The sequence below is a fragment of the Coregonus lavaretus genome (genome assembly GCF_964263955.1).
Source record: "Coregonus lavaretus genome assembly, contig: HAP1_SCAFFOLD_1253, whole genome shotgun sequence".
NCBI lineage: Eukaryota > Metazoa > Chordata > Actinopteri > Salmoniformes > Salmonidae > Coregonus > Coregonus lavaretus.
Genome location: NW_028163192.1, coordinates 37,788 through 109,876, shown reverse-complemented (window position 1 = coordinate 109,876; position 72,089 = coordinate 37,788). Strand labels below are relative to the sequence as shown.

Below are 72,089 nucleotides of genomic sequence, written 5' to 3'. Positions count from 1 at the left end.
TGGAAATAACTTGGAAATAAATGATGTAGCTATCAATAAATAATTTAAGTAGCTACTGTTATGTGGTTGATTTGAATGTGACATACAGGCCTTTTGTGGATCTGAGGGGTCTGCACTGAAGTAGACTGTCAAGACAATATTCAATTTCAAATGTGGTTAGATAAGGAGGGATATCTGCACTTGCTTTTATTGTGATAACTGCAGTTTGTACATGCAGCATAACTAATGTTTATGTGTTATTGTTTTCAGGTCAGATTTGACTTACAGGCCTTGGACTTCTGCGCTCTTTGCCGGTTGGCCACATCACAGAATCAGGGGTGTTCACCCTCACTGGATTCAACTGTCAACACAACACTCAATTTAAAAGGTGATAACAAAAACAGAAGATTTTTTAAATATATATATATTTGATATTTACCACATAAGGGCGGCGCCTTAAAGCTCTTTTGATTCTCTCATCATTACGATTCATCTTGCTTTCTGCATAAAGGGCATGTCCCAAATGGCACCCCAGTGCCCATATATTGCACTTATTTTGACCTGAGCCCAATGGGCACAGGTCAAAAGTAGTACACTACAGGGTGCCATTTGGGACCAAAGAATGTAAGAGCCTACCAGACGTTCTAAACTCCATGGACGGGTCTATCCAACCGTTTCCAATCGTAGTATTTATTCTCTGCACAGTGTCAGCTAGGGCAGACTATGCACCTGAAACAACCTGACTGAAGAAAGCAATTGTACTGATTATATCAAAGCTGAACACAGTTTATGTAGTGAATTTATGCTTGGTTACGTCACAATAGGTCACATTTTTATGGGCGCGCATAATACGTCACAGGAAAGGCTTGTATGGGACTGGACTGGTGGTATCTCCCCCTGGTCGTAATTTATAACTGTCAAATAAAATCTATCTAGCTATCTAACTGAAATGGCTGTAGAGGACTCTTTGATCATCACATTTGAGGCACATGTCAGCAGGTGGCAGTGTCTTCAAATGCAGCACTTGATGATCTGAGCAACAGTTGAGCAACTTTGTGGTTGTGACGAATCCAAATGCGGAAGTCCAGTACATTTGTTTTTGCTTAGCAAGCTTGCCCGCCTATTTCTACAATTCATCTTCTTAAACTCGGATTTTAAACTTAACCACACTGCTAACCTTATGCCCAACCTTAAATTAAGACCAAAAAGCCTATTTTTGTTTTCATTAATTTTTACGATATAGCCTATTTGTACTTTGTGGCTGTGTTATCTAGTGGGAACCTCTAGCTAGCTAGCTACCTACAATCTGGCTAAAGTGTTGCGCAATATTGGAGGAAAAGTTGATTGATTATTGTGCTTGATTATCCAAGTACTAGTTTGACAAATATGCATTGGTCATCAAAATGATATCCCGAATAATTTTAAAACATATGGTTCAGAGGTTCAAGAGTTTTACTCCTGAGTTCAGGCTCACGAGTGGGATTGTTGCTGTCATTATAGTATCATTTGTTTTGTTTACTGTCACTACATATTTCGGTTTATCAGAGGATGTCTTCAGTCTTGGAATGACAGTTTTTGGCAATGGGCATGGTAAGTTAGCTAGGAGGGTCTGAGTGAATCAACAGTTATATATGCTCAGTAGCTACTTTGTATGAGAGTGTTGTAACGTTAGCTAGCTTGCTAGAATGGTGGTCCTCTGTAGCTCAGCTGGTAGAGCACGGCTCTTGTAACGCCAAGATAGTGGGTTCGATCCCCGGGACCACCCATACACAAAAATGTATGCACGCATGACTGTAAGTCGCTTTCGTCTGCTAAATGGCATATTATTATAATAATAATAATAATAATAATAATATGCCATTTAGCAGACGCTTTTATCCAAAGCGACTTACAGTCATGCGTGCATACATTTTTTTGTGTATGGGTGGTCCCGGGGATCGAACCAACTACCTTGGCGTTTCAAGCGCCGTGCTCTACCAGCTGAGCTACAGAGGACCACATTATTATTATTATTAAAACTTATAGCTAATGTAACAGATGGTGCCAGTAGGCTACAGCAGTAGGCTACAGCACAACACACCAGTGTAGCTTATGTCTGTCAACCCTATCATTTATGTTTTAATCCTTTCCTCTTCCTTTGCAGTGCACAAGCTCATCACATACTCCTTCCACCACAAGACAGTGACCCAGCTACTCCTCAGTATTGGGGTTCTGGTGCCCCTCTGTGGAGGCATTGAGAAGAGTGTGGGCACTGTTCGGTTCCTCCTCATGTTTCTGCTGCTCTCTATCAGCACAGGGGTGTTGTACACCATACTGGGTCTGCTACTGTTTGGTGCATCTGCCCAGAACCAGGTGGAGGGGTTCATTCCAGTGTCCCTCTCCCTTATGGGTATGGCCACAGTGCACTCCCGTATGGTTAAGGGCTTTCTTTTCGGGGTCACTGTACCCATGTTAGCCCTGCCCTGGCTGTTTCTGTTCATCATAACACTTTTGGTCCCACACACTGTCTTCCTTTGCAATGCCATCGCCATCATCGCAGGGGGGATCTGTATCCTTACTCCAACCTCATTGTGGTTCAAAATAACTGATACACTCCTCTGCAGTATGTCACAGCTTTATAAGTGTGCTTAGTAGTGTAGTTAAGTGGTAATAGGTTATAGGTGTTGTATATGAATCCTGCTGCTGAACATTATGGCATGTTTGTTTAGAAAAAATATTGCATCACTGCGTCACACATTCTCCTTAACTTGCACTGGTGAAACAGACGGAAAGGGCTGGCTCTCACTTCTGGACATGTCCGATGCCAGGGCATCAGTGCTGGACAAGAAGATGCCTTTCAGGCTGCTGAGGAACATTGGTGTCCTGTATGTCCCTGCATCAACAGAGGAGAGAAGGAAGACGGTCCACCCACCGTGAGTACTAAGAAAGCACCAGACATATCATTTATCAGACAAGACAAGAGGTCATTAAATAACAATTGCTGTGTGCAAGCCAGAGCACATAATGTACTACAGTATAATGAGGTGCAGTTATAATTGATGATCCTCAGCTGTAATTGAAACTGTACAATAGGCACCTAGTGGTCCCCCATGATTAGATAGAGAATTACTGGTATAGATAGGCTCTCTGAATTCTGTCCACGTTCTCATTGATTGCAGAATCATTCCAACCCCAGGCTCCTACCCAGTCCAAGCCTACGCTCCAGTGTCCTTTACCTCCAACCTACAGGCTACCGAGACCACACCAAAGACATTTGAAGGCTGGGCCCACTCCTACTATACACAGGGGAGCCCTGTTCAGCTCTCAGGTTATTACGGACACAACCATGGATATGGCCTCAAGCATAGCTTTGGGCCAAGTCACGGACATAGTCACGAACATGGACACAGCTGCAGCCACAGCCAAGGTTATGGACATAGTCACGAACACAGCTTCGGCCATGGACTCAGTCATGGGCTTGCATCTGCCTCTCAAACCAGCAGTCACTGGGCTCCAGTGGCTCAACATCCACATTCTCAACATTCCCACCTCAGTCCACTGTCTGTGTCTGTCAGTGCCCCCCAGAGTTTCACAGCAAAGATGCCGGAGTCACTGCCAGAATCTGTGATGGTTCACCCAGGAGCACCTGTGTCTTCACTGACAGATTGATGACTTCAATCCGTAACGGCAAAACTCGCTATAGCTCGATTGAAATGTAAAGGCAATGTTCGCGAAGACCGGAAATTACATTTACATTTCAAGCGTGCTATTTTCAGCAATCACAATCCTTGTAAAAACGTCAACTCTTGGTATAACTAATAACATTTAAAAAATACAAATGTCAGTGTGGTTATAAGCCGCTATAGCTCTGAACTACGGCGATACGGATTTAATCGAGCCCATAGTTGTCATTCAATGTGTTTTCTGTCTCATGTTATACATTGAGATGTAATATGCTTGGACAAGTGTTTTGAGGCAGTACTTGAAGGTCCACTTTTTCTTCACTGATGTTTTTGGTTTTAATATACAAGCAGGCTCTGAATGTTCAAGGTCAAATCAATGCAATAAAGGGTTTGCTTGTCAGTTGATTGTAAGACCACTCCTTTTGGCTTGTGTGTTTTGTACTTTGTGTTTTTTTACACATACGGTAGACAAATCTCTTGGTACTCTTGATTTATACAACCTAGATTAAAACAACGTTTTTCAAAACCCTTAGTAAACCAGAACAGTTTTTAGTTCAAACTAAACATTTTTATCACACTAATGTATTATCAGTTTTTCCCCCTTAACTACACTTAACAAAATATAAATGCAACATGTAAAGTGTTGGTCCCATGTTTCATGAGCTGAAATAAAAGATCCCAGAAATTTTCCAAACGTACAAAAAGCTTCTTTCTCTAATTTTGTATACAAATTTGTTTAAATCTCTGTTAGTGAGCATTTGTCCTTTGCCAAGATAATCCATCCACCTGACAGGTGTAGCATATCAAGAAGCTGATTAAACAGCTTGATCATTACACAGGTGCTTCTTGTGCTGGGGACAATAAAAGAGCCACTCTAAAATGTGCAGTTTTGTCACACAACACAATGCTACATATGTCTCAAGTTTTGAGGAAGCGTGCAATTGGCATGCTGACTGCAGAAATGTCCACCAGAGATGTTGCGAGAGAATTTAAAATTCATTTCTGTACCATAAGCAGACTCCAACGTCGTTTTAGAGAATTTGGCAGTACGTCCAACCGGCCTCACAACCGCAGACCACGTGTAACCACGCCACCCCAGGACCAGCAGAGTGCCCAATGGTGGCGGTGGGGTTATGATATGGGCAAGCAATGAACAGCAACTTCGCACAGCTGTTGAAGAGTGGCACAACATTCCACAGGCCACAATCAACAGCCTGATCAACTCAATGCGAAGGATATGTGTCGTGCTGCTTGAGGGAAATGGTGGTCACACCAGATACTGTTTGGTTTTCTGATCCACGCACCTACCTTTCTTTTAAGGTATCTGTGTTCTTAGAATAAAATACAAAATAGCATCCACTCACCACTAAATTAGATCCATTACATTCAGTTTGTTTTGCAATGCATCGTTCAAAAATTTTGGAAATTCAGAAGCAGGGGACAAGTGGGTGAGGTGATCAAGAGTGTGGGCTACAAGGGCAGATTATGATGTAATCTTTGGAAAATTAACTAGTCGTGCACAGTAAAGAGAAGCCATAAATGACAACCAAGACTAAATAAAGCAAATCAATGATCTCCATTTATTATTTCTTTACAAATGCATGCTTTAAAGTTACTGTTTATATACAAATAGCTATTTTGCATATAAAACTGGATCAAGTGGTAAGAGTCATGTAACACAGGTCAATTTTAAAAAGGCACATTTCTTATTTAAATGACAACATGTACCATACCATATTTGATTCTGTATCACTACAATAGTTGAGGGTTTCTCTATTAAAAGAAACACAAAATGACGTGCTAAAATGATAGACTGCTGAACATCACCCGTATATCATCCACTTGATTCTATTTCATACGGTTACAGAACCTCAGAAAATTGAAGTAAATATTTTGTATTTAGGCTTTCAACCATCAGCATAAGAAAATAAAACTAGATAAAGTTCTTACATATACATATCCCAGAATTAGTGATTATCAGAACACACATAAATGACAGTCAATAAATGACAGTTAATAGATGTATTCATGTTGTACTGCAAGTGCACATACAATACAACACATATTGCATTGCCTAAATGCCGTGGTAGTGTCCAGCTAAACATAACTAGTCGGTACTAAGCCTTACAGTGGGAGAGCATGAGAAAAAAACACCTGGGCATTTTTACAGTAAACCACCATTTAATCTACAACCTTTTCGTTTAATGAACCGATGAAGAACAAGGCTCAATGACTAAACAGTTACTGCAATTTAAATGTAGGAATTGTACAGTACATGGTACAATATGAATGTGCTACTAGTATGCATATTTGACTAATCTTGCACTGCTCTCTGTATTTACACAACCTTCGTGCATCTGAATAGGCAGCCATGTTGAACTTGTAAATACATTTAAAGATGCAAATATAGAATGCTTTCAATGCCGTAGACATTTCAGGAGTTAATTTACAATATATTACTTTTTTTATCGCCTTGTGGGGATCTTCACAGCATGATAAACGTCCAGAGGCAATATTTCATATCATAATCACCTCTGTTTGCGCCTAGTTTCACTTACAAAAACGATGTGTAACATTCAATGTATAATATCTCCAACTTTTCTAATCTGATGGGAAACAATGAAGGTCTGCACTCTATTTTATAAAAAAATCTATTGGTTTATTCCAAAATGTTCCATAACCTTAAAAGGAGCGCGTGGACCAAATCTACACTGAACAAAAATATAAACGCAACATGCAACTATTTCAAAGATTTTACTGAGTTACAGTTCATATAAGGAAATCAGTCAATTGAAATGAATAAATTAGGCCCTAATCTATGGATTTCACATGACTGGGAATTCAGATATGGAACACGCTGTCGTACACGTCAATCCAGAGCATCCCAAACATGCTCAATCAGTGACATGTCTGGTGAGTATGCAGGCCATGGAAGAACTGGGACATTTTCAGCTTCCAGAAATTGTGAACAGATCCTTGTGACATGGGGCCGTGCATTATTGTGCTGAAACGTGAGGTGATGGTGGCGGATGAATGGCACGACAATGGGCCTCAGGATCTCGTCACGGTATCTCTGTGCATTCAAATTGCCATCGATTTAAAATGCAATTGTGTTCATTGTCCGTAGCTTATGCCTGTCCATACCATAACCCCACCACCACGGGGCACTCTGTCCACAATGTTGACATCAGCAAACCGCTCGCCCACATGGCGCCATACACGCTGACTTCTACCTGGTACAGTTGAAACCGGGATTCATCCGTGAAGAGCACACTTCTCCAGCATGCCAGTTGCTATCGAAGGTGAGCATTTGCCCACAGAAGTCAGTTACGACGCCAAACTGCAGTCAGGTCAAGACCCTGGTGAGGACGACGAGCATGCAGATTAGCTTCCCTGAGACGGTTACTGACAGTTTGTGCAGAAATTATTCTGTTGTGCAAACCCACAGATTCATCAGCTGTCCGGGTGGTTGGTCTCAGACGATCCCACAGGTGAAGGAGCCGGATGTGGAGGTCCTGGGCTGGCGTGGTTACACGTGCACAAAATTTGAGAGAAATAAGCTTTTTGTGTGGATGGAAAATGTCTGGGATCTTTTATTTCAGCTCATGAAACATGGGACCAACACTTTACATGTTGCGTTTATATTTTGTTCAGTGTACATGAAAGGCCTGGGGGTTAGGGGTCGATTTGGAGTATGAGCCCATTCCCAACCAATCTTGAATGAATTGCACTACCTCACAGCACGAGTCTCTACAAAATGCTGTCAGTAAGATTACACAACAAGACAATAAGTACAACAAACATTCATTCATACGTCTTTCCATTTAGTGATTATGTGCTGACACGTTACCTCCAAAAACAGTTTAAAACTGTTTTCCGTTACCACTCACCCTCCACCCGAAAGAAATAGGTTAACATATGGGGTTGTGAGGGTGTGCTGTAACGTTAACTTAATCTTCCTTAGCTCCACACGTCCTGAGAGTAGCGGCCCTTGGTCATCAGCTTCTTGATGTAAGCCACAGCCTGTGTGTGTGTGAGACCTCCCACCTCCTCAACGATGTCATAGAAGGAATTCTGCACATCCCGCGCCATGTTCCGAGCATTCCTAGGAAAAGACAAGTGGCAGCCATATTTACAGTAGGCACACAATAATGATGGATTTTCTCTTTCAAAAAACCCTCAAAGCTTGTACATGTACTGTGCCTTCAGGAAATATTCACACCCACATTTTGTTGTGTTACAGCCTGAATTTAAAATGGAATAAATTGAGATTTTCTGTCACTGACCTACACACAACACCCCATAATGTCAAAGTGGAATTATGTTTTTAGAAATGTTTAGAAAGCTATAAAAAATGAAAAGCTGAAATGTCTTGAGTCAATATGTATTCAACCCATTTGTTATGGCAAGCCTAAATAAGTTCAGGAGTAAAAATATGCTTAACAACTCACATAATAAGTTGCAATAATAGTGTTTGACATGATTTTTGAATGAACACGGCCCTCCCCCTTCCTACTGCTCATTCAGTAACAACCTGCCTGCTCACTGCCTGGTAGTCAGCAGCAGGTCACAGTGAAAAATATGTTTTGTTTGAAGAAATGCCATGTTTACCCCCCGCGACATCGTTTTCAAAGTAGCCCAAATGTTAGCAAAACTGCGGACATGGCAACCCTGCACTGAAGCATCTGCTCGTTGCATGGTAACAATAGTCTCTCTGCCTGGTTGGGTTTCTGGTGAGCAAACCAACTATTTTGTGCACTACTGCCACCTACAGTGGGATCCAGTGCAGGACAGCAGAATATAAAACACCCACTGGTACATAACATGTCATGTAATGTCACTACAATAATTGTTCCCTTGCTGTAATTAATGAAGAACAAAAAAACAGTCTGACACAAATAATTGCAATTTCAAAAGCTTTATTGAAAATGCATATTTCAAACATTTTTTGTAGTTTTTTTATTTTAAAGAATAGTGCATGTCTCAAAATATTAGAACGAGACCAATATGTGTATTTTTCTAAACATAGTTCCTGTGTCTGAAATTAAGTTTCTGTGTGTATTGGAGGAGTAAGCAATACTCAAAATATCTGTGTGTGTGTGTGTTGTAGTAGTAGATGGCCATTATTTATTCAAACATCTAAGTTTGGGCAGCAGCCACTGGAGAAACCTGTCAATCAAACAGGACAATAAATAGTAGTTTTCACTTACACATCAGATAGCTGCTCTTTCTCTGCTACCTCATTCTATTTCTATAATTCTCTACCTCATTCTATTTCTATAAATCTCAAAAATGCCCTTGTTATGTTCTACTTCTCCTTCTTCTATTTCCTCACCTCTTCCTCAGACTCTTATTTTCCTCTTTCTTGTCCTCCTTACTTTCTCCAACATTTTCCACCTGCTTCATGTTACTAGCCTGCTCTTGCTTCACTCGCTTTTTTGCCTTGCCCTTTTTCCTTTTGACCTTCCCTTCCTGAATATTTTGGACAAGGAGATAAAGTAATATAAGCTTATGGCTATTTTCTACTCTTGAGCTACGATATCTAGAGTTATGATATACTGTAGGACATATGGCCAATATCCCCTTCCTGTTTCCTCTCACCTGTGGGTACACTCCTGTCATTTTCTGCGCCATTTCCTGGAGCAGCTTCCTGCTGTTCTCACTCAGGTTGGTGATGGGGGCCAGGCGAGGGCTTCCTGTATTGGTGATGGGGGCCAGGCAAGGGCTTTCTGTATTTCCTCTCACCTGTGGGGCCACTCCTGACATTTTCTGGAGCAGCTTCCTACCGTTCTCGCTCAGGTTGGTGATTGGGGCCAGGCGAGGGCTGTGGTGGTATGGTAAGTACTCCACAGCAGGCGGAGCAACAATGACAGGGACAGGGCTGGGAGGAGTCAGAGGCTTTGGGACATCCTCTGGAGAGGGCAGGGCCCGTAGGGCTTCAGCCAGGGTCCAGGGTGCTGAGGTCACAAGAGGAGAAAGGCAAGTCTGGCCAGGCACAGGACCAGAGACTTTCCCTGGGCTCTGTAATACCAGAAACAACAAACAAACTGTCAGGACAGTGCTATGTTATACACAATCTCTAGATATACTGTATAACTAATCTATAAATACATTAGATACATGACTACACTCAATAAGTAAGAGTAACTTACAAAGCGCTGGACTTCATACTTCTTTTTTTCAAGCTTGAGGAGCCTGTTCTTGGCTATGCTGGTCTTCATTTCTGCCATGCTCTCTACCATTTCGGCCATCTCTCCAGTGCATTTCTTGAAAGCCACTTTCAACCTTTCCAAGTCATTCAGCCAACTGTCCAGGTCTACTGCCTCAAGATCTCATTTTGCTGCAGTTTCTCTTCATCACTTGGATCAGTGCCCTCAACTCCTCGCCCCTCCTCCCATTGTCTTCCCTATTCACATCTTCATCCCTCAGTCTTTCATCCTTCCTCCTCCCCATCCACTTCTCAATCCAGGCTCTGAAGCATCCCTCATTCTTCTTCTGCCTCTCTTGGTTGATGTCCAGACCGTCATTGACCGTCTTCAGGCCTTCCTCCAGGTCAAGCTCTATGGAGGCCAGGTTTTCTTTAATTCTCCTCAGGCTCTCCTCATTGGTGTTGGTCCACTGTGTCTTCTTGTCCAGCTGCTGCCTGCAGGGCCGGACAGAAGGGACCACCTCCATCTGGCGTGACACCTTCTTCAGGGCACTCACAGAGGCAGGGAGAGGGATGTTGGGTTTGGCCACAATAATATGTACAGACATCGGGTCAAACAATTGAGATGTGACACACACTAGTGATGCGCGGGTTGACTCATAACCAGAAGTCCTGCGGTTATATCCACAGGGCGGGGGATTTAGGGTCATGAAATATTGTTGAATAAACAGAAAACAATACATTAAAAAATCCATAAATGTATAATTATTGTGCAAGTTATATCTATAGGCTATTTGGCATTAGTGTGTAAGCCTAAACTTTAGGGCATAACTTGACGCGCGCCAGATAGACTACACACCAATCACCAAACGCTTTAATTCAATAAGAGAAAAGCTACGAAATGGAAAGTTGAAAATAAAGAAGGGACGGCCAGAAAAGTAATGTTTGGAAAATATTTGGTGAAGTGTTAAAAGAGGATGATGGCAGTGCCTATGTTATGTTTGATGATTGTGAGGCACTATAGAAATTCGACAGTCACAAGAGGGGGATTCAAATAGGCCTATGGCACGTCAAGGGAACAAACAGCCTACTGTTCAGATGGGTTAGATGGAAACTGAAATCTGGACACTGACTGTAGATCTTTAACCTCTCACAGTCTTAATATTAACTCCTGCAGAATTAAGCATTTCTTGCAGTAAAATGATAGGCTACACCAAATGTAGGCTTTATTTTGACTCGGGAACAGCAGTGGAGAAATATGATTTCTTTCAGCATCTTGAGGGAATGCAAATGCGCAGCTAGGGACTGCTTTATCAGCATCATAAAAGCTGATAATATTTCAACCACATAAAATGTGCATCCAAGCCAAACTGAAATCTTATCAGAAACATGTCTGGTCGTTTTCAACCCGTCAAACTGATGTCATTTGGAAATTTTGCACAGAAAATGTTTCCCTTTTGATCTTAAGTTATTGCATTTTCTTCTTGATCCCTAAAAGTTTTTGGTTTATTTAGTCTTCTATCTAATTATAGACAAGTTGACTAACAAATAGCCTACCAAAATGTTGGAAATTATAAGCAGAAACATATCCAAACTAGGCACAAAAAAATCCTGCACCCCCTGCTAAGAAATCGTTCTGACGGTGTTCTATATTTGCGGGTTAGGGTCAGGTGCGGGCCTCAGATTTTCACTTTATCACATATAGTCGGGCGGTTGCGGATGGGTTATTAGCAATTGCGGGTGGGTTCGGTTGAACAAACAGCTGACCCGCGCACCACTAACACACACACACACACACACACACACACACGTAAGAGCCTACCAGTCGAGGGTCCTTCAGTGAAGCCCCTTTTCTCAGTGGTTCCTTTGAAGGCCCTGGACTGTCCTCAGCAGAGGCATCATTGCCATTATCACACTGTGTGTCAGAGAGCTAGTTGGTCATAGTCCATTCTCCACATTCAGTCAAAGAGTTACTCAAATACATGCTGCAGAACATACCAGAAAGTCTGACTCATCGAAGGAGTGGAGAGAAAGATCGTCGTCCTCTACTATATCCCTCACTTTAAGCCTTGTCACCTTTCCATCCTCCTCATCCTTCACTTTCAGCAGTGGTGTCCTCCTTTCATGATCCTCATCATCAGACTGGGTATCAGAGTCAACTAGTCAGAGACTATTCTCCTTACAGTGATGTCACTCAACAAAGACATGGTGTACAACTGTCTTACCTCAGATTCACAGTCAGTGAAGGAGTAGATAGAGATGTCATCAGAGTTGGAGAATGAGATCACCCCATCATCATTTCTATCCATCAGCCGAGTCACCCTTCCAGACTGAGGAGACAGACAAAGGCATGTACTTAGGGCAGCCATAGAATACACTGGCATTGACTGTCAAGAAAATGTTGAATATTTAGGCAATCCAACATAGTTGTACAAGTAGTGAGTAATTTATGGGTAATTGAAAATGCAAGTGTATTGAAATGCAATAAATGCAACTCCCATAACATTAGGGATGGGGCTAAAGACTTTCCATACTGTAGGATTCTTTAGCATTTCTCTGTTCAAATATTTTTTTATTGAACACACACAAGAATGGTGTATAGGTATGAAAGACATGTGTACAGTTCTTATCTAAACATAAGAGAACAGACATGAACAACAAGACCCAGAGTTCTGGACACAAAACAAATATTACAAAACACGACATACAGAACAGGGACAGGTAGAAAGAAAAAGGGTATATGTAACCCCCCCCCTATTCCACCCTATTCCCCTCCCGACTGCTCGAGTGTCAGGGCCAGCACACGCTGCCCAAAGGTAGATTACAATATGACAATTGAGAGTGCGTTAAAAAGTACAAATTCACAGCACCGACTGGTCCAGGTAAGAGAGGAAAGGCTGCCAGATTTGATCAAATGTTGATAATTTATTGTTCAGAATATATCTAATTCTTTCTAAGTGTACAGTTTTTGCCACTTCGCTGAGCCATAATTTGGTAGAGGGCGCTTCCCTCCTTTTCCAAAACAACAAGATTAATTTTTTTGCCGAAATGAGACTGTAAGAGATGAGTTGTTTTTGGGAGTTGGTTAATCCGTTTAGGGAATCGGACACTCCCAGGATTATCAGAAGCGGGTCTGGGTCTATTGAAGTCTCCAGAACTTCAGAGAGGACCCCAAATATTCCACACCAATAACCATACAGACTAGAGCATAGGGCAAAGCAGTGGAGTAGTGTACCCTGCTCAGCCTGACATTTATCACACATAGGGGATGTATCAGGAAATATCCTATGCAGTTTAGTTTTGGAGTAGTGTAATCTGTGTAATACCTTAAATTGTATGAGACGATGTCTGGAGTTAATGGAGCAGGTGTGGATATACTCCAAGCTATCCTCCCAGTCTGCCACCGAAATATCAGTCCCTAGTTCTTCCTCCCATTTTGCCTTAATGGCATCTGTAGAGGGTGCGCTAACAGATTGAAAAGCGTCATATAGACGAGATATCAGTTTGTCTGAGGTGGGGCATATTTTTATGCATCCGTCAAACATGGAAGGTTTAGCATTCTCAAATGTTGGGAGGTGTTTTCTAACATAGTCTCTAATTTGTAGGTATCTGAAAAAGTTACTTCTGGGAAGGTTATAAGTTTCCCTCAGCGCTTCAAAGGAAGCAAAGGTCCCTCCTATATATAAATCCCCTATGGTACTTATCCCCAACTCTCCCCATCGCTCAAAGGTGTTATCAAGGTTAGAGGGGGCAAAGGAGGGATTCCTGGCAACAGGGAGCATGAATGATATTGGTCTAAGCTCAAAGTGGACTTTAATTTGCTTCCAGATTCGGACTGTGCTATGTATAATAGGATTGTTATGGTAAAGTGACATCTCCAGATTAACAGGTGACAAAATCACGGCACCAATAGAGAAGGGATGACACTCCTCCCGCTCCATGTTAAGCCAGCTGGATGGCGGGGTTGCGTCATCCAGCAAAAACGTAACAGCGCGGAGGTTAGCGGCCCAATAGTAAAATATAAAATTTGGGAGAGACAATCCTCCTTCCATCTTGGATTTACATAGGTGTTTTATACCTATCCTGTGTGTTTTATAATCCCAGATGAAAGGATTGATAATAGAGTCCAGTTGTTTATGAAATGATTTAGGTATGAATACTGGGATGTTCTGGTATAGGTAGAGCAGTTGTGGGAGGAAGACCATTTTAATGGCATTAATTCTACCGAGCAGAGAAATTGGGAGAGTTCTCCAAAACTGTTTGTTTGCCTTGAGATTTTGCATCAGAGAAGGGAAATTCTCTTTAAATAGTAAGGAGTATTGTTTGGTAACTACAATTCCAAGGTAGATACATTTTTCTGAAGATAACTTAACTGGAAGATGTTCTAGCCAGGAGGTGTTTTGCAACCGTATGGGCATTAATTCCCTCTTGTTCCAATTTATTCTATATCCCGAGAAGGTACCAAACAAATTAATCACCTCAAGAATAGCTGGAATACTAGCGTGGGGTTCTGTTACATAGAGGAGAATATCATCTGCGTATAGGGAAATCTTATTTAGAGTATCTTTAGTATTATAGCCGTGTATTGCTGAATGAGATCTGATCGCTTGAGCGAGAGGTTCAATAATTAGGGCGAAGAGCATAGGCGACAGCGCACAACCCTACCTTGTCCCTCTGTGGAGGTTAAATCGGGGCGACATTGATTGGTTAGTGAGTATTCTCGCACAGGGGTTCCTATATAAAAGCTGGATCCAATTTATGAACCCATCTCCAATATTAAATTTCTGTAGGACCTTGAATAGATAGGGCCACTCAACTTGGTCAAAGGCCTTTTCGGCGTCAAGAGATATAACGGCAAGGTCCACGTTAGGTAACCTCTGAGAATACATAATGTGAAGAGGCGCCTGAGATTGAAGAATGAGTTTCTATTAGGGATAAAGCCGGTCTGGTCCGAATGGACCAATTTGCCAATTAAAGTGCTAAGCCTGTTAGCCAGAGTTTTTGCTAAAATCTTTTGGTCTGTATTAAGGAGGGATATTGGTCTGTATGACCCTACCTCTTCCGGATCTTTACCCTTCTTATGTATAACTGTAATAAACGCCTCATCCAAAGTAGATGGGAGAGCTCCATCCTCATTGGCCCGAACCAACATTTTGTGCAGGTAGGGAGATAGCATGTTGCTGAATGTTTTATAGAATTCACCAGGGTATCCATCTGGGCCCGGGGTCTTGCCACTCTTTAGAGATTTAATTGTTTCTCTAATTTCTTCAAGAGATATTTCCTTATTCAGGAAGTTAGAGTCTTCCTGGTTCAGGGCAGGAAGATTACAGTCCTCCAAAAAGTTATGCATAATTAAGGGATTAGGATCCGCTTTAGATGTATATAGAGTCTCATAAAACTGACGGAATCTGTCATTGATGTCTTTGGGGGAGGAGAGTAATTCCCCAGATGCAGATTTAACTTTGTGAATCATTCGGTCACTCACGTTTTTTCGAAGTTGTCTGGCGAGTAATTTGTGTGGTTTGTCACCAAACTCAAAATATTTTTGCTTGGCATAGAGAAAAGATTTAGCAATTTTAGCCGAGAGGATCTGATTGTATTAAAATTTTAAAGACATAATTTGTTTATGTTTCTCCATAGATGGATGTCTAGCATTCTCCCTATCCAGTAAGTGAATTTGTCCCTCCAGTTCTACCAATTTTTTTCTGTTTTGCCTACTGGCAGTCTGAAAGGAGATGATACAGCCTCTCAAATAAGCCTTCAGCGTTTCCCACAATAATGCTGGGGAAGTCTCTGTGTTGTCGTTGGTATCAAAGAAAAATGTAATTTGGTCTTTAAGATGTTCACAGAATGTTGGTTCTGTGAGGAGCTGAGGATTCAACCTCCAGACCCTCTCGTTTGGTACGATGTCACCCAATCTCAGGGAGAAGATGAGTGGACTGTGGTCAGAGATTATAATATCATGATATCTCACATTACAGGTATAGGGGAGTAGTTTAGCATCAACCAAAAAGTAGTCAATTCGAGTATATACATTGTGAACATGAGAGTAAAAGGAGTATTCCCTACCCGTAGGATTAGAGATCCTCCATATATCAAATAAGTTAGAATTTTTTATGTAGGTATTCAAGAATTCGCTTGAATAGGAGGTAGGGGTTCGCCGGGTAGAGGATCTATCCAAATATTGGTCTAGTACACAGTTAAGGTCCCCTCCAATGACCAGATTAGTATGGGAGATATCTGGAATCAGGGCAAGGACTCTTTTGAAAAAAGAGGGGTTATCAATGTTTGGCCCATAGATATTTAGTAGAGTTACAGAAGTAGAATGGATCTCTCCTATTACGATCACATAACGACCCTCTTTATCCACAATAGTGGTTTTATGTAGAAAGGGAATTCCTTTCCGTACCAGAATCGCTGTGCCTCTCGTTTTGGCAGAGAAGTTAGAGTGATACACTTGTCCCACCCACTTACATTTAAGTCTGTTATGAGATTTGTTTTTCAGATGGGTTTCTTGCAAAAATATAATATCAGACGAAAGTGCTTTCAAGTGGGCTAGGACCCTGCCTCTCTTAATTGGTTCGTTTAAACCCTTGACATTCCAGGAAGTGAATGTAAGTCCCGCCCTCCTCTCATTTGTAGTTCCTATGGTGGCCTGCATAACATGTAACTCACTAAAAAGGTAAGAAAGCGCACCAAACCATCACGATCAGCATATGTAGCACCTACACCCGAGCAGTATCCAACCCACCCCTCCCCCCCCGCAAGCACCTTTACTCTCCACCCTGTTCCCCTACTTTCCCCAACCTTTACCCCCCCCCCCATCAACCCACATTTAACAGGCATACACACATAGGACAGAAATAAATATGAAAATAAAAATAACAAACACATTGTCTGGCCGATGCCAAAAAAGCACGGCGCGCCCTCGAACAAGAGGTAAAACACAAATAAAATCCCAACTATGCGCTCACCTCTCGCTATCCTAGAACTTCTACTAACATATGAACTGAGGAGGCTCCCGCACTTAAAGTGTTCAATTAGCATCTAATAAACCTAAACAGAATAAGTTGCAACTTAAACATATTGCGCACTTAAGGTTAATCTTGGGTCAATCCCTGAGATAAGCAAGATGTATCATCACAAGATTCTATTGCTAAGCAATACCGGTCTAAACATAAACCATCAGTAACCGACATAGACAGCAGGACAGTTACATATTGTGGGTTAGGAGAAGGGAACAAGGATTTTGATAAATTGAACGTACCCCCCAATCAAAAAAATAACAAAGTAAATAAAAATGTAAAAAAATTAAAAAATGTAAAAATAATAATAATAATAATAATACATTATTTTCAAATAATTTAAAAAAATAGTGATTTATATATACATATGTGCACACATACACATCCACACACACACATACATACATGTGCATACCTACATACATACACACACACACATACGTATATATATATATATACGCACACACACACACATATACACACGTATACACGCACACATACATACACACACCCCAAAAAATATATACATATAAAATAAATATTCTTAAATATATACAGATACATACACACGCATACACACATACATCCATACACACACATCTACATACACAAACATGCATACCCCAGAATAATAATCTATACAAATTTAAAATATACACATACATAATACTAAAATGCTAAGAGAAAATAATAATAAAGTACAAATAATTATTATTATATGTACGCACAGGAATAATGTAAGAATTGAAAAATAAATAACGAAACAAAACAAAAATGGGGGAATATAAGTATATCCATCCGAAAGTGTCAATGATCCGACCTGGAAGGCCTCCCAAACAGGCATCGCTCTAAACCCAGTCGGAATGAAAGTGAAATTAACGTTAAGTGAGAGCTCTGACCGCCCTCCATTGGTCAGCTCATCGTATTACATGTTCGGTAGCCCTTGCTGAGACCGTTTAATACGGTTTCACCCGTTATGGTATGGTATGGTATGGATTCGAGTCCGTGAGCAGACCTTAACACACAATGACAAGGCACTCTAACCTGTACGGGGGATTGGTGTATATTCCCGGACAAACTTCTCTGCGTCCAGAACCGAGGCGAGCCAGATCTTCTCCCCGGAAGGCGGGGTAATTCTTAGTCTTGCAGGGAAGAGCAAGGCTGGGTGAAGATGGAGTTTGTAGAGTTTGGTCATGACATCTCTGTAGCCAGCGCGGTGCTTTGCCACATCGGGCGCATAGTCCTCATAGACACGAAAGGGGTGCCCTTTATGTAACAGGTTACCCCTCATTCGAGCCTCGCGCAGGATAAGATCCTTGGTCTTGAAACTGTGACAACAGATGATTACTGGGCGAGGACGCTGGCCCGGTCCAGGCACTGGGACAAGGGCGCGATGTGCACGGTCCACTAGGGGATCCGACGCCAAAACATCCGGTCCCATTGCATCCTTCAGTAGCTTGGCGAAGAAGTCGGTGGGGCGAGAGCCCGCCTCCACCCCTTCTGCCAGACCCACAACGCAAAGGTTATGCCGCCTGGATCTGCCCTCCAGGTCGACCACTTTCACAGAAAGCCTCTGCACATTATCCTGCAATGACGTGCATAGCATCTCTAACTCGTCGATCCTACCAGCGTTGAATTCAGAAGCTTTCTCAAGGTCCACAATACTCTGGCCCTGCGAAGCGACCGTTCGAATGGTGCTCTCGATTTTAGTGTCCAGTTCAGCAATAGTAGCCTTAAGATCCTCCGCTATAGCAACACGTAGTTCTCCCAAAGCCCGGGTAAGTTCTGTAAGTGTCACGTTGTTACCTGTGCCTTCCGCCATGTTTGTCTCGTTGTTTGGTGGGGTGTAGACCTCTGATGTGGATTTATTGTCCTTTGGTCGCTTATTACTAGGCATTTTCACATAGAAAGTTACAATATTGTATTAGTAAGAAAAGTTTGTTGTAACAAGTGCAATAAAGTAAGTTAGGTTAGATTATTTCGCAAAAAAGTTGCGGGAGCCTCTCACACACAGCCGTTCACTCCAACATGCTAGCTCCGCCCCATTCTTTAGCATTTCTAATGAATGATTGTCAATTCAACCAAGCCAACCAAAATGGCCATATGAATCAACAGATTGATCTATCTGTTCTGTCTCTATGGGAACAGCAGAGATGTCTGACCTGGCTAAGAGGCTCTGGATTGATGTCCCATCCATCCCCAGATGTCTGTTCCTGCCCACAGCTCACAATGATTGGCTGTGAACAGTAAAGAAAAAATGTAACACTCTTTTGCTCATTTTGGCCTTGGAAATAACTTGGAAATAAATGATGTAGCTATCAATAAATAATTTAAGTAGCTACTGTTATGTGGTTGATTTGAATGTGACATACAGGCCTTTTGTGGATCTGAGGGGTCTGCACTGAAGTAGACTGTCAAGACAATATTCCATTTCAAATGTGGTTAGATAAGGAGGGATATCTGCACTTGCTTTTATTGTGATAACTGCAGTTTGTACATGCAGCATAACTAATGTTTATGTGTTATTGTTTTCAGGTCAGATTTGACTTACAGGCCTTGGCCTTCTGCGCACTTTGCCGGTTGGCCACATCACAGAATCAGGGGTGTTCACCCTCACTGGATTCAACTGTCAACACAACACTCCATTTAAAAGGTGATAACAAAAACAGAAGATTTTTAAAATATATATATATATATTTGATATTTAACACATAAGGGCGGCGCCTTAAAGCTCTTTTGATTCACTCATCATTACGATTCATCTTGCTTTCTGAGGGATACATTTCCATCAATTGATTGGCACAAAACATATCCTGGCACACACACGCATAAAGGGCATGTCCCAAATGGCACCCCAGTGCCCATATATTGCACTTATTTTGACCTGAGTCCAATGGGCACAGGTCAAAAGTAGTACACTACAGGGTGCCATTTGGGACCAAAGAATGTAAGAGCCTACCAGACGTTCTAAACTCCAAATCACCTTGTGCAGTGCGCACGGGTCGATCCAACCGTTTCCAATCGTAGTATTTATTCTCTGCACAGTGTCAGCTAGGGCAGACTATGCACCTGAAACAACCTGACTGAAGAAAGCGATTGTACTGATTGTATCAAAGCTGAACACAGTTTATGTAGTGAATTTATGCTTGGTTACGTCACAATAGGTCACAGTTTTATGGCCGCGCATAATACGTCACAGGAAAGGCTTGTATGGGACTGGACTGGTGGTATCTCCCCCTGGTCGTAATTCATAACTGTCAAATAAAATCTATCTAGCTATCTAACTCAAATGGCTGTTGAGGACTCTTTGATCATCACATTTGAGGCACATGTCAGCAGGTGGCAGTGTCTTCAAATGCAGCACTTGATGATCTGAGCAACAGTTGAGCAACTTTGTGGTTGTGACAAATCCAAATGCGGAAGTCCAGTACATTTGTTTTTGCTTAGCAAGCTTGCCCGCCTATTTCTACAATTCATCTTCTTAAACTCGGATTTTAAACTTAACCACACTGCTAACCTTATGCCCAACCTTAAATTAAGACCAAAAAGCCTATTTTTGTTTTCATAAATTTTTAAGATATAGCCTATTTGTAATTTGTGGCTTTGTTATCTAGTGGGAACCTCTAGCTAGCTAGCTAGCTACCTATAATCTGGCTAAAGTTTTACGCAATATTGGAGGAAAAGATTGATTATTGTACTTGATTATCCAAGTTTGACAAATATGCATTGGGCATCAAAATGATATCCGAATAGTTTTAAAACATATGGTTCAGAGGTTCAAGAGTTTTACTCCTGAGTTCAGGCTCACGAGTGGGATTGTTGCTGTCATTAGAGTATCATTTGTTTTGTTTACTGTCACTACATATTTCGGTTTATCAGAGGATGTCTTCAGTCTTGGAACGACAGTTTTTGGCAATGGGCATGGTAAGTTAGCTAGGAGGGTCTGAGTGAATCAACAGTCATATATGCTCAGTAGCTACTTTGAATGAGAGTGTTGTAACGTTAGCTAGCTTGCTAAAACGTATAGCTAATGTAACAGATGGTGCCAGTAGGCTACAGCAGCAGGCTACAGCACAACACACCAGTGCAGCTTATGTCTGTCAACCCTATCATTTATGTTTTAATCCTTTCCTCTTCCTTTGCAGTGCACAAGCTCATCACATACTCCTTCCACCACAAGACAGTGACCCAGCTACTCCTCAGTATTGGGGTTCTGGTGCCCCTCTGTGGAGGCATTGAGAAGAGTGTGGGGACTGTTCGGTTCCTCCTCATGTTTCTGCTGCTCTCTATCAGCACAGGGGTGTTGTACACCATACTGGGTCTGCTACTGTTTGGTGCATCTGCCCAGAACCAGGTGGAGGGGTTCATTCCAGTGTCCCTCTCCCTTATGGGTATGGCCACAGTGCACTCCCGTATGGTTAAGGGCTTTCTTTTCGGGGTCACTGTACCCATGTTAGCCCTGCCCTGGCTGTTTCTGTTCATCATAACACTTTTGGTCCCACACACTGTCTTCCTTTGCAATGCCATCGCCATCATCGCAGGGGGGATCTGTATCCTTACTCATTTACATTTACATTTTAGTCATTTAGCAGACGCTCTTATCCAGAGCGACTTACAGTTAGTGAGTTATTTTTTAATTTTTCATACTGGCCCCCCGTGGGAATCGAACCCACAACCCTGGCGTTGCAAACGCCATGCTCTACCAACTGAGCTACATCCCTGCCGGCCATTCCCTCCCCTACCCTGGACGACGCTGGGCCAATTGTGCGCCGCCCCATGGGTCTCCCGGTCGCGGCCGGCTATAACCTCATTGTGGTTCAAAATAACTGATACACTCCTCTGCAGTATGTCACAGCTTTATAAGTGTGCTTAGTAGTGTAGTTAAGTGGTAATAGGTTATAGGTGTTGTATATGAATCCTGCTGCTGAACATTATGGCATGTTTGTTTAGAAAAAATCTTGCATCACTGCGTCACACATTCTCCTTAACTTGCACTGGTGAAACAGACGGTAAGGGCTGGCTCTCACTTCTGGACATGTCCGATGCCAGGGCATCAGTGCTGGACAAGAAGATGCCTTTCAGGCTGCTGAGGAACATTGGTGTCCTGTATGTCCCTGCATCAACAGAGGAGAGAAGGAAGACGGTCCACCCACCGTAAGTACTGAGAAAGCACCAGACATATCATTTATCAGACAAGACAAGAGGTCATTAAATAACAATTGCTGTGTGCAAGCCAGAGCACATAATGTACTACAGTATAATGAGGTGCAGTTATAATTGATGATCCGCAGCTGTAATTGAATACTGTACAATAGGCACCTAGTGGTCCCCCATGATTAGATAGAGAATTACTGGTATAGATAGGCTCTCTGAAATCTGTCCACGTTCTCATTGATTGCAGAATCATTCCAACCCCAGGCTCCTACCCAGTCCAAGCCTACGCTCCAGTGTCCTTTACCTCCAACCTACAGGCTACCGAGACCACACCAAAGACATTTGAAGGCTGGGCCAACTCCTACTATACACAGGGGAGCCCTGTTCAGCTCTCAGGTTATAATGGACACAACCATGGATATGGCCTCAAGCATAGCTTTGGGCCAAGTCACGGACATAGTCACGAACATGGACACAGCTGCAGCCACAGCCAAGGTCATGGACATAGTCACGAACACAGCTTCGGCCATGGACTCAGTCATGGGCATGCATCTGCCTCTCAAACCAGCAGTCACTGGGCTCCAGTGGCTCAACATCCACATTCTCAACATTCCCACCTCAGTCCACTGTCTGTGTCTGTCAGTGCCCCCCAGAGTTTCACAGCAAAAATGCTGGAGTCACTGCCAGAATCTGTGATGGTTCACCCAGGAGCACCTGTGTCTTCACTGACAGATTGATGACTTCAATCCGTAACGGCAAAACTCGCTATAGCTCGATTGAAATTTAAAGGCAATGTTCGCGAAGACCGGAAATTACATTTACATTTCAAGCGTGCTATTTTCAGCAATCACAATCCTTGTAAAAACGTCAAATCTTGGTATAACTAATAACATAAAAAAAATAAAAAATGTCAGTGTGGTTATAAGCCGCTATAGCTCTGAACTACGGCAATACGGATTTAATCGAGCCCATAGTTGTCATTCAATGTGTTTTCTGTCTCATGTTATACATTGAGATGTAATATGCTTGGACAAGTGGTTTGAGGCAGTACTTGAAGGTCCACTTTTTCTTCACTGATGTTTTTGGTTTGAATATACAAGCAGGCTCTGAATGTTCAAGGTCAAATCAATGCAAGAAGGGTTTGATTGTCAGTTGATTGTAAGACCACTCCTTTTGACTTGTGTGTTTTGTACTTTGTGTTTTTTTACACAGACGGTAGACAAATCTCTTGGTACTCTTGATTTATATAACCTAGATTAAAACAACGTTTTTCAAAACCCTTAGTAAACCAGAACAGTTTTTAGTTCAAACTAAACATTTTTATCACACTAATGTATTATCAGTTTTTCCCCCTTAACTACACTTAACAAAAATATAAATGCAACATGTAAAGTGTTGGTCCCATCACAATATATTTTACATTAGTTATCTTGTTGTTTTTAATCCCACCCTTCAGCTCCACTCAACCCCTCCCATCTATCTCTTAACACCATCCATTTTTTATTTACATTTGCCATATATTTTTCAACTGTGCTGTGATGTTTCACAAAAGTTCTGAACCTTTCTATTCTCATAGTTTCTACAGATTGTAAATTAAAGATAAACATTTTTGTTAAAAGTATTATTATATTATTGATCGATTGACTATGACTTTTCAAATCACCCAGTAGTGCTATCTGCAGAGTTAGCTCCAGGTAAATGTTGCACTTCTTCTTCCTGGACCTTTGACCAAAAACAAGCTACACATGGACAGTACCAAAACAAATGATCTAATGAATCGGTCTCTTCGCAGAAAAATCTGCAGAGCTGGGATGGTTGTATCCCCCATATATATAACATTCTATTGGTTGCAAGAATTTTGTATAATAATTTTAATTGAAAAATTTTAGGTTTTGAATCCGGCGTTGTTTTGCGTATCAGTTCATAAACCATGTGCCATGGTATCGGTACATCGAAAATCTCTTTCCAACTATTTTGCAATCTATATGGCACAGCTGTCAAATTTTTTGTCCTTAAATAAAACTGATATACTTTTTTATTTATCACAATTTTCATTAACCAATTTTGGTCTTTAATGAAGACAAGTTCCTTATTTTTTCCCCCTTCCACTTGCCTCTTCCATTTTTGCGTTAATGCTGCAATTAGTTGGTTGTAATTTTGGGTAGAGCAGACATTTCCATATATTTTTGTTAGCTGCATGTGTGACATAACTCCACTATTCCTATTTATGATATCATTTACAAAGATTATACCTTTTTTAAACATTTTTTTGAAAAAATAATAATATAAAAATTATATTTGAGTTTAACCACATTATTTGTTGTATTATTTGTTCTGTCTTTTCTGGTGGATTAAACTGAAATCGCAACCAACTTTCTATGGCTTATTTTTAAAATAGTGATATTTTGGAGATGATTTCATTTTCAGTGAGAGGTTGTAATCTGAATAAAGGGGAAAAGGCCATTCTTGAACATGGGGTGAGATATTCTTATTAATCTGCTAGAAAACCAGTTTGGATTTAAGTATAACTTTTGCATGACTGAAGCCTTTAGTGAGAGGTCTAATGCTTTAATATTTAATAATTTCTGCCCTCTGAATTCATGTTCATTATATAAATAGGCCCGTTTAATTTTGTCTGGCTTGCCGTTCCAAATAAAATTGAATCTTTTTTTTGCTCATTTAATTTTTAAATTTTAAGGGGCCTCCAATTTAAGGGGCCTCCAATTTTTTTAATGGACCGGATCTTTATATTTACCACTTGGATGCTGTTTCAGTAATAATGAAATCAGACCTTCTTGTTGAGTATCTGATAATCTACCATTTTTGTAGGTGTGGTTAAAACATGCTAATAAGGGTCCTCTGAGTATATCAAATGAAGTTTGGTATACCTCGACTGGTATGCCATCCAACCCTGGAGTTTTCCCAGACTTAAAGGCTTTAATTGCATCAAGAAGTTCCTCCTCTGTAATTTGGCCTTCAGAAGAGTCTTTCTGTACAACTGTTTATTTTACATCATTAATAGAAAAAAATATATACAATTATCTTCGGTTAGTGGAGATGGAGGAGACTGAAACGAAAACATATGCTTAAAGTTATAGGCTATTTATTAAATCCGTTTGCCAGCTCCAGGTAGGCTACACAAGTGGCACAAATTGACTTGCAATGACTCCAGTGATATCTTAATTTCAACATATTTATTGTATCAAATGGTAGGCTACAGTATCCTACAATGGCATACAAATTAATAGCATACTTGATGGCCGGTGACTCAGCTGCCTGCTGTGGCTCTAAAACACACACACAAAAACACGGCCCTCCCCCTTCCTACTGCTCATTCAGTAACAACCTGCCTGCTCACTGCCTGGTAGTCAGCAGCAGGTCACAGTGAAAAATATGTTTTGTTTGAAGAAATGCCATGTTTACCCCCCGCGACATCGTTTTCAAAGTAGCCCAAATGTTAGCAAAACTGCGGACATGGCAACCCTGCACTGAAGCATCTGCTCGTTGCATGGTAACAATAGTCTCTCTGCCTGGTTGGGTTTCTGGTGAGCAAACCAACTATTTTGTGCACTACTGCCACCTACAGTGGGATCCAGTGCAGGACAGCAGAATATAAAACACCCACTGGTACATAACATGTCATGTAATGTCACTACAATAATTGTTCCCTTGCTGTAATTAATGAAGAACAAAAAAACAGTCTGACACAAATAATTGCAATTTCAAAAGCTTTATTGAAAATGCATATTTCAAACATTTTTTGTAGTTTTTTTATTTTAAAGAATAGTGCATGTCTCAAAATATTAGAACGAGACCAATATGTGTATTTTTCTAAACATAGTTCCTGTGTCTGAAATTAAGTTTCTGTGTGTATTGGAGGAGTAAGCAATACTCAAAATATCTGTGTGTGTGTGTGTTGTAGTAGTAGATGGACATTATTTATTCAAACATCTAAGTTTGGGCAGCAGCCACTGGAGAAACCTGTCAATCAAACAGGAGAATAAATAGTAGTTTTCACTTACACATCAGATAGCTGCTCTTTCTCTGCTACCTCATTCTATTTCTATAATTCTCTACCTAATTCTATTTCTATAAATCTCAAAAATGCCCTTGTTATGTTCTACTTCTCCTTCTTCTATTTCCTCACCTCTTCCTCAGACTCTTCTTTTCCTCTTTCTTGTCCTCCTTACTTTCTCCAACATTTTCCACCTGCTTCATGTTACTAGCCTGCTCTTGCTTCACTCTCTTTTTTGCCTTGCCCTTTTTCCTTTTGACCTTCCCTTCCTGAATAATGTGGACAAGGAGATAAAGTAATATAAGCTTATGGCTATTTTCTACTCTTGAGCTACAATATCTAGAGTTATGATATACTGTAGGACATATGGCCAATATCCCCTTCCTGTTTCCTCTCACCTGTGGGTACACTCCTGCCATTTTCTGCGCCGTTTCCTGGAGCAGCTTCCTGCTGTTCTCACTCAGGTTGGTGATGGGGGCCAGGCGAGGGCTTCCTTTATTGGTGATGGGGGCCAGGCAAGGGCTTTCTGTATTTCCTCTCACCTGTGGGTACACTCCTGCCATTTTCTGCGCCGTTTCCTGGAGCAGCTTCCTGCTGTTCTCACTCAGGTTGGTGATGGGGGCCAGGCGAGGGCTTCCTGTATTGGTGATGGGGGCCAGGCAAGGGCTTTCTGTATTTCCTCTCACCTGTGGGGCCACTCCTGACATTTTCTGGAGCAGCTTCCTACCGTTCTCGCTCAGGTTGGTGATTGGGGCCAGGCGAGGGCTGTGGTGGTATGGTAAGTACTCCACAGCATGCGGAGCAACAATGACAGGGATGTTGGGTTTGGCCACAATAATCTGTACAGACATAGGGTCAAACAATTGAGATGTGACACACACTAGTGATGCGCGGGTTGACTCATAACCAGAAGTCCCGCGGTTATATCCACAGGGCGGCGGATTTAGGGTCATGAAATATTGTTGAATAAACAGAAAACAATACATTAAAAAATCCATAAATGTATAATTATTGTGCAAGTTATATCTATAGGCTATTTGGCATTAGTGCGTAAGCCTAAACTTTAGGGCATAACTTGACGCGCGCCAGATAGACTACACACCAATCACCAAACGCTTTAATTCAATAAGAGAAAAGCTACGAAATGGAAAGTTGAAAATAAAGAAGGGACGGCCAGAAAAGTAATGTTTGGAAAATATTTGGTGAAGTGTTAAAAGAGGATGATGGCAGTGCCTATGTTATGTGTGATGATTGTGAGGCACTATAGAAATTCGACAGTCACAAGAGGGGGATTCAAATAGGCCTATGGCACGTCAAGGGAACAAACAGCCTACTGTTCAGATGGATTAAATGGAAACTGAAATCTGGACACTGACTGTAGATCTTTAACCTCTCACAGTCTTAATATTAACTCCTGCAGAATTAAGCATTTCTTGCAGTAAAATGATAGGCTACACCAAATGTAGGCTTTATTTTGACTCGGGAACAGCAGTGGAGAAATATGATTTCTTTCAGCATCTTGAGGGAATGCGAATGCGCAGCTAGGGACTGCTTTATCAGCATCATAAAAGCTGATAATATTTCAACCACATAAAATGTGCATCCAAGCCAAACTGAAATCTTATCAGAAACATGTCTGGTCGTTTTCAACCCGTCAAACTGATGTCATTTGGAAATTTTGCACAGAAAATGTTTCCCTTTTTTTCTTGAGTTATTGCATTTTCTTCTTGATCCCTAAACGTTTTTGGTTTATTTAGTCTTCTCTCTAATTATAGACAAGTTGACTAACAAATAGCCTACCAAAATGTTGGAAATTATAAGCAGAAACATATCCAAATTAGGCACAAAAAAATCCTGCACCCCCTGCTAAGAAATCGTTCTGACGGTGTTCTATATTTGCGGGTTAGGGTCAGGTGCGGGCCTCAGATTTTCACTTTATCACATATAGTCGGGCGGTTGCGGCTGGGTTATTAGCAATTGCGGGTGGGTTCGGTTGAACAAACAGCTGCCCGCGCACCACTAACACACACACACACACACACGTAAGAGCCTACCAGTCGAGGGTCCTTCAGTGAAGCCCCTTTTCTCAGTGGTTCCTTTGAAGGCCCTGGACTGTCCTCAGCAGAGGCATCATTGCCATTATCACGCTGTGTGTCATAGAGCTAGTTGGTCATAGTCCATTCTTCACATTCAGTCAAAGAGTTACTCAAATACATGCTGCAGAACATACCAGAAAGTCTGACTCATCGAAGGATTGGAGAGAAAGATCGTCGTCCTCTACCATATCCCTCACTTTAAGCCTTGTCAGCTTTCCATCCTCCTCATCCTTCACTTTCAGCGGTGGTGTCCTCCTTTCATGATCCTCATCATCAGACTGTGTATCAGAGTAAACTAGTCAGAGACTAATCTCTTTACAGTGATGTCACTCAACAAAGACATGGTGTACAACTGTCTTACCTCAGATTCACAGTCAGTGAAGGAGTAGATAGAGATGTCAGAGTTGGAGGATGAGATCACCCCATCATAATTTCTATCCATCAGCCGAGTCACCCTTCCAGACTGAGGAGACAGACAAAGGCATGTACTTAGGGCAGCCATAGAATACACTGGCATTGACTGTCAAGAAAATGTTGAATATTTAGGCAATCCAACATAGTTGTACAAGTAGTGAGTAATTTATGGGTAATTGAAAATGCAAGTGTATTGAAATGCAATAAATGCAACTCCCATAACATTAGGGATAGGGCTAAAGACTTTCCATACTGTAGGATTCTTTAGCATTTCTAATGAATGATTGTCAATTCAACCAAGCCAACCAAAATGGCCATATGAATCAACAGATTGATCTATCTGTTCTGTCTCTATGGGAACAGCAGAGATGTCTGACCTGGCTAAGAGGCTCTGGATTGATGTCCCATCCATCCCCAGATGTCTGTTCCTGCCCACAGCTCACAATGATTGGCTGTGAACAGTAAAGAAAAAATGTAACACTCTTTTGCTCATTTTGGCCTTGGAAATAACTTGGAAATAAATGATGTAGCTATCAATAAATAATTTAAGTAGCTACTGTTATGTGGTTGATTTGAATGTGACATACAGGCCTTTTGTGGATCTGAGGGGTCTGCACTGATGTAGACTGTCAAGACAATATTCCATTTCAAATGTGGTTAGATAAGGAGGGATATCTGCACTTGCTTTTACTGTGATAACTGCAGTTTGTACATGCAGCATAACTAATGTTTATGTGTTATTGTTTTCAGGTCAGATTTGACTTACAGGCCTTGGCCTTCTGCGCACTTTGCCGGTTGGCCACATCACAGAATCAGGGGTGTTCACCCTCACTGGATTCAACTGTCAACACAACACTCCATTTAAAAGGTGATAACAAAAACAGAAGATTTTTTAAATATATATATATATTTGATATTTACCACATAAGGGCGGCGCCTTAAAGCTCTTTTGATTCTCTCATCATTATGATTCATCTTGCTTTCTGAGGGATACATTTCCATCAATTGATTGGCACAAAACATATCCTGGCACATACACGCATAAAGGGCATGTCCCAAATGGCACCCCAGTGCCCATATATTGCACTTATTTTGACCTGAGCCCAATGGGCACAGGTCAAAAGTAGTACACTACAGGGTGCCATTTGGGACCAAAGAATGTAAGAGCCTACCAGACGTTCTAAACTCCAAGGACGGGTCTATCCAACCGTTTCCAATCGTAGTATTTATTCTCTGCACAGTGTCAGCTAGGGCAGACTATGCACCTGAAACAACCTTACTGAAGAAAGCGATTGTACTGATGATATCAAAGCTGAACACAGTTTATGTAGTGAATTTATGCTTGGTTACGTCACAATAGGTCACAGTTTTATGGGCGCGCATAATACGTCACAGGAAAGGCTTGTATGGGACTGGACTGGTGGTATCTCCCCCTGGTCGTAATTTATAACTGTCAAATAAAATCTATCTAGCTATCTAACTGAAATGGCTGTAGAGGACTCTTTGATCATCACATTTGAGGCACATGTCAGCAGGTGGCAGTGTCTTCAAATGCAGCACTTGATGATCTGAGCAACAGTTGAGCAACTTTGTGGTTGTGACGAATCCAAATGCGGAAGTCCAGTACATTTGTTTTTGCTTAGCAAGCTTGCCCGCCTATTTCTACAATTCATCTTCTTAAACTCTGATTTTAAACTTAACCACACTGCTAACCTTATGCCCAACCTTAAATTAAGACCAAAAAGCCTATTTTTGTTTTCATTAATTTTTACGATATAGCCTATTTGTACTTTGTGGCTGTGTTATCTAGTGGGAACCTCTAGCTAGCTAGCTACCTACAATCTGGCTAAAGTGTTGCGCAATATTGGAGGAAAAGTTGATTGATTATTGTGCTTGATTATCCAAGTACTAGTTTGACAAATATGCATTGGTCATCAAAATGATATCCCGAATAATTTTAAAACATATGGTTCAGAGGTTCAAGAGTTTTACTCCTGAGTTCAGGCTCACGAGTGGGATTGTTGCTGTCATTATAGTATCATTTGTTTTGTTTACTGTCACTACATATTTCGGTTTATCAGAGGATGTCTTCAGTCTTGGAACGACAGTTTTTGGCAATGGGCATGGTAAGTTAGCTAGGAGGGTCTGAGTGAATCAACAGTTATATATGCTCAGTAGCTACTTTGTATGAGAGTGTTGTAACGTTAGCTAGCTTGCTAGAATGGTGGTCCTCTGTAGCTCAGCTGGTAGAGCACGGCTCTTGTAACGCCAAGATAGTGGGTTCGATCCCCGGGACCACCCATACACAAAAATGTATGCACGCATGACTGTAAGTCGCTTTGGATAAAAGCGTCTGCTAAATGGCATATTATTATAATAATAATAATAATAATAATAATAATAATATGCCATTTAGCAGACGCTTTTATCCAAAGCGACTTACAGTCATGCGTGCATACATTTTTTTGTGTATGGGTGGTCCCGGGGATCGAACCAACTACCTTGGCGTTTCAAGCGCCGTGCTCTACCAGCTGAGCTACAGAGGACCACATTATTATTATTATTAAAACTTATAGCTAATGTAACAGATGGTGCCAGTAGGCTACAGCAGTAGGCTACAGCACAACACACCAGTGTAGCTTATGTCTGTCAACCCTATCATTTATGTTTTAATCCTTTCCTCTTCCTTTGCAGTGCACAAGCTCATCACATACTCCTTCCACCACAAGACAGTGACCCAGCTACTCCTCAGTATTGGGGTTCTGGTGCCCCTCTGTGGAGGCATTGAGAAGAGTGTGGGCACTGTTCGGTTCCTCCTCATGTTTCTGCTGCTCTCTATCAGCACAGGGGTGTTGTACACCATACTGGGTCTGCTACTGTTTGGTGCATCTGCCCAGAACCAGGTGGAGGGGTTCATTCCAGTGTCCCTCTCCCTTATGGGTATGGCCACAGTGCACTCCCGTATGGTTAAGGGCTTTCTTTTCGGGGTCACTGTACCCATGTTAGCCCTGCCCTGGCTGTTTCTGTTCATCATAACACTTTTGGTCCCACACACTGTCTTCCTTTGCAATGCCATCGCCATCATCGCAGGGGGGATCTGTATCCTTACTCCAACCTCATTGTGGTTCAAAATAACTGATACACTCCTCTGCAGTATGTCACAGCTTTATAAGTGTGCTTAGTAGTGTAGTTAAGTGGTAATAGGTTATAGGTGTTGTATATGAATCCTGCTGCTGAACATTATGGCATGTTTGTTTAGAAAAAATATTGCATCACTGCGTCACACATTCTCCTTAACTTGCACTGGTGAAACAGACGGAAAGGGCTGGCTCTCACTTCTGGACATGTCCGATGCCAGGGCATCAGTGCTGGACAAGAAGATGCCTTTCAGGCTGCTGAGGAACATTGGTGTCCTGTATGTCCCTGCATCAACAGAGGAGAGAAGGAAGACGGTCCACCCACCGTGAGTACTAAGAAAGCACCAGACATATCATTTATCAGACAAGACAAGAGGTCATTAAATAACAATTGCTGTGTGCAAGCCAGAGCACATAATGTACTACAGTATAATGAGGTGCAGTTATAATTGATGATCCTCAGCTGTAATTGAATACTGTACAATAGGCACCTAGTGGTCCCCCATGATTAGATAGAGAATTACTGGTATAGATAGGCTCTCTGAATTCTGTCCACGTTCTCATTGATTGCAGAATGATTCCAACCCCAGGCTCCTACCCAGTCCAAGCCTACGCTCCAGTGTCCTTTACCTCCAACCTACAGGCTACCGAGACCACACCAAAGACATTTGAAGGCTGGGCCCACTCCTACTATACACAGGGGAGCCCTGTTCAGCTCTCAGGTTATTACGGACACAACCATGGATATGGCCTCAAGCATAGCTTTGGGCCAAGTCACGGACATAGTCACGAACATGGACACAGCTGCAGCCACAGCCAAGGTTATGGACATAGTCACGAACACAGCTTCGGCCATGGACTCAGTCATGGGCTTGCATCTGCCTCTCAAACCAGCAGTCACTGGGCTCCAGTGGCTCAACATCCACATTCTCAACATTCCCACCTCAGTCCACTGTCTGTGTCTGTCAGTGCCCCCCAGAGTTTCACAGCAAAGATGCCGGAGTCACTGCCAGAATCTGTGATGGTTCACCCAGGAGCACCTGTGTCTTCACTGACAGATTGATGACTTCAATCCGTAACGGCAAAACTCGCTATAGCTCGATTGAAATGTAAAGGCAATGTTCGCGAAGACCGGAAATTACATTTACATTTCAAGCGTGCTATTTTCAGCAATCACAATCCTTGTAAAAACGTCAACTCTTGGTATAACTAATAACATTTAAAAAATACAAATGTCAGTGTGGTTATAAGCCGCTATAGCTCTGAACTACGGCGATACGGATTTAATCGAGCCCATAGTTGTCATTCAATGTGTTTTCTGTCTCATGTTATACATTGAGATGTAATATGCTTGGACAAGTGTTTTGAGGCAGTACTTGAAGGTCCACTTTTTCTTCACTGATGTTTTTGGTTTTAATATACAAGCAGGCTCTGAATGTTCAAGGTCAAATCAATGCAATAAAGGGTTTGCTTGTCAGTTGATTGTAAGACCACTCCTTTTGGCTTGTGTGTTTTGTACTTTGTGTTTTTTTACACATACGGTAGACAAATCTCTTGGTACTCTTGATTTATACAACCTAGATTAAAACAACGTTTTTCAAAACCCTTAGTAAACCAGAACAGTTTTTAGTTCAAACTAAACATTTTTATCACACTAATGTATTATCAGTTTTTCCCCCTTAACTACACTTAACAAAATATAAATGCAACATGTAAAGTGTTGGTCCCATGTTTCATGAGCTGAAATAAAAGATCCCAGAAATTTTCCAAACGTACAAAAAGCTTCTTTCTCTAATTTTGTATACACATTTGTTTAAATCTCTGTTAGTGAGCATTTGTCCTTTGCCAAGATAATCCATCCACCTGACAGGTGTAGCATATCAAGAAGCTGATTAAACAGCTTGATCATTACACAGGTGCTTCTTGTGCTGGGGACAATAAAAGAGCCACTCTAAAATGTGCAGTTTTGTCACACAACACAATGCTACATATGTCTCAAGTTTTGAGGAAGCGTGCAATTGGCATGCTGACTGCAGAAATGTCCACCAGAGATGTTGCGAGAGAATTTAAAATTCATTTCTGTACCATAAGCAGACTCCAACGTCGTTTTAGAGAATTTGGCAGTACGTCCAACCGGCCTCACAACCGCAGACCACGTGTAACCACGCCACCCCAGGACCAGCAGAGTGCCCAATGGTGGCGGTGGGGTTATGATATGGGCAAGCAATGAACAGCAACTTCGCACAGCTGTTGAAGAGTGGCACAACATTCCACAGGCCACAATCAACAGCCTGATCAACTCAATGCGAAGGATATGTGTCGTGCTGCTTGAGGGAAATGGTGGTCACACCAGATACTGTTTGGTTTTCTGATCCACGCACCTACCTTTCTTTTAAGGTATCTGTGTTCTTAGAATAAAATACAAAATAGCATCCACTCACCACTAAATTAGATCCATTACATTCAGTTTGTTTTGCAATGCATCGTTCAAAAATTTTGGAAATTCAGAAGCAGGGGACAAGTGGGTGAGGTGATCAAGAGTGTGGGCTACAAGGGCAGATTATGATGTAATCTTTGGAAAATTAACTAGTCGTGCACAGTAAAGAGAAGCCATAAATGACAACCAAGACTAAATAAAGCAAATCAATGATCTCCATTTATTATTTCTTTACAAATGCATGCTTTAAAGTTACTGTTTATATACAAATAGCTATTTTGCATATAAAACTGGATCAAGTGGTAAGAGTCATGTAACACAGGTCAATTTTAAAAAGGCACATTTCTTATTTAAATGACAACATGTACCATACCATATTTGATTCTGTATCACTACAATAGTTGAGGGTTTCTCTATTAAAAGAAACACAAAATGACGTGCTAAAATGATAGACTGCTGAACATCACCCGTATATCATCCACTTGATTCTATTTCATACGGTTACAGAACCTCAGAAAATTGAAGTAAATATTTTGTATTTAGGCTTTCAACCATCAGCATAAGAAAATAAAACTAGATAAAGTTCTTACATATACATATCCCAGAATTAGTGATTATCAGAACACACATAAATGACAGTCAATAAATGACAGTTAATAGATGTATTCATGTTGTACTGCAAGTGCACATACAATACAACACATATTGCATTGCCTAAATGCCGTGGTAGTGTCCAGCTAAACATAACTAGTCGGTACTAAGCCTTACAGTGGGAAAGCATGAGAAAAAAACACCTGGGCATTTTTACAGTAAACCACCATTTAATCTACAACCTTTTCGTTTAATGAACCGATGAAGAACAAGGCTCAATGACTAAACAGTTACTGCAATTTAAATGTAGGAATTGTACAGTACATGGTACAATATGAATGTGCTACTAGTATGCATATTTGACTAATCTTGCACTGCTCTCTGTATTTACACAACCTTCGTGCATCTGAATAGGCAGCCATGTTGAACTTGTAAATACATTTAAAGATGCAAATATAGAATGCTTTCAATGCCGTAGACATTTCAGGAGTTAATTTACAATATATTACTTTTTTTATCGCCTTGTGGGGATCTTCACAGCATGATAAACGTCCAGAGGCAATATTTCATATCATAATCACCTCTGTTTGCGCCTAGTTTCACTTACAAAAACGATGTGTAACATTCAATGTATAATATCTCCAACTTTTCTAATCTGATGGGAAACAATGAAGGTCTGCACTCTATTTTATAAAAAAATCTATTGGTTTATTCCAAAATGTTCCATAACCTTAAAAGGAGCGCGTGGACCAAATCTACACTGAACAAAAATATAAACGCAACATGCAACTATTTCAAAGATTTTACTGAGTTACAGTTCATATAAGGAAATCAGTCAATTGAAATGAATAAATTAGGCCCTAATCTATGGATTTCACATGACTGGGAATTCAGATATGGAACACGCTGTCGTACACGTCAATCCAGAGCATCCCAAACATGCTCAATCAGTGACATGTCTGGTGAGTATGCAGGCCATGGAAGAACTGGGACATTTTCAGCTTCCAGAAATTGTGAACAGATCCTTGTGACATGGGGCCGTGCATTATTGTGCTGAAACGTGAGGTGATGGTGGCGGATGAATGGCACGACAATGGGCCTCAGGATCTCGTCACGGTATCTCTGTGCATTCAAATTGCCATCGATTTAAAATGCAATTGTGTTCATTGTCCGTAGCTTATGCCTGTCCATACCATAACCCCACCACCACGGGGCACTCTGTCCACAATGTTGACATCAGCAAACCGCTCGCCCACATGGCGCCATACACGCTGACTTCTACCTGGTACAGTTGAAACCGGGATTCATCCGTGAAGAGCACACTTCTCCAGCATGCCAGTTGCTATCGAAGGTGAGCATTTGCCCACAGAAGTCAGTTACGACGCCAAACTGCAGTCAGGTCAAGACCCTGGTGAGGACGACGAGCATGCAGATTAGCTTCCCTGAGACGGTTACTGACAGTTTGTGCAGAAATTATTCTGTTGTGCAAACCCACAGATTCATCAGCTGTCCGGGTGGTTGGTCTCAGACGATCCCACAGGTGAAGGAGCCGGATGTGGAGGTCCTGGGCTGGCGTGGTTACACGTGCACAAAATTTGAGAGAAATAAGCTTTTTGTGTGGATGGAAAATGTCTGGGATCTTTTATTTCAGCTCATGAAACATGGGACCAACACTTTACATGTTGCGTTTATATTTTGTTCAGTGTACATGAAAGGCCTGGGGGTTAGGGGTCGATTTGGAGTATGAGCCCATTCCCAACCAATCTTGAATGAATTGCACTACCTCACAGCACGAGTCTCTACAAAATGCTGTCAGTAAGATTACACAACAAGACAATAAGTACAACAAACATTCATTCATACGTCTTTCCATTTAGTGATTATGTGCTGACACGTTACCTCCAAAAACAGTTTAAAACTGTTTTCCGTTACCACTCACCCTCCACCCGAAAGAAATAGGTTAACATATGGGGTTGTGAGGGTGTGCTGTAACGTTAACTTAATCTTCCTTAGCTCCACACGTCCTGAGAGTAGCGGCCCTTGGTCATCAGCTTCTTGATGTAAGCCACAGCCTGTGTGTGTGTGAGACCTCCCACCTCCTCAACGATGTCATAGAAGGAATTCTGCACATCCCGCGCCATGTTCCGAGCATTCCTAGGAAAAGACAAGTGGCAGCCATATTTACAGTAGGCACACAATAATGATGGATTTTCTCTTTCAAAAAACCCTCAAAGCTTGTACATGTACTGTGCCTTCAGGAAGTATTCACACCCACATTTTGTTGTGTTACAGCCTGAATTTAAAATGGAATAAATTGAGATTTTCTGTCACTGACCTACACACAACACCCCATAATGTCAAAGTGGAATTATGTTTTTAGAAATGTTTAGAAAGCTATAAAAAATGAAAAGCTGAAATGTCTTGAGTCAATATGTATTCAACCCATTTGTTATGGCAAGCCTAAATAAGTTCAGGAGTAAAAATATGCTTAACAACTCACATAATAAGTTGCAATAATAGTGTTTGACATGATTTTTGAATGAACACGGCCCTCCCCCTTCCTACTGCTCATTCAGTAACAACCTGCCTGCTCACTGCCTGGTAGTCAGCAGCAGGTCACAGTGAAAAATATGTTTTGTTTGAAGAAATGCCATGTTTACCCCCCGCGACATCGTTTTCAAAGTAGCCCAAATGTTAGCAAAACTGCGGACATGGCAACCCTGCACTGAAGCATCTGCTCGTTGCATGGTAACAATAGTCTCTCTGCCTGGTTGGGTTTCTGGTGAGCAAACCAACTATTTTGTGCACTACTGCCACCTACAGTGGGATCCAGTGCAGGACAGCAGAATATAAAACACCCACTGGTACATAACATGTCATGTAATGTCACTACAATAATTGTTCCCTTGCTGTAATTAATGAAGAACAAAAAAACAGTCTGACACAAATAATTGCAATTTCAAAAGCTTTATTGAAAATGCATATTTCAAACATTTTTTGTAGTTTTTTTATTTTAAAGAATAGTGCATGTCTCAAAATATTAGAACGAGACCAATATGTGTATTTTTCTAAACATAGTTCCTGTGTCTGAAATTAAGTTTCTGTGTGTATTGGAGGAGTAAGCAATACTCAAAATATCTGTGTGTGTGTGTGTTGTAGTAGTAGATGGCCATTATTTATTCAAACATCTAAGTTTGGGCAGCAGCCACTGGAGAAACCTGTCAATCAAACAGGACAATAAATAGTAGTTTTCACTTACACATCAGATAGCTGCTCTTTCTCTGCTACCTCATTCTATTTCTATAATTCTCTACCTCATTCTATTTCTATAAATCTCAAAAATGCCCTTGTTATGTTCTACTTCTCCTTCTTCTATTTCCTCACCTCTTCCTCAGACTCTTATTTTCCTCTTTCTTGTCCTCCTTACTTTCTCCAACATTTTCCACCTGCTTCATGTTACTAGCCTGCTCTTGCTTCACTCGCTTTTTTGCCTTGCCCTTTTTCCTTTTGACCTTCCCTTCCTGAATATTTTGGACAAGGAGATAAAGTAATATAAGCTTATGGCTATTTTCTACTCTTGAGCTACGATATCTAGAGTTATGATATACTGTAGGACATATGGCCAATATCCCCTTCCTGTTTCCTCTCACCTGTGGGTACACTCCTGTCATTTTCTGCGCCATTTCCTGGAGCAGCTTCCTGCTGTTCTCACTCAGGTTGGTGATGGGGGCCAGGCGAGGGCTTCCTGTATTGGTGATGGGGGCCAGGCAAGGGCTTTCTGTATTTCCTCTCACCTGTGGGGCCACTCCTGACATTTTCTGGAGCAGCTTCCTACCGTTCTCGCTCAGGTTGGTGATTGGGGCCAGGCGAGGGCTGTGGTGGTATGGTAAGTACTCCACAGCAGGCGGAGCAACAATGACAGGGACAGGGCTGGGAGGAGTCAGAGGCTTTGGGACATCCTCTGGAGAGGGCAGGGCCCGTAGGGCTTCAGCCAGGGTCCAGGGTGCTGAGGTCACAAGAGGAGAAAGGCAAGTCTGGCCAGGCACAGGACCAGAGACTTTCCCTGGGCTCTGTAATACCAGAAACAACAAACAAACTGTCAGGACAGTGCTATGTTATACACAATCTCTAGATATACTGTATAACTAATCTATAAATACATTAGATACATGACTACACTCAATAAGTAAGAGTAACTTACAAAGCGCTGGACTTCATACTTCTTTTTTTCAAGCTTGAGGAGCCTGTTCTTGGCTATGCTGGTCTTCATTTCTGCCATGCTCTCTACCATTTCGGCCATCTCTCCAGTGCATTTCTTGAAAGCCACTTTCAACCTTTCCAAGTCATTCAGCCAACTGTCCAGGTCTACTGCCTCAAGATCTCATTTTGCTGCAGTTTCTCTTCATCACTTGGATCAGTGCCCTCAACTCCTCGCCCCTCCTCCCATTGTCTTCCCTATTCACATCTTCATCCCTCAGTCTTTCATCCTTCCTCCTCCCCATCCACTTCTCAATCCAGGCTCTGAAGCATCCCTCATTCTTCTTCTGCCTCTCTTGGTTGATGTCCAGACCGTCATTGACCGTCTTCAGGCCTTCCTCCAGGTCAAGCTCTATGGAGGCCAGGTTTTCTTTAATTCTCCTCAGGCTCTCCTCATTGGTGTTGGTCCACTGTGTCTTCTTGTCCAGCTGCTGCCTGCAGGGCCGGACAGAAGGGACCACCTCCATCTGGCGTGACACCTTCTTCAGGGCACTCACAGAGGCAGGGAGAGGGATGTTGGGTTTGGCCACAATAATATGTACAGACATCGGGTCAAACAATTGAGATGTGACACACACTAGTGATGCGCGGGTTGACTCATAACCAGAAGTCCTGCGGTTATATCCACAGGGCGGGGGATTTAGGGTCATGAAATATTGTTGAATAAACAGAAAACAATACATTAAAAAATCCATAAATGTATAATTATTGTGCAAGTTATATCTATAGGCTATTTGGCATTAGTGTGTAAGCCTAAACTTTAGGGCATAACTTGACGCGCGCCAGATAGACTACACACCAATCACCAAACGCTTTAATTCAATAAGAGAAAAGCTACGAAATGGAAAGTTGAAAATAAAGAAGGGACGGCCAGAAAAGTAATGTTTGGAAAATATTTGGTGAAGTGTTAAAAGAGGATGATGGCAGTGCCTATGTTATGTTTGATGATTGTGAGGCACTATAGAAATTCGACAGTCACAAGAGGGGGATTCAAATAGGCCTATGGCACGTCAAGGGAACAAACAGCCTACTGTTCAGATGGGTTAGATGGAAACTGAAATCTGGACACTGACTGTAGATCTTTAACCTCTCACAGTCTTAATATTAACTCCTGCAGAATTAAGCATTTCTTGCAGTAAAATGATAGGCTACACCAAATGTAGGCTTTATTTTGACTCGGGAACAGCAGTGGAGAAATATGATTTCTTTCAGCATCTTGAGGGAATGCAAATGCGCAGCTAGGGACTGCTTTATCAGCATCATAAAAGCTGATAATATTTCAACCACATAAAATGTGCATCCAAGCCAAACTGAAATCTTATCAGAAACATGTCTGGTCGTTTTCAACCCGTCAAACTGATGTCATTTGGAAATTTTGCACAGAAAATGTTTCCCTTTTGATCTTAAGTTATTGCATTTTCTTCTTGATCCCTAAAAGTTTTTGGTTTATTTAGTCTTCTATCTAATTATAGACAAGTTGACTAACAAATAGCCTACCAAAATGTTGGAAATTATAAGCAGAAACATATCCAAACTAGGCACAAAAAAATCCTGCACCCCCTGCTAAGAAATCGTTCTGACGGTGTTCTATATTTGCGGGTTAGGGTCAGGTGCGGGCCTCAGATTTTCACTTTATCACATATAGTCGGGCGGTTGCGGATGGGTTATTAGCAATTGCGGGTGGGTTCGGTTGAACAAACAGCTGACCCGCGCACCACTAACACACACACACACACACACACACACACACACACGTAAGAGCCTACCAGTCGAGGGTCCTTCAGTGAAGCCCCTTTTCTCAGTGGTTCCTTTGAAGGCCCTGGACTGTCCTCAGCAGAGGCATCATTGCCATTATCACACTGTGTGTCAGAGAGCTAGTTGGTCATAGTCCATTCTCCACATTCAGTCAAAGAGTTACTCAAATACATGCTGCAGAACATACCAGAAAGTCTGACTCATCGAAGGAGTGGAGAGAAAGATCGTCGTCCTCTACTATATCCCTCACTTTAAGCCTTGTCACCTTTCCATCCTCCTCATCCTTCACTTTCAGCAGTGGTGTCCTCCTTTCATGATCCTCATCATCAGACTGGGTATCAGAGTCAACTAGTCAGAGACTATTCTCCTTACAGTGATGTCACTCAACAAAGACATGGTGTACAACTGTCTTACCTCAGATTCACAGTCAGTGAAGGAGTAGATAGAGATGTCATCAGAGTTGGAGAATGAGATCACCCCATCATCATTTCTATCCATCAGCCGAGTCACCCTTCCAGACTGAGGAGACAGACAAAGGCATGTACTTAGGGCAGCCATAGAATACACTGGCATTGACTGTCAAGAAAATGTTGAATATTTAGGCAATCCAACATAGTTGTACAAGTAGTGAGTAATTTATGGGTAATTGAAAATGCAAGTGTATTGAAATGCAATAAATGCAACTCCCATAACATTAGGGATGGGGCTAAAGACTTTCCATACTGTAGGATTCTTTAGCATTTCTCTGTTCAAATATTTTTTTATTGAACACACACAAGAATGGTGTATAGGTATGAAAGACATGTGTACAGTTCTTATCTAAACATAAGAGAACAGACATGAACAACAAGACCCAGAGTTCTGGACACAAAACAAATATTACAAAACACGACATACAGAACAGGGACAGGTAGAAAGAAAAAGGGTATATGTAACCCCCCCCCTATTCCACCCTATTCCCCTCCCGACTGCTCGAGTGTCAGGGCCAGCACACGCTGCCCAAAGGTAGATTACAATATGACAATTGAGAGTGCGTTAAAAAGTACAAATTCACAGCACCGACTGGTCCAGGTAAGAGAGGAAAGGCTGCCAGATTTGATCAAATGTTGATAATTTATTGTTCAGAATATATCTAATTCTTTCTAAGTGTACAGTTTTTGCCACTTCGCTGAGCCATAATTTGGTAGAGGGCGCTTCCCTCCTTTTCCAAAACAACAAGATTAATTTTTTTGCCGAAATGAGACTGTAAGAGATGAGTTGTTTTTGGGAGTTGGTTAATCCGTTTAGGGAATCGGACACTCCCAGGATTATCAGAAGCGGGTCTGGGTCTATTGAAGTCTCCAGAACTTCAGAGAGGACCCCAAATATTCCACACCAATAACCATACAGACTAGAGCATAGGGCAAAGCAGTGGAGTAGTGTACCCTGCTCAGCCTGACATTTATCACACATAGGGGATGTATCAGGAAATATCCTATGCAGTTTAGTTTTGGAGTAGTGTAATCTGTGTAATACCTTAAATTGTATGAGACGATGTCTGGAGTTAATGGAGCAGGTGTGGATATACTCCAAGCTATCCTCCCAGTCTGCCACCGAAATATCAGTCCCTAGTTCTTCCTCCCATTTTGCCTTAATGGCATCTGTAGAGGGTGCGCTAACAGATTGAAAAGCGTCATATAGACGAGATATCAGTTTGTCTGAGGTGGGGCATATTTTTATGCATCCGTCAAACATGGAAGGTTTAGCATTCTCAAATGTTGGGAGGTGTTTTCTAACATAGTCTCTAATTTGTAGGTATCTGAAAAAGTTACTTCTGGGAAGGTTATAAGTTTCCCTCAGCGCTTCAAAGGAAGCAAAGGTCCCTCCTATATATAAATCCCCTATGGTACTTATCCCCAACTCTCCCCATCGCTCAAAGGTGTTATCAAGGTTAGAGGGGGCAAAGGAGGGATTCCTGGCAACAGGGAGCATGAATGATATTGGTCTAAGCTCAAAGTGGACTTTAATTTGCTTCCAGATTCGGACTGTGCTATGTATAATAGGATTGTTATGGTAAAGTGACATCTCCAGATTAACAGGTGACAAAATCACGGCACCAATAGAGAAGGGATGACACTCCTCCCGCTCCATGTTAAGCCAGCTGGATGGCGGGGTTGCGTCATCCAGCAAAAACGTAACAGCGCGGAGGTTAGCGGCCCAATAGTAAAATATAAAATTTGGGAGAGACAATCCTCCTTCCATCTTGGATTTACATAGGTGTTTTATACCTATCCTGTGTGTTTTATAATCCCAGATGAAAGGATTGATAATAGAGTCCAGTTGTTTATGAAATGATTTAGGTATGAATACTGGGATGTTCTGGTATAGGTAGAGCAGTTGTGGGAGGAAGACCATTTTAATGGCATTAATTCTACCGAGCAGAGAAATTGGGAGAGTTCTCCAAAACTGTTTGTTTGCCTTGAGATTTTGCATCAGAGAAGGGAAATTCTCTTTAAATAGTAAGGAGTATTGTTTGGTAACTACAATTCCAAGGTAGATACATTTTTCTGAAGATAACTTAACTGGAAGATGTTCTAGCCAGGAGGTGTTTTGCAACCGTATGGGCATTAATTCCCTCTTGTTCCAATTTATTCTATATCCCGAGAAGGTACCAAACAAATTAATCACCTCAAGAATAGCTGGAATACTAGCGTGGGGTTCTGTTACATAGAGGAGAATATCATCTGCGTATAGGGAAATCTTATTTAGAGTATCTTTAGTATTATAGCCGTGTATTGCTGAATGAGATCTGATCGCTTGAGCGAGAGGTTCAATAATTAGGGCGAAGAGCATAGGCGACAGCGCACAACCCTACCTTGTCCCTCTGTGGAGGTTAAATCGGGGCGACATTGATTGGTTAGTGAGTATTCTCGCACAGGAGTTCCTATATAAAAGCTGGATCCAATTTATGAACCCATCTCCAATATTAAATTTCTGTAGGACCTTGAATAGATAGGGCCACTCAACTTGGTCAAAGGCCTTTTCGGCGTCAAGAGATATAACGGCAAGGTCCACGTTAGGTAACCTCTGAGAATACATAATGTGAAGAGGCGCCTGAGATTGAAGAATGAGTTTCTATTAGGGATAAAGCCGGTCTGGTCCGAATGGACCAATTTGCCAATTAAAGTGCTAAGCCTGTTAGCCAGAGTTTTTGCTAAAATCTTTTGGTCTGTATTAAGGAGGGATATTGGTCTGTATGACCCTACCTCTTCCGGATCTTTACCCTTCTTATGTATAACTGTAATAAACGCCTCATCCAAAGTAGATGGGAGAGCTCCATCCTCATTGGCCCGAACCAACATTTTGTGCAGGTAGGGAGATAGCATGTTGCTGAATGTTTTATAGAATTCACCAGGGTATCCATCTGGGCCCGGGGTCTTGCCACTCTTTAGAGATTTAATTGTTTCTCTAATTTCTTCAAGAGATATTTCCTTATTCAGGAAGTTAGAGTCTTCCTGGTTCAGGGCAGGAAGATTACAGTCCTCCAAAAAGTTATGCATAATTAAGGGATTAGGATCCGCTTTAGATGTATATAGAGTCTCATAAAACTGACGGAATCTGTCATTGATGTCTTTGGGGGAGGAGAGTAATTCCCCAGATGCAGATTTAACTTTGTGAATCATTCGGTCACTCACGTTTTTTCGAAGTTGTCTGGCGAGTAATTTGTGTGGTTTGTCACCAAACTCAAAATATTTTTGCTTGGCATAGAGAAAAGATTTAGCAATTTTAGCCGAGAGGATCTGATTGTATTAAAATTTTAAAGACATAATTTGTTTATGTTTCTCCATAGATGGATGTCTAGCATTCTCCCTATCCAGTAAGTGAATTTGTCCCTCCAGTTCTACCAATTTTTTTCTGTTTTGCCTACTGGCAGTCTGAAAGGAGATGATACAGCCTCTCAAATAAGCCTTCAGCGTTTCCCACAATAATGCTGGGGAAGTCTCTGTGTTGTCGTTGGTATCAAAGAAAAATGTAATTTGGTCTTTAAGATGTTCACAGAATGTTGGTTCTGTGAGGAGCTGAGGATTCAACCTCCAGACCCTCTCGTTTGGTACGATGTCACCCAATCTCAGGGAGAAGATGAGTGGACTGTGGTCAGAGATTATAATATCATGATATCTCACATTACAGGTATAGGGGAGTAGTTTAGCATCAACCAAAAAGTAGTCAATTCGAGTATATACATTGTGAACATGAGAGTAAAAGGAGTATTCCCTACCCGTAGGATTAGAGATCCTCCATATATCAAATAAGTTAGAATTTTTTATGTAGGTATTCAAGAATTCGCTTGAATAGGAGGTAGGGGTTCGCCGGGTAGAGGATCTATCCAAATATTGGTCTAGTACACAGTTAAGGTCCCCTCCAATGACCAGATTAGTATGGGAGATATCTGGAATCAGGGCAAGGACTCTTTTGAAAAAAGAGGGGTTATCAATGTTTGGCCCATAGATATTTAGTAGAGTTACAGAAGTAGAATGGATCTCTCCTATTACGATCACATAACGACCCTCTTTATCCACAATAGTGGTTTTATGTAGAAAGGGAATTCCTTTCCGTACCAGAATCGCTGTGCCTCTCGTTTTGGCAGAGAAGTTAGAGTGATACACTTGTCCCACCCACTTACATTTAAGTCTGTTATGAGATTTGTTTTTCAGATGGGTTTCTTGCAAAAATATAATATCAGACGAAAGTGCTTTCAAGTGGGCTAGGACCCTGCCTCTCTTAATTGGTTCGTTTAAACCCTTGACATTCCAGGAAGTGAATGTAAGTCCCGCCCTCCTCTCATTTGTAGTTCCTATGGTGGCCTGCATAACATGTAACTCACTAAAAAGGTAAGAAAGCGCACCAAACCATCACGATCAGCATATGTAGCACCTACACCCGAGCAGTATCCAACCCACCCCTCCCCCCCCGCAAGCACCTTTACTCTCCACCCTGTTCCCCTACTTTCCCCAACCTTTACCCCCCCCCCCATCAACCCACATTTAACAGGCATACACACATAGGACAGAAATAAATATGAAAATAAAAATAACAAACACATTGTCTGGCCGATGCCAAAAAAGCACGGCGCGCCCTCGAACAAGAGGTAAAACACAAATAAAATCCCAACTATGCGCTCACCTCTCGCTATCCTAGAACTTCTACTAACATATGAACTGAGGAGGCTCCCGCACTTAAAGTGTTCAATTAGCATCTAATAAACCTAAACAGAATAAGTTGCAACTTAAACATATTGCGCACTTAAGGTTAATCTTGGGTCAATCCCTGAGATAAGCAAGATGTATCATCACAAGATTCTATTGCTAAGCAATACCGGTCTAAACATAAACCATCAGTAACCGACATAGACAGCAGGACAGTTACATATTGTGGGTTAGGAGAAGGGAACAAGGATTTTGATAAATTGAACGTACCCCCCAATCAAAAAAATAACAAAGTAAATAAAAATGTAAAAAAATTAAAAAATGTAAAAATAATAATAATAATACATTATTTTCAAATAATTTTAAAAAATAGTGATTTATATATACATATGTGCACACATACACATCCACACACACACACACACACACATACATACATGTGCATACCTACATACATACACACACACACATACGTGTATATATATATATATATATATATATATATATATATATATATATATATATATATACGCACACACATATACACACGTATACACGCACACATACATACACACACCCCAAAAAATATATACATATAAAATAAATATTCTTAAATATATACAGATACATACACACGCATACACATATACATCCATACACACACATCTACATACACAAACATGCATACCCCAGAATAATAATCTATACAAATTTAAAATATACACATACATAATACTAAAATGCTAAGAGAAAATAATAATAAAGTACAAATAATTATTATTATATGTACGCACAGGAATAATGTAAGAATTGAAAAATAAATAACGAAACAAAACAAAAATGGGGGAATATAAGTATATCCATCCGAAAGTGTCAATGATCCGACCTGGAAGGCCTCCCAAACAGGCATCGCTCTAAACCCAGTCGGAATGAAAGTGAAATTAACGTTAAGTGAGAGCTCTGACCGCCCTCCATTGGTCAGCTCATCGTATTACATGTTCGGTAGCCCTTGCTGAGACCGTTTAATACGGTTTCACCCGTTATGGTATGGTATGGTATGGATTCGAGTCCGTGAGCAGACCTTAACACACAATGACAAGGCACTCTAACCTGTACGGGGGATTGGTGTATATTCCCGGACAAACTTCTCTGCGTCCAGAACCGAGGAGAGCCAGATCTTCTCCCCGGAAGGCGGGGTAATTCTTAGTCTTGCAGGGAAGAGCAAGGCTGGGTGAAGATGGAGTTTGTAGAGTTTGGTCATGACATCTCTGTAGCCAGCGCGGTGCTTTGCCACATCGGGCGCATAGTCCTCATAGACACGAAAGGGGTGCCCTTTATGTAACAGGTTACCCCTCATTCGAGCCTCGCGCAGGATAAGATCCTTGGTCTTGAAACTGTGACAACAGATGATTACTGGGCGAGGACGCTGGCCCGGTCCAGGCACTGGGACAAGGGCGCGATGTGCACGGTCCACTAGGGGATCCGACGCCAAAACATCCGGTCCCATTGCATCCTTCAGTAGCTTGGCGAAGAAGTCGGTGGGGCGAGAGCCCGCCTCCACCCCTTCTGCCAGACCCACAACGCAAAGGTTATGCCGCCTGGATCTGCCCTCCAGGTCGACCACTTTCACAGAAAGCCTCTGCACATTATCCTGCAATGACGTGCATAGCATCTCTAACTCGTCGATCCTACCAGCGTTGAATTCAGAAGCTTTCTCAAGGTCCACAATACTCTGGCCCTGCGAAGCGACCGTTCGAATGGTGCTCTCGATTTTAGTGTCCAGTTCAGCAATAGTAGCCTTAAGATCCTCCGCTATAGCAACACGTAGTTCTCCCAAAGCCCGGGTAAGTTCTGTAAGTGTCACGTTGTTACCTGTGCCTTCCGCCATGTTTGTCTCGTTGTTTGGTGGGGTGTAGACCTCTGATGTGGATTTATTGTCCTTTGGTCGCTTATTACTAGGCATTTTCACATAGAAAGTTACAATATTGTATTAGTAAGAAAAGTTTGTTGTAACAAGTGCAATAAAGTAAGTTAGGTTAGATTATTTCGCAAAAAAGTTGCGGGAGCCTCTCACACACAGCCGTTCACTCCAACATGCTAGCTCCGCCCCATTCTTTAGCATTTCTAATGAATGATTGTCAATTCAACCAAGCCAACCAAAATGGCCATATGAATCAACAGATTGATCTATCTGTTCTGTCTCTATGGGAACAGCAGAGATGTCTGACCTGGCTAAGAGGCTCTGGATTGATGTCCCATCCATCCCCAGATGTCTGTTCCTGCCCACAGCTCACAATGATTGGCTGTGAACAGTAAAGAAAAAATGTAACACTCTTTTGCTCATTTTGGCCTTGGAAATAACTTGGAAATAAATGATGTAGCTATCAATAAATAATTTAAGTAGCTACTGTTATGTGGTTGATTTGAATGTGACATACAGGCCTTTTGTGGATCTGAGGGGTCTGCACTGAAGTAGACTGTCAAGACAATATTCCATTTCAAATGTGGTTAGATAAGGAGGGATATCTGCACTTGCTTTTATTGTGATAACTGCAGTTTGTACATGCAGCATAACTAATGTTTATGTGTTATTGTTTTCAGGTCAGATTTGACTTACAGGCCTTGGCCTTCTGCGCACTTTGCCGGTTGGCCACATCACAGAATCAGGGGTGTTCACCCTCACTGGATTCAACTGTCAACACAACACTCCATTTAAAAGGTGATAACAAAAACAGAAGATTTTTTAAATATATATATATATATTTGATATTTAACACATAAGGGCGGCGCCTTAAAGCTCTTTTGATTCACTCATCATTACGATTCATCTTGCTTTCTGAGGGATACATTTCCATCAATTGATTGGCACAAAACATATCCTGGCACACACACGCATAAAGGGCATGTCCCAAATGGCACCCCAGTGCCCATATATTGCACTTATTTTGACCTGAGTCCAATGGGCACAGGTCAAAAGTAGTACACTACAGGGTGCCATTTGGGACCAAAGAATGTAAGAGCCTACCAGACGTTCTAAACTCCAAATCACCTTGTGCAGTGCGCACGGGTCTATCCAACCGTTTCCAATCGTAGTATTTATTCTCTGCACAGTGTCAGCTAGGGCAGACTATGCACCTGAAACAACCTGACTGAAGAAAGCGATTGTACTGATTGTATCAAAGCTGAACACAGTTTATGTAGTGAATTTATGCTTGGTTACGTCACAATAGGTCACAGTTTTATGGCCGCGCATAATACGTCACAGGAAAGGCTTGTATGGGACTGGACTGGTGGTATCTACCCCTGGTCGTAATTCATAACTGTCAAATAAAATCTATCTAGCTATCTAACTCAAATGGCTGTTGAGGACTCTTTGATCATCACATTTGAGGCACATGTCAGCAGGTGGCAGTGTCTTCAAATGCAGCACTTGATGATCTGAGCAACAGTTGAGCAACTTTGTGGTTGTGACAAATCCAAATGCGGAAGTCCAGTACATTTGTTTTTGCTTAGCAAGCTTGCCCGCCTATTTCTACAATTCATCTTCTTAAACTCGGATTTTAAACTTAACCACACTGCTAACCTTATGCCCAACCTTAAATTAAGACCAAAAAGCCTATTTTTGTTTTCATTAATTTTTAAGATATAGCCTATTTGTAATTTGTGGCTTTGTTATCTAGTGGGAACCTCTAGCTAGCTAGCTAGCTACCTATAATCTGGCTAAAGTTTTACGCAATATTGGAGGAAAATATTGATTATTGTACTTGATTATCCAAGTTTGACAAATATGCATTGGGCATCAAAATGATATCCGAATAGTTTTAAAACATATGGTTCAGAGGTTCAAGAGTTTTACTCCTGAGTTCAGGCTCACGAGTGGGATTGTTGCTGTCATTAGAGTATCATTTGTTTTGTTTACTGTCACTACATATTTCGGTTTATCAGAGGATGTCTTCAGTCTTGGAACGACAGTTTTTGGCAATGGGCATGGTAAGTTAGCTAGGAGGGTCTGAGTGAATCAACAGTCATATATGCTCAGTAGCTACTTTGAATGAGAGTGTTGTAACGTTAGCTAGCTTGCTAAAACGTATAGCTAATGTAACAGATGGTGCCAGTAGGCTACAGCAGCAGGCTACAGCACAACACACCAGTGCAGCTTATGTCTGTCAACCCTATCATTTATGTTTTAATCCTTTCCTCTTCCTTTGCAGTGCACAAGCTCATCACATACTCCTTCCACCACAAGACAGTGACCCAGCTACTCCTCAGTATTGGGGTTCTGGTGCCCCTCTGTGGAGGCATTGAGAAGAGTGTGGGGACTGTTCGGTTCCTCCTCATGTTTCTGCTGCTCTCTATCAGCACAGGGGTGTTGTACACCATACTGGGTCTGCTACTGTTTGGTGCATCTGCCCAGAAACAGGTGGAGGGGTTCATTCCAGTGTCCCTCTCCCTTATGGGTATGGCCACAGTGCACTCCCGTAAGGTTAAGGGCTTTCTTTTCGGGGTCACTGTACCCATGTTAGCCCTGCCCTGGCTGTTTCTGTTCATCATAACACTTTTGGTCCCACACACTGTCTTCCTTTGCAATGCCATCGCCATCATCGCAGGGGGGATCTGTATCCTTACTCATTTACATTTACATTTTAGTCATTTAGCAGACGCTCTTATCCAGAGCGACTTACAGTTAGTGAGTTATTTTTTAATTTTTCATACTGCCCCCCCGTGGGAATCGAACCCACAACCCTGGCGTTGCAAACGCCATGCTCTACCAACTGAGCTACATCCCTGCCGGCCATTCCCTCCCCTACCCTGGACAACGCTGGGCCAATTGTGCGCCGCCCCATGGGTCTCCCGGTCGCGGCCGGCTATAACCTCATTGTGGTTCAAAATAACTGATACACTCCTCTGCAGTATGTCACAGCTTTATAAGTGTGCTTAGTAGTGTAGTTAAGTGGTAATAGGTTATAGGTGTTGTATATGAATCCTGCTGCTGAACATTATGGCATGTTTGTTTAGAAAAAATCTTGCATCACTGCGTCACACATTCTCCTTAACTTGCACTGGTGAAACAGACGGTAAGGGCTGGCTCTCACTTCTGGACATGTCCGATGCCAGGGCATCAGTGCTGGACAAGAAGATGCCTTTCAGGCTGCTGAGGAACATTGGTGTCCTGTATGTCCCTGCATCAACAGAGGAGAGAAGGAAGACGGTCCACCCACCGTAAGTACTGAGAAAGCACCAGACATATCATTTATCAGACAAGACAAGAGGTCATTAAATAACAATTGCTGTGTGCAAGCCAGAGCACATAATGTACTACAGTATAATGAGGTGCAGTTATAATTGATGATCCGCAGCTGTAATTGAATACTGTACAATAGGCACCTAGTGGTCCCCCATGATTAGATAGAGAATTACTGGTATAGATAGGCTCTCTGAAATCTGTCCACGTTCTCATTGATTGCAGAATCATTCCAACCCCAGGCTCCTACCCAGTCCAAGCCTACGCTCCAGTGTCCTTTACCTCCAACCTACAGGCTACCGAGACCACACCAAAGACATTTGAAGGCTGGGCCAACTCCTACTATACACAGGGGAGCCCTGTTCAGCTCTCAGGTTATAATGGACACAACCATGGATATGGCCTCAAGCATAGCTTTGGGCCAAGTCACGGACATAGTCACGAACATGGACACAGCTGCAGCCACAGCCAAGGTCATGGACATAGTCACGAACACAGCTTCGGCCATGGACTCAGTCATGGGCATGCATCTGCCTCTCAAACCAGCAGTCACTGGGCTCCAGTGGCTCAACATCCACATTCTCAACATTCCCACCTCAGTCCACTGTCTGTGTCTGTCAGTGCCCCCCAGAGTTTCACAGCAAAAATGCCGGAGTCACTGCCAGAATCTGTGATGGTTCACCCAGGAGCACCTGTGTCTTCACTGACAGATTGATGACTTCAATCCGTAACGGCAAAACTCGCTATAGCTCGATTGAAATTTAAAGGCAATGTTCGCGAAGACCGGAAATTACATTTACATTTCAAGCGTGCTATTTTCAGCAATCACAATCCTTGTAAAAACGTCAACTCTTGGTATAACTAATAACATAAAAAAAAAAAAAAATGTCAGTGTGGTTATAAGCCGCTATAGCTCTGAACTACGGCAATACGGATTTAATCGAGCCCATAGTTGTCATTCAATGTGTTTTCTGTCTCATGTTATACATTGAGATGTAATATGCTTGGACATGTGGTTTGAGGCAGTACTTGAAGGTCCACTTTTTCTTCACTGATGTTTTTGGTTTGAATATACAAGCAGGCTCTGAATGTTCAAGGTCAAATCAATGCAAGAAGGGTTTGATTGTCAGTTGATTGTAAGACCACTCCTTTTGGCTTGTGTGTTTTGTACTTTGTGTTTTTTTACACAGACGGTAGACAAATCTCTTGGTACTCTTGATTTATATAACCTAGATTAAAACAACGTTTTTCAAAACACTTAGTAAACCAGAACAGTTTTTAGTTCAAACTAAACATTTTTATCACACTAATGTATTATCAGTTTTTCCCCCTTAACTACACTTAACAAAAATATAAATGCAACATGTAAAGTGTTGGTCCCATCACAATATATTTTACATTAGTTATCTTGTTGTTTTTAATCCCACCCTTCAGCTCCACTCAACCCCTCCCATCTATCTCTTAACACCATCCATTTTTTATTTACATTTGCCATATATTTTTCAACTGTGCTGTGATGTTTCACAAAAGTTCTGAACCTTTCTATTCTCATAGTTTCTACAGATTGTAAATTAAAGATAAACATTTTTGTTAAAAGTATTATTATATTATTGATCGATTGACTATGACTTTTCAAATCACCCAGTAGTGCTATCTGCAGAGTTAGCTCCAGGTAAATGTTGCACTTCTTCTTCCTGGACCTTTGACCAAAAACAAGCTACACATGGACAGTACCAAAACAAATGATCTAATGAATCGGTCTCTTCGCAGAAAAATCTGCAGAGCTGGGATGGTTGTATCCCCCATATATATAACATTCTATTGGTTGCAAGAATTTTGTATAATAATTTTAATTGAAAAATTTTAGGTTTTGAATCCGGCGTTGTTTTGCGTATCAGTTCATAAACCATGTGCCATGGTATCGGTACATCGAAAATCTCTTTCCAACTATTTTGCAATCTATATGGCACAGCTGTCAAATTTTTTGTCCTTAAATAAAACTGATATACTTTTTTATTTATCACAATTTTCATTAACCAATTTTGGTCTTTAATGAAGACAAGTTCCTTATTTTTTCCCCCTTCCACTTGCCTCTTCCATTTTTGCGTTAATGCTGCAATTAGTTGGTTGTAATTTTGGGTAGAGCAGACATTTCCATATATTTTTGTTAGCTGCATGTGTGGCATAACTCCACTAGTCCTATTTATGATATCATTTACAAAGATTATACCTTTTTTAAACATTTTTTTGAAAAAATAATAATATAAAAATTATATTTGAGTTTAACCACATTATTTGTTGTATTATTTGTTCTGTCTTTTCTGGTGGATTAAACTGAAATCGCAACCAACTTTCTATGGCTTATTTTTAAAATAGTGATATTTTGGAGATGATTTCATTTTCAGTGAGAGGTTGTAATCTGAATAAAGGGGAAAAGGCCATTCTTGAACATGGGGTGAGATATTCTTATTAATCTGCTAGAAAACCAGTTTGGATTTAAGTATAACTTTTGCATGACTGAAGCCTTTAGTGAGGGGTCTAATGCTTTAATATTTAATAATTTCTGCCCTCCGAATTCATGTTCATTATATAAATAGGCCCGTTTAATTTTGTCTGGCTTGCCGTTCCAAATAAAATTGAATCTTTTTTGCTCATATAGTTTTTAAAAACAGGTCCCTAGATGTAGGCTAGACCATAAGCAAATAGGTAAACTGGGATATGACTAAAGAGTTAATCAGGGTGATTTTACCACAAATAGACAGGTATTTTCCTTTCCATGGTAGAACATTTTTATATATTTTTGCTAACTTTCTATTAAAATGTATTGTAGTGAGATAATTTCTTTATTTCGGGATATGTATACCGAGTATGTCCACATCACCGTCAGACCATTTTATTGGTAAACTACACGGTAATGTAAAAGGTTAGAAAAAGTACCTAGATCCTCTATGAGGCTGTGGAGGGATCCAAATTGTGGATTTAAAAGAAAGCATGAATCATCAGCGTACAATGACATCTTTGTTTTTAAGCCCTTGATTTCTAACCCCTTGATATTATTGTTGGATCTGATTTTAATAGCTAACATTTCGATGGCCATAATAAATAGATATGCAGATAGTGGACAACCTTGTTTTACTCCTCTTGACAGCTTAATACTTTCTGAGAAGTAGTTATTATTTACTATTTTACACCTAGGGTTACTCTACATACTGTAACTTTAACCCATTTTATAAGAGATTCTCCAAAATTGAAATTTAATCCAGGCATTTATATATAAATTCCAGTCGTACTTTATCAAAAGCCTTTTCAAAGTCAGCTATGAATACCAGGCCTGGTTTCCCAGATTTTTCATAGTGTTCTATTGTTTCCAGTACTTGTCTTATATTATCTCCAATGTATCATCCATGTAAACAACCTGTCTGATTAGGATGAATAATATCCGACAATACCTTTTTAATTCTATACGCTATATATTTTGCTAGAATTTTTGCATCACAACACTGAAGTGTAAGGGGCCACCAATTTTTTTAATGGACCGGATCTTTATATTTACCACTTGGATGCTGTTTCAGTAATAATGAAATCAGACCTTGTTGAGTATCTGATAATCTACCATTTTTGTAGGTGTGGTTAAAACATGCTAATAAGGGTCCTCTGAGTATATCAAATAAGGTTTGGTATACCTCGACTGGTATGCCATCCAACCCTGGAGTTTTCCCAGACTTAAAGGCTTTAATTGCATCAAGAAGTTCCTCCTCTGTAATTTGGCCTTCACAAGAGTCTTTCTGTACAGCTGTTTATTTTACATCATTAATAGAAAAATATATATACAATGATCTTCGGTTAGTGGAGATGGAGGAGACTGAAACGAAAACATATGCTTAAAGTTATAGGCTATTTATTACATCTGTTTGCCAGCTCCAGGTAAGCTACACAAGTGGCACAAATTGACTTGCAATGACTCCAGTGATATCTTAATTTCAACATATTTATTGTATCAAATGGTAGGCTACAGTATCCTACAATGGCATACAAATTAATAGCATACTTGATGGCCGGTGACTCAGCTGCCTGCTGTGGCTCTAAAACACACACACAAAAACACGGCCCTCCCCCTTCCTACTGCTCATTCAGTAACAACCTGCCTGCTCACTGCCTGGTAGTCAGCAGCAGGTCACAGTGAAAAATATGTTTTGTTTGAAGAAATGCCATGTTTACCCCCGCGACATCGTTTTCAAAGTAGCCCAAATGTTAGCAAAACTGCGGACATGGCAACCCTGCACTGAAGCATCTGCTCGTTGCATGGTAACAATAGTCTCTCTGCCTGGTTGGGTTTCTGGTGAGCAAACCAATTATTTTGTGCACTACTGCCACCTACAGTGGGATCCAGTGCAGGACAGCAGAATATAAAACACCCACTGGTACATAACATGTCATGTAATGTCACTACAATAATTGTTCCCTTGTTGTAATTAATGAAGAAGAAAAAAACAGTCTGACACAAATAATTGCAATTTAAAAAGCTTTATTGGAATTTTTTTGTAGTTTTTTTATTTTAAAGAATAGTGCATGTCTCAAAATATTAGAACGAGACCAATATGTGTATTTTTCTAAACATTGTTCCTGTGTCTGAAATTAAGTTTCTGTGTGTATTGGAGGAGTAAGCAATACTCAAAATGTGTGTGTGTGTGTGTGTGTGTGTTGTAGTAGTAGATGGCCATTATTTATTCAAACATCTCAGTTTGGGCAGAGCCACTGGAGAAACCTGTCAATCAAACAGGAGAATAAATAGTAGTTTTCACTTACACATCAGATAGCTGCTCTTTCTCTGCTATCTCATTCTATTTCTATAATTCTCTACCTCATTCTATTTCTATAAATCTCAAAAATGCCCTTGTTATGTTCTACTTCTCCTTCTTCTATTTCCTCACCTTTCCTCAGACTCTTCTTTTCCTCTTTCTTGTCCTCCTTACTTTCTCCAACATTTTCCACCTGCTTCATGTTACTGGCCTGCTCTTGCTTCACTTGCTTTTTTGCCTTGCCCTTTTTCCTTTTGACCTTCCCTTCCTGAATAATTTGGACAAGGAGATAAAGTAATATAAGCTTATGGCTATTTTCTACTCTTGAGCTACGATATCTAGAGTTATGATATACTGTAGGACATATGGCCAATATCCCCTTCCTGTTTCCTCTCACCTGTGGGTACACTCCTGCCATTTTCTGCGCCATTTCCTGGAGCAGCTTCCTGCTGTTCTCACTCAGGTTGGTGATGGGGGCCAGGCGAGGGCTTCCTGTATTGGTGATGGGGGCCAGGCATGGGCTTTCTGTATTTCCTCTCACCTGTGGGTACACTCCTGCCATTTTCTGCGCCATTTCCTGGAGCAGCTTCCTGCTGTTCTCACTCAGGTTGGTGATGGGGGCCAGGCGAGGGCTTCCTTTATTGGTGATGGGGGCCAGGCAAGGGCTTTCTGTATTTCCTCTCACCTGTGGGGCCACTCCTGCCATTTTCTGGAGCAGCTTCCTACCGTTCTCGCTCAGGTTGGTGATTGGGGGCAGGCGAGGGCTGTGGTGGTATGGTAAGTACTCCACAGCAGGCGGAGCAACAATGACAGGGATGTTGGGTTTGGCCACAATAATCTGTACAGACATAGGGTCAAACAATTGAGATGTGACACACACTAGTGATGCGCGGGTTGACTCATAACCAGAAGTCCCGCGGTTATATCCACAGGGCGGCGGATTTAGGGTCATGAAATATTGTTGAATAAACAGAAAACAATACATTAAAAAATCCATAAATGTATAATTATTGTGCAAGTTATATCTATAGGCTATTTGGCATTAGTGCGTAAGCCTAAACTTTAGGGCATAACTTGACGCGCGCCAGATAGACTACACACCAATCACCAAACGCTTTAATTCAATAAGAGAAAAGCTACGAAATGGAAAGTTGAAAATAAAGAAGGGACGGCCAGAAAAGTAATGTTTGGAAAATATTTGGTGAAGTGTTAAAAGAGGATGATGGCAGTGCCTATGTTATGTTTGATGATTGTGAGGCACTATAGAAATTCGACAGTCACAAGAGGGGGATTCAAATAGGCCTATGGCACGTCAAGGGAACAAACAGCCTACTGTTCAGATGGGTTAAATGGAAACTGAAATCTGGACACTGACTGTAGATCTTTAACCTCTCACAGTCTTAATATTAACTCCTGCAGAATTAAGCATTTCTTGCAGTAAAATGATAGGCTACACCAAATGTAGGCTATATTTTGACTCGGGAACAGCAGTGGAGAAATATGATTTATTTCAGCATCTTGAGGGAATGTGAATGCGCAGCTAGGGACTGCTTTATCAGCATCATAAAAGCTGATAATATTTCAACCACATAAAATGTGCATCCAAGCCAAACTGAAATCTTATCAGAAACATGTCTGGTCGTTTTCAACCCGTCAAACTGATGTCATTTGGAAATTTTGCACAGAAAATGTTTCCCTTTCTTTCTTGAGTTATTGCATTTTCTTCTTGATCCCTAAACGTTTTTGGTTTATTTAGTCTTCTATCTAATTATAGACAAGTTGACTAAAAAATAGCCTACCAAAATGTTGGAAATTATAAGCAGAAACATATCCAAATTAGGCACAAAAAAATCCTGCACCCCCTGCTAAGAAATCGTTCTGACGGTGTTCTATATATATATATTTGCGGGTTAGGGTCAGGTGCGGGCCTCAGATTTTCCCTTTATCACATATAGTCGGGCGGTTGCGGATGGGTTATTAGCAATTGCGGGTGGGTTCGGTTGAACAAACAGCTGACCCGCGCACCACTAACACACACACACACACACACACACACACATGTAAGAGCCTATCAGTCGAGGGTCCTTCAGTGAAGCCCCTTTTCTCAGTGGTTCCTTTGAAGGCCCTGGACTGTCCTCAGCAGAGGCATCATTGCCATTATCACGCTGTGTGTCAGAGAGCTAGTTGGTCATAGTCCATTCTCCACATTCAGTCAAAGAGTTACTCAAATACATGCTGCAGAACATATCAGAAAGTCTGACTCATCGAAGGAGTGGAGAGAAAGATCGTAGTCCTCTACTATATCCCTCACTTTAAGCCTTGTCACCTTTCCATCCTCCTCATCCTTCACTTTCAGCGGTGGTGTCCTCCTTTCATGATCCTTTTCATCAGACTGTGTATCAGAGTCAACTAGTCAGAGACTATTCTCCTTACAGTGATGTCACTCAACAAAGACATGGTGTACAACTGTCTTACCTCAGATTCACAGTCAGTGAAGGAGTAGATAGAGATGTCAGAGTTGGAGGATGAGATCACCCCATCATCATTTCTATCCATCAGCCGAGTCACCCTTCCAGACTGAGGAGACAGACAAAGGCATGTACTTAGGGCAGCCATAGAATACACTGGCATTGACTGTCAAGAAAATGTTGAATATTTAGGCAATCCAACATAGTTGTACAAGTAGTGAGTAATTTATGGGTAATTGAAAATGCAAGTGTATTGAAATGCAATAAATGCAACTCCCATAACATTAGGGATGGGGCTAAAGACTTTCCATACTGTAGGATTCTTTAGCATTTCTAATGAATGATTGTCAATTCAACCAAGCCAACCAAAATGGCCATATGAATCAACAGATTGATCTATCTGTTCTGTCTCTATGGGAACAGCAGAGATGTCTGACCTGGCTAAGAGTCTCTGGATTGATGTCCCATCCATCCCCAGATGTCTGTTCCTGCCCACAGCTCACAATGATTGGCTGTGAACAGTAAAGAAAAAATGTAACACTCTTTTGCTCATTTTGGCCTTGGAAATAACTTGGAAATAAATGATGTAGCTATCAATAAATAATTTAAGTAGCTACTGTTATGTGGTTGATTTGAATGTGACATACAGGCCTTTTGTGGATCTGAGGGGTCTGCACTGAAGTAGACTGTCAAGACAATATTCAATTTCAAATGTGGTTAGATAAGGAGGGATATCTGCACTTGCTTTTATTGTGATAACTGCAGTTTGTACATGCAGCATAACTAATGTTTATGTGTTATTGTTTTCAGGTCAGATTTGACTTACAGGCCTTGGACTTCTGCGCTCTTTGCCGGTTGGCCACATCACAGAATCAGGGGTGTTCACCCTCACTGGATTCAACTGTCAACACAACACTCAATTTAAAAGGTGATAACAAAAACAGAAGATTTTTTAAATATATATATATTTGATATTTACCACATAAGGGCGGCGCCTTAAAGCTCTTTTGATTCTCTCATCATTACGATTCATCTTGCTTTCTGCATAAAGGGCATGTCCCAAATGGCACCCCAGTGCCCATATATTGCACTTATTTTGACCTGAGCCCAATGGGCACAGGTCAAAAGTAGTACACTACAGGGTGCCATTTGGGACCAAAGAATGTAAGAGCCTACCAGACGTTCTAAACTCCATGGACGGGTCTATCCAACCGTTTCCAATCGTAGTATTTATTCTCTGCACAGTGTCAGCTAGGGCAGACTATGCACCTGAAACAACCTGACTGAAGAAAGCAATTGTACTGATTATATCAAAGCTGAACACAGTTTATGTAGTGAATTTATGCTTGGTTACGTCACAATAGGTCACATTTTTATGGGCGCGCATAATACGTCACAGGAAAGGCTTGTATGGGACTGGACTGGTGGTATCTCCCCCTGGTCGTAATTTATAACTGTCAAATAAAATCTATCTAGCTATCTAACTGAAATGGCTGTAGAGGACTCTTTGATCATCACATTTGAGGCACATGTCAGCAGGTGGCAGTGTCTTCAAATGCAGCACTTGATGATCTGAGCAACAGTTGAGCAACTTTGTGGTTGTGACGAATCCAAATGCGGAAGTCCAGTACATTTGTTTTTGCTTAGCAAGCTTGCCCGCCTATTTCTACAATTCATCTTCTTAAACTCGGATTTTAAACTTAACCACACTGCTAACCTTATGCCCAACCTTAAATTAAGACCAAAAAGCCTATTTTTGTTTTCATTAATTTTTACGATATAGCCTATTTGTACTTTGTGGCTGTGTTATCTAGTGGGAACCTCTAGCTAGCTAGCTACCTACAATCTGGCTAAAGTGTTGCGCAATATTGGAGGAAAAGTTGATTGATTATTGTGCTTGATTATCCAAGTACTAGTTTGACAAATATGCATTGGTCATCAAAATGATATCCCGAATAATTTTAAAACATATGGTTCAGAGGTTCAAGAGTTTTACTCCTGAGTTCAGGCTCACGAGTGGGATTGTTGCTGTCATTATAGTATCATTTGTTTTGTTTACTGTCACTACATATTTCGGTTTATCAGAGGATGTCTTCAGTCTTGGAATGACAGTTTTTGGCAATGGGCATGGTAAGTTAGCTAGGAGGGTCTGAGTGAATCAACAGTTATATATGCTCAGTAGCTACTTTGTATGAGAGTGTTGTAACGTTAGCTAGCTTGCTAGAATGGTGGTCCTCTGTAGCTCAGCTGGTAGAGCACGGCTCTTGTAACGCCAAGATAGTGGGTTCGATCCCCGGGACCACCCATACACAAAAATGTATGCACGCATGACTGTAAGTCGCTTTCGTCTGCTAAATGGCATATTATTATAATAATAATAATAATAATAATAATATGCCATTTAGCAGACGCTTTTATCCAAAGCGACTTACAGTCATGCGTGCATACATTTTTTTGTGTATGGGTGGTCCCGGGGATCGAACCAACTACCTTGGCGTTTCAAGCGCCGTGCTCTACCAGCTGAGCTACAGAGGACCACATTATTATTATTATTAAAACTTATAGCTAATGTAACAGATGGTGCCAGTAGGCTACAGCAGTAGGCTACAGCACAACACACCAGTGTAGCTTATGTCTGTCAACCCTATCATTTATGTTTTAATCCTTTCCTCTTCCTTTGCAGTGCACAAGCTCATCACATACTCCTTCCACCACAAGACAGTGACCCAGCTACTCCTCAGTATTGGGGTTCTGGTGCCCCTCTGTGGAGGCATTGAGAAGAGTGTGGGCACTGTTCGGTTCCTCCTCATGTTTCTGCTGCTCTCTATCAGCACAGGGGTGTTGTACACCATACTGGGTCTGCTACTGTTTGGTGCATCTGCCCAGAACCAGGTGGAGGGGTTCATTCCAGTGTCCCTCTCCCTTATGGGTATGGCCACAGTGCACTCCCGTATGGTTAAGGGCTTTCTTTTCGGGGTCACTGTACCCATGTTAGCCCTGCCCTGGCTGTTTCTGTTCATCATAACACTTTTGGTCCCACACACTGTCTTCCTTTGCAATGCCATCGCCATCATCGCAGGGGGGATCTGTATCCTTACTCCAACCTCATTGTGGTTCAAAATAACTGATACACTCCTCTGCAGTATGTCACAGCTTTATAAGTGTGCTTAGTAGTGTAGTTAAGTGGTAATAGGTTATAGGTGTTGTATATGAATCCTGCTGCTGAACATTATGGCATGTTTGTTTAGAAAAAATATTGCATCACTGCGTCACACATTCTCCTTAACTTGCACTGGTGAAACAGACGGAAAGGGCTGGCTCTCACTTCTGGACATGTCCGATGCCAGGGCATCAGTGCTGGACAAGAAGATGCCTTTCAGGCTGCTGAGGAACATTGGTGTCCTGTATGTCCCTGCATCAACAGAGGAGAGAAGGAAGACGGTCCACCCACCGTGAGTACTAAGAAAGCACCAGACATATCATTTATCAGACAAGACAAGAGGTCATTAAATAACAATTGCTGTGTGCAAGCCAGAGCACATAATGTACTACAGTATAATGAGGTGCAGTTATAATTGATGATCCTCAGCTGTAATTGAATACTGTACAATAGGCACCTAGTGGTCCCCCATGATTAGATAGAGAATTACTGGTATAGATAGGCTCTCTGAATTCTGTCCACGTTCTCATTGATTGCAGAATCATTCCAACCCCAGGCTCCTACCCAGTCCAAGCCTACGCTCCAGTGTCCTTTACCTCCAACCTACAGGCTACCGAGACCACACCAAAGACATTTGAAGGCTGGGCCCACTCCTACTATACACAGGGGAGCCCTGTTCAGCTCTCAGGTTATTACGGACACAACCATGGATATGGCCTCAAGCATAGCTTTGGGCCAAGTCACGGACATAGTCACGAACATGGACACAGCTGCAGCCACAGCCAAGGTTATGGACATAGTCACGAACACAGCTTCGGCCATGGACTCAGTCATGGGCATGCATCTGCCTCTCAAACCAGCAGTCACTGGGCTCCAGTGGCTCAACATCCACATTCTCAACATTCCCACCTCAGTCCACTGTCTGTGTCTGTCAGTGCCCCCCAGAGTTTCACAGCAAAGATGCCGGAGTCACTGCCAGAATCTGTGATGGTTCACCCAGGAGCACCTGTGTCTTCACTGACAGATTGATGACTTCAATCCGTAACGGCAAAACTCGCTATAGCTCGATTGAAATGTAAAGGCAATGTTCGCGAAGACCGGAAATTACATTTACATTTCAAGCGTGCTATTTTCAGCAATCACAATCCTTGTAAAAACGTCAACTCTTGGTATAACTAATAACATTAAAAAAATACAAATGTCAGTGTGGTTATAAGCCGCTATAGCTCTGAACTACGGCGATACGGATTTAATCGAGCCCATAGTTGTCATTCAATGTGTTTTCTGTCTCATGTTATACATTGAGATGTAATATGCTTGGACAAGTGGTTTGAGGCAGTACTTGAAGGTCCACTTTTTCTTCACTGATGTTTTTGGTTTGAATATACAAGCAGGCTCTGAATGTTCAAGGTCAAATCAATGCAATAAAGGGTTTGCTTGTCAGTTGATTGTAAGACCACTCCTTTTGGCTTGTGTGTTTTGTACTTTGTGTTTTTTTACACATACGGTAGACAAATCTCTTGGTACTCTTGATTTATACAACCTAGATTAAAACAACGTTTTTCAAAACCCTTAGTAAACCAGAACAGTTTTAAGTTCAAACTAAACATTTTTATCACACTAATGTATTATCAGTTTTCCCCCCTTAACTACACTTAACAAAATATAAATGCAACATGTAAAGTGTTGGTCCCATGTTTCATGAGCTGAAATAAAAGATCCCAGAAATTTTCCAAACGTACAAAAAGCTTCTTTCTCTAATTTTGTATACAAATTTGTTTAAATCTCTGTTAGTGAGCATTTGTCCTTTGCCAAGATAATCCATCCACCTGACAGGTGTAGCATATCAAGAAGCTGATTAAACAGCTTGATCATTACACAGGTGCTTCTTGTGCTGGGGACAATAAAAGAGCCACTCTAAAATGTGCAGTTTTGTCACACAACACAATGCTACATATGTCTCAAGTTTTGAGGAAGCGTGCAATTGGCATGCTGACTGCAGAAATGTCCACCAGAGATGTTGCGAGAGAATTTAAAATTCATTTCTGTACCATAAGCAGACTCCAACGTCGTTTTAGAGAATTTGGCAGTACGTCCAACCGGCCTCACAACCGCAGACCACGTGTAACCACGCCACCCCAGGACCAGCAGAGTGCCCAATGGTGGCGGTGGGGTTATGATATGGGCAAGCAATGAACAGCAACTTCGCACAGCTGTTGAAGAGTGGCCCAACATTCCACAGGCCACAATCAACAGCCTGATCAACTCAATGCGAAGGATATGTGTCGTGCTGCTTGAGGGAAATGGTGGTCACACCAGATACTGTTTGGTTTTCTGATCCACGCACCTACCTTTCTTTTAAGGTATCTGTGTTCTTAGAATAAAATACAAAATAGCATCCACTCACCACTAAATTAGATCCATTACATTCAGTTTGTTTTGCAATGCATCGTTCAAAAATTTTGGAAATTCAGAAGCAGGGGACAAGTGGGTGAGGTGATCAAGAGTGTGGGCTACAAGGGCAGATTATGATGTAATCTTTGGAAAATTAACTAGTCGTGCACAGTAAAGAGAAGCCATAAATGACAACCAAGACTAAATAAAGCAAATCAATGATCTCCATTTATTATTTCTTTACAAATGCATGCTTTAAAGTTACTGTTTATATACAAATAGCTATTTTGCATATAAAACTGGATCAAGTGGTAAGAGTCATGTAACACAGGTCAATTTTAAAAAGGCACATTTCTTATTTAAATGACAACATGTACCATGCCATATTTGATTCTGTATCACTACAATAGTTGAGGGTTTCTCTATTAAAAGAAACACAAAATGACGTGCTAAAATGATAGACTGCTGAACATCACCCGTATATCATCCACTTGATTCTATTTCATACGGTTACAGAACCTCAGAAAATTGAAGTAAATATTTTGTATTTAGGCTTTCAACCATCAGCATAAGAAAATAAAACTAGATAAAGTTCTTACATATACATATCCCAGAATTAGTGATTATCAGAACACACATAAATGACAGTTAATAGATGTATTCATGTTGTACTGCAAGTGCACATACAATACAACACATATTGCATTGCCTAAATGCCGTGGTAGTGTCCAGCTAAACATAACTAGTCGGTACTAAGCCTTACAGTGGGAGAGCATGAGAAAAAAACACCTGGGCATTTTTACAGTAAACCACCATTTAATCTACAACCTTTTCGTTTAATGAACCGATGAAGAACAAGGCTCAATGACTAAACAGTTACTGCAATTTAAATGTAGGAATTGTACAGTACATGGTACAATATGAATGTGCTACTAGTATGCATATTTGACTAATCTTGCACTGCTCTCTGTATTTACACAACCTTCGTGCATCTGAATAGGCAGCCATGTTGAACTTGTAAATACATTTAAAGATGCAAATATAGAATGCTTTCAATGCCGTAGACATTTCAGGAGTTAATTTACAATATATTATTTTTTTTATCGCCTTGTGGGGATCTTCACAGCATGATAAACGTCCAGAGGCAATATTTCATATCATAATCACCTCTGTTTGCGCCTAGTTTCACTTACAAAAACGATGTGTAACATTCAATGTATAATATCTCCAACTTTTCTAATCTGATGGGAAACAATGAAGGTCTGCACTCTATTTTATAAAAAAATCTATTGGTTTATTCCAAAATGTTCCATAACCTTAAAAGGAGCGCGTGGACCAAATCTACACTGAACAAAAATATAAACGCAACATGCAACTATTTCAAAGATTTTACTGAGTTACAGTTCATATAAGGAAATCAGTCAATTGAAATGAATAAATTAGGCCCTAATCTATGGATTTCACATGACTGGGAATTCAGATATGGAACACGCTGTCGTACACGTCAATCCAGAGCATCCCAAACATGCTCAATCAGTGACATGTCTGGTGAGTATGCAGGCCATGGAAGAACTGGGACATTTTCAGCTTCCAGAAATTGTGAACAGATCCTTGTGACATGGGGCCGTGCATTATTGTGCTGAAACGTGAGGTGATGGTGGCGGATGAATGGCACGACAATGGGCCTCAGGATCTCGTCACGGTATCTCTGTGCATTCAAATTGCCATCGATTTAAAATGCAATTGTGTTCATTGTCCGTAGCTTATGCCTGTCCATACCATAACCCCACCACCACGGGGCACTCTGTCCACAATGTTGACATCAGCAAACCGCTCGCCCACATGGCGCCATACACGCTGACTTCTACCTGGTACAGTTGAAACCGGGATTCATCCGTGAAGAGCACACTTCTCCAGCATGCCAGTTGCTATCGAAGGTGAGCATTTGCCCACAGAAGTCAGTTACGACGCCAAACTGCAGTCAGGTCAAGACCCTGGTGAGGACGACGAGCATGCAGATTAGCTTCCCTGAGACGGTTACTGACAGTTTGTGCAGAAATTATTCTGTTGTGCAAACCCACAGATTCATCAGCTGTCCGGGTGGTTGGTCTCAGACGATCCCACAGGTGAAGGAGCCGGATGTGGAGGTCCTGGGCTGGCGTGGTTACACGTGCACAAAATTTGAGAGAAATAAGCTTTTTGTGTGGATGGAAAATGTCTGGGATCTTTTATTTCAGCTCATGAAACATGGGACCAACACTTTACATGTTGCGTTTATATTTTGTTCAGTGTACATGAAAGGCCTGGGGGTTAGGGGTCGATTTGGAGTATGAGCCCATTCCCAACCAATCTTGAATGAATTGCACTACCTCTCAGCACGAGTCTCTACAAAATGCTGTCAGTAAGATTACACAACAAGACAATAAGTACAACAAACATTCATTCATACGTCTTTCCATTTAGTGATTATGTGCTGACACGTTACCTCCAAAAACAGTTTAAAACTGTTTTCCGTTACCACTCACCCTCCACCCGAAAGAAATAGGTTAACATATGGGGTTGTGAGGGTGTGCTGTAACGTTAACTTAATCTTCCTTAGCTCCACACGTCCTGAGAGTAGCGGCCCTTGGTCATCAGCTTCTTGATGTAAGCCACAGCCTGTGTGTGTGTGAGACCTCCCACCTCCTCAACGATGTCATAGAAGGAATTCTGCACATCCCGCGCCATGTTCCGAGCATTCCTAGGAAAAGACAAGTGGCAGCCATATTTACAGTAGGCACACAATAATGATGGATTTTCTCTTTCAAAAAACCCTCAAAGCTTGTACATGTACTGTGCCTTCAGGAAGTATTCACACCCACATTTTGTTGTGTTACAGCCTGAATTTAAAATGGAATAAATTGAGATTTTCTGTCACTGACCTACACACAACACCCCATAATGTCAAAGTGGAATTATGTTTTTAGAAATGTTTAGAAAGCTATAAAAAATGAAAAGCTGAAATGTCTTGAGTCAATATGTATTCAACCCCTTTGTTATGGCAAGCCTAAATAAGTTCAGGAGTAAAAATATGCTTAACAACTCACATAATAAGTTGCAATAATAGTGTTTGACATGATTTTTGAATGAACACGGCCCTCCCCCTTCCTACTGCTCATTCAGTAACAACCTGCCTGCTCACTGCCTGGTAGTCAGCAGCAGGTCACAGTGAAAAATATGTTTTGTTTGAAGAAATGCCATGTTTACCCCCCGCGACATCGTTTTCAAAGTAGCCCAAATGTTAGCAAAACTGCGGACATGGCAACCCTGCACTGAAGCATCTGCTCGTTGCATGGTAACAATAGTCTCTCTGCCTGGTTGGGTTTCTGGTGAGCAAACCAACTATTTTGTGCACTACTGCCACCTACAGTGGGATCCAGTGCAGGACAGCAGAATATAAAACACCCACTGGTACATAACATGTCATGTAATGTCACTACAATAATTGTTCCCTTGTTGTAATTAATGAAGAAAAAAAAAACAGTCTGACACAAATAATTGCAATTTAAAAAGCTTTATTGGAATTTTTTTGTAGTTTTTTTATTTTAAAGAATAGTGCATGTCTCAAAATATTAGAACGAGACCAATATGTGTATTTTGCTAAACATAGTTCCTGTGTCTGAAATTAAGTTTCTGTGTGTATTGGAGGAGTAAGCCTATACTCAAAATCTGTGTGTGTGTGTGTTGTAGTAGTAGATGGCCATTATTTATTCAAACATCTCAGTTTGGGCAGCAGCCACTGGAGAAACCTGTCAATCAAACAGGACAATAAATACGGTAGTAGTTTTCACTTACACATCAGATAGCTGCTCTTTCTCTGCTATCTCATTCTATTTCTATAAATCTCTACCTCATTCTATTTCTATAAATCTAAAAAATGCCCTTGTTATGTTCTACTTCTCCTTCTTCTATTTCCTCACCTTTCCTCAGACTCTTCTTTTCCTCTTTCTTGTCCTCCTTACTTTCTCCAACATTTTCCACCTGCTTCATGTTACTAGCCTGCTCTTGCTTCACTCGCTTTTTTGCCTTGCCCTTTTTCCTTTTGACCTTCCCTTCCTGAATATTTTGGACAAGGAGATAAAGTAATATAAGCTTATGGCTATTTTCTACTCTTGAGCTACAATATCTAGAGTTATGATATACTGTAGGACATATGGCCAATATCCCCTTCCTGTTTCCTCTCACCTGTGGGTACACTCCTGCCATTTTCTGCGCCGTTTCCTGGAGCAGCTTCCTGCTGTTCTCACTCAGGTTGGTGATGGGGGCCAGGCAAGGGCTTTCTGTATTTCCTCTCACCTGTGGGGACACTCCTGCCATTTTCTGGAGCAGCTTCCTACCGTTCTCGCTCAGGTTGGTGATTGGGGCCAGGCGAGGGCTGTGGTGGTATGGTAAGTACTCCACAGCAGGCGGAGCAACAATGACAGGGATGTTGGGTTTGGCCACAATAATCTGTACAGACATAGGGTCAAACAATTGAGATGTGACACACACTAGTGATGCGCGGGTTGACTCATAACCAGAAGTCCCGCGGTTATATCCACAGGGCGGCGGATTTAGGGTCATGAAATATTGTTGAATAAACAGAAAACAATACATAAAAAAATCCATAAATGTATAATTATTGTGCAAGTTATATCTATAGGCTATTTGGCATTAGTGCGTAAGCCTAAACTTTAGGGCATAACTTGACGCGCGCCAGATAGACTACACACCAATCACCAAACGCTTTAATTCAATAAGAGAAAAGCTACGAAATGGAAAGTTGAAAATAAAGAAGGGACGGCCAGAAAAGTAATGTTTGGAAAATATTTGGTGAAGTGTTAAAAGAGGATGATGGCAGTGCCTATGTTATGTGTGATGATTGTGAGGCACTATAGAAATTCGACAGTCACAAGAGGGGGATTCAAATAGGCCTATGGCACGTCAAGGGAACAAACAGCCTACTGTTCAGATGGGTTAAATGGAAACTGAAATCTGGACACTGACTGTAGATCTTTAACCTCTCACAGTCTTAATATTAACTCCTGCAGAATTAAGCATTTCTTGCAGTAAAATGATAGGCTACACCAAATGTAGGCTTTATTTTGACTCGGGAACAGCAGTGGAGAAATATGATTTCTTTCAGCATCTTGAGGGAATGCGAATGCGCAGCTAGGGACTGCTTTATCAGCATCATAAAAGCTGATAATATTTCAACCACATAAAATGTGCATCCAAGCCAAACTGAAATCTTATCAGAAACATGTCTGGTCGTTTTCAACCCGTCAAACTGATGTCATTTGGAAATTTTGCACAGAAAATGTTTCCCTTTTTTTATTGAGTTATTGCATTTTCTTCTTGATCCCTAAACGTTTTTGGTTTATTTAGTCTTCTATCTAATTATAGACAAGTTGACTAACAAATAGCCTACCAAAATGTTGGAAATTATAAGCAGAAACATATCCAAATTAGGCACAAAAAAATCCTGCACCCCCTGCTAAGAAATCGTTCTGACGGTGTTCTATATTTGCGGGTTAGGGTCAGGTGCGGGCCTCAGATTTTCACTTTATCACATATAGTCGGGCGGTTGCGGCTGGGTTATTAGCAATTGCGGGTGGGTTCGGTTGAACAAACAGCTGACCCGCGCACCACTAACACACACACACACACACACACACATGTAAGAGCCTACCAGTCGAGGGTCCTTCAGTGAAGCCCCTTTTCTCAGTGGTTCCTTTGAAGGCCCTGGACTGTCCTCAGCAGAGGCATCATTGCCATTATCACGCTGTGTGTCAGAGAGCTAGTTGGTCATAGTCCATTCTCCACATTCAGTCAAAGAGTTACTCAAATACATGCTGCAGAACATACCAGAAAGTCTGACTCATCGAAGGAGTGGAGAGAAAGATCGTCGTCCTCTACCATATCCCTCACTTTAAGCCTTGTCACCTTTCCATCCTCCTCATCCTTCACTTTCAGCGGTGGTGTCCTCCTTTCATGAGCCTGTTCTTGGCTATGCTGGTCTTCATTTCTGCCATGCTCTCTACCATTTCGGCCATCTCTCCAGTGCATTTCTTGAAAGCCACTTTCAACCTTTCCAAGTCATTCAGCCAACTGTCCAGGTCTACTGCCTCAAGATCTCATTTTGCTGCAGTTTCTCTTCATCACTTGGATCAGTGCCCTCAACTCCTCGCCCCTCCTCCCATTGGCTTCCCTATTCACATCTTCATCCCTCAGTCTTTCATCCTTCCTCCTCCCCATCCACTTCTCAACCCAGGCTCTGAAGCATCCCTCATTCTTCTTCTGCCTCTCTTGGTTGATGTCCAGACCGTCATTGACCGTCTTCAGGCCTTCCTCCAGGTCAAGCTCTATGGAGGCCAGGTTTTCTTTAATTCTCCTCAGGCTCTCCTCATTGGTGTTGGTCCACTGTGTCTTCTTGTCCAGCTGCTGCCTGCAGGGCCGGACAAAAGGGACCACCTACATCTGGCGTGACACCTTCTTCAGGGCACTCACAGAGGCAGGGAGAGGGATGTTGGGTTTGGCCACAATAATATGTACAGACATCGGGTCAAACAATTGAGATGTGACACACACTAGTGATGCGCGGGTTGACTCATAACCAGAAGTCCTGCGGTTATATCCACAGGGCGGGGGATTTAGGGTCATGAAATATTGTTGAATAAACAGAAAACAATACATAAAAAAATCCATAAATGTATAATTATTGTGCAAGTTATATCTATAGGCTATTTGGCATTAGTGTGTAAGCCTAAACTTTAGGGCATAACTTGACGCGCGCCAGATAGACTACACACCAATCACCAAACGCTTTAATTCAATAAGAGAAAAGCTACGAAATGGAAAGTTGAAAATAAAGAAGGGACGGCCAGAAAAGTAATGTTTGGAAAATATTTGGTGAAGTGTTAAAAGAGGATGATGGCAGTGCCTATGTTATGTGTGATGATTGTGAGGCACTATAGAAATTCGACAGTCACAAGAGGGGGATTCAAATAGGCCTATGGCACGTCAACGGAACAAACAGCCTACTGTTCAGATGGGTTAAATGGAAACTGAAATCTGGACACTGACTGTAGATCTTTAACCTCTCACAGTCTTAATATTAACTCCTGCAGAATTAAGCATTTCTTGCAGTAAAATGATAGGCTACACCAAATGTAGGCTTTATTTTGACTCAGGAACAGCAGTGGAGAAATATGATTTCTTTCAGCATCTTGAGGGAATGCAAATGCGCAGCTAGGGACTGCTTTATCAGCATCATAAAAGCTGATAATATTTCAACCACATAAAATGTGCATCCAAGCCAAACTGAAATCTTATCAGAAACATGTCTGGTCGTTTTCAACCCGTCAAACTGATGTCATTTGGAAATTTTGCACAGAAAATGTTTCCCTTTTGATCTTAAGTTATTGCATTTTCTTCTTGATCCCTAAAAGTTTTTGGTTTATTTAGTCTTCTATCTAATTATAGACAAGTTGACTAACAAATAGCCTACCAAAATGTTGGAAATTATAAGCAGAAACATATCCAAACTAGGCACAAAAAAATCCTGCACCCCCTGCTAAGAAATCGTTCTGACGGTGTTCTATATTTGCGGGTTAGGGTCAGGTGCGGGCCTCAGATTTTTACTTTATCACATATAGTCGGGCGGTTGCGGATGGGTTATTAGCAATTGCGGGTGGGTTCGGTTGAACAAACAGCTGACCCGCGCACCACTAACACACACACACACACACACACACACACACACACACACACACGTAAGAGCCTACCAGTCGAGGGTCCTTCAGTGAAGCCCCTTTTCTCAGTGGTTCCTTTGAAGGCCCTGGACTGTCCTCAGCAGAGGCATCATTGCCATTATCACACTGTGTGTCAGAGAGCTAGTTGGTCATAGTCCATTCTCCACATTCAGTCAAAGAGTTACTCAAATACATGCTGCAGAACATACCAGAAAGTCTGACTCATCGAAGGAGTGGAGAGAAAGATCGTCGTCCTCTACTATATCCCTCACTTTAAGCCTTGTCACCTTTCCATCCTCCTCATCCTTCACTTTCAGCAGTGGTGTCCTCCTTTCATGATCCTCATCATCAGACTGTGTATCAGAGTCAACTAGTCAGAGACTATTCTCCTTACAGTG

At 41.4% G+C, this 72,089-nt stretch overlaps 5 protein-coding genes across 5 annotated transcripts; 3 read left to right on the top strand and 2 right to left on the bottom strand.

The window, feature by feature from the left end:
* The first annotated feature begins 1,300 nt into the window (after window positions 1–1,300).
* LOC311118408 (rhomboid domain-containing protein 2-like) lies at window positions 1,301–4,041 on the top strand. Its single transcript, XM_084193211.1, has 4 exons — window positions 1,301–1,569; window positions 2,123–2,527; window positions 2,744–2,891; window positions 3,138–4,041. Exons 1-4 carry the CDS (start codon window positions 1,383–1,385, stop codon window positions 3,625–3,627), a joined length of 1,230 nt encoding a protein of 409 aa, XP_084049337.1. The 5' UTR covers window positions 1,301–1,382; the 3' UTR covers window positions 3,628–4,041.
* A 4,504-nt stretch (window positions 4,042–8,545) lies between these two features.
* Window positions 8,546–10,985, bottom strand: LOC311118409 (uncharacterized protein). Its single transcript, XM_084193212.1, has 3 exons — window positions 9,794–10,985; window positions 9,243–9,662; window positions 8,546–8,810 (listed from the first exon to the last, which is right to left on the bottom strand). Exons 1-3 carry the CDS (start codon window positions 9,890–9,892, stop codon window positions 8,781–8,783), a joined length of 549 nt encoding a protein of 182 aa, XP_084049338.1. The 5' UTR covers window positions 9,893–10,985; the 3' UTR covers window positions 8,546–8,780.
* A 17,876-nt stretch (window positions 10,986–28,861) lies between these two features.
* LOC311118401 (rhomboid domain-containing protein 2-like) lies at window positions 28,862–33,107 on the top strand (the record flags this gene model as incomplete). The annotated part of the gene is made up of 4 exons (XM_084193206.1): window positions 28,862–28,913; window positions 31,188–31,592; window positions 31,809–31,956; window positions 32,204–33,107. The coding sequence occupies 4 exons, from the start codon at window positions 28,862–28,864 to the stop codon at window positions 32,691–32,693; spliced, it is 1,095 nt and encodes a 364-aa protein (XP_084049332.1). The 3' UTR covers window positions 32,694–33,107.
* Window positions 33,108–37,611: 4,504 nt separating this feature from the next.
* Window positions 37,612–40,051, bottom strand: LOC311118410 (uncharacterized protein). Its single transcript, XM_084193213.1, has 3 exons — window positions 38,860–40,051; window positions 38,309–38,728; window positions 37,612–37,876 (listed from the first exon to the last, which is right to left on the bottom strand). Exons 1-3 carry the CDS (start codon window positions 38,956–38,958, stop codon window positions 37,847–37,849), a joined length of 549 nt encoding a protein of 182 aa, XP_084049339.1. The 5' UTR covers window positions 38,959–40,051; the 3' UTR covers window positions 37,612–37,846.
* Window positions 40,052–60,226: 20,175 nt separating this feature from the next.
* Window positions 60,227–62,983, top strand: LOC311118402 (rhomboid domain-containing protein 2-like). The gene is made up of 4 exons (XM_084193207.1): window positions 60,227–60,495; window positions 61,049–61,453; window positions 61,670–61,817; window positions 62,065–62,983. The coding sequence occupies exons 1-4, from the start codon at window positions 60,309–60,311 to the stop codon at window positions 62,552–62,554; spliced, it is 1,230 nt and encodes a 409-aa protein (XP_084049333.1). The 5' UTR covers window positions 60,227–60,308; the 3' UTR covers window positions 62,555–62,983.
* The last annotated feature ends 9,106 nt before the right edge of the window (window positions 62,984–72,089 follow it).

Bases quoted from the DNA above. Each gene is read 5' to 3' on its own strand.
- LOC311118410 (XM_084193213.1), bottom strand. From the start codon at position 38,958: ATGGCCGAAATGGTAGAGAGCATGGCAGAAATGAAGACCAGCATAGCC. The intron at 38,729-38,859 runs GTAAGTTACTCT...CTGGTATTACAG, and splicing joins AGTATGAAGTCCAGCGCTTT to AGCCCAGGGAAAGTCTCTGG. The intron at 37,877-38,308 runs GTGAGAGGAAAC...TTTGATTGACAG, and splicing joins TGACAGGAGTGTACCCACAG to GTTTCTCCAGTGGCTGCTGC.
- LOC311118408 (XM_084193211.1), top strand. From the start codon at position 1,383: ATGATATCCCGAATAATTTTAAAACATATGGTTCAGAGGTTCAAGAGT. The intron at 1,570-2,122 runs GTAAGTTAGCTA...CTTCCTTTGCAG, and splicing joins AGTTTTTGGCAATGGGCATG to TGCACAAGCTCATCACATAC. The intron at 2,528-2,743 runs GTATCCTTACTC...CTGGTGAAACAG, and splicing joins CATCATCGCAGGGGGGATCT to ACGGAAAGGGCTGGCTCTCA.
- LOC311118402 (XM_084193207.1), top strand. From the start codon at position 60,309: ATGATATCCCGAATAATTTTAAAACATATGGTTCAGAGGTTCAAGAGT. The intron at 61,454-61,669 runs GTATCCTTACTC...CTGGTGAAACAG, and splicing joins CATCATCGCAGGGGGGATCT to ACGGAAAGGGCTGGCTCTCA. The intron at 61,818-62,064 runs GTGAGTACTAAG...CATTGATTGCAG, and splicing joins AGGAAGACGGTCCACCCACC to AATCATTCCAACCCCAGGCT.
- LOC311118409 (XM_084193212.1), bottom strand. From the start codon at position 9,892: ATGGCCGAAATGGTAGAGAGCATGGCAGAAATGAAGACCAGCATAGCC. The intron at 9,663-9,793 runs GTAAGTTACTCT...CTGGTATTACAG, and splicing joins AGTATGAAGTCCAGCGCTTT to AGCCCAGGGAAAGTCTCTGG. The intron at 8,811-9,242 runs GTGAGAGGAAAC...TTTGATTGACAG, and splicing joins TGACAGGAGTGTACCCACAG to GTTTCTCCAGTGGCTGCTGC.